Here is a 72089-nt window from a genome sequence, read left to right as displayed (position 1 = left end):
AATGTGACGGCTCCTGAGCCTGGTTGAGCGGTAGTGCTCTGTTGTATAGTAGACCTGAGCGGGTGAAGCAGCGTGCAGTGTGTAGTATGTAGTGTGTAGTGTGTAGCGTGTAGCATGTAGCGTGTATCATGAAGTGTGTAGTGTGTAGCGAGTAGTGTGTAGCGTGTAGCATGAAGTGTGTAGTGTGTAGCGAGTAGTGTGTAGCGTGTAGTGTGTAGCAAGTAGTATGTAGCGTGTAGTGTGTAGTGTGTAGCGAGTAGCGTGTAGTGTGTAGCGTGTAGCGAGTAGTATGTAGCGTGTAGTGTGTAGCGAGTAGTATGTAGCGTGTAGTGTGTAGTGTGTAGCGAGTAGCGTGTAGTGTGTAGTGTGTAGCGAGTAGTATGTAGCGTGTAGTGTGTAGTGTGTAGCGAGTAGTATGTAGCGTGTAGTGTGTAGTGTGAAGTGTGTAGTGTATAGCGAGTAGTGTGTAGCGTGTAGTGTGTAGTGTGTAGCGAGTAGTGTGTAGCGTGTAGTGTGTAGTGAGTAGTATGTAGCGTGTAGTGTGTAGTGTGTAGCGAGTAGTATGTAGCGTGTAGTGTGTAGTGTGTAGCGAGTAGTATGTAGCGTGTAGTGTGTAGTATGTAGCGTGTAGTGTGTAGCGTGTAGTGTGTAGTGTGCCAGCTCTACCCACATCCTGTGAAAGAATTTAAAAAATAATTGAAACATAATGGTTAATAAAGTTGATTCTTCAAAGGACTCAAAAACTGTTAAGTCAGGAAGTCTTATTTGAGGGAAATAGTTTTTAAGCAAACAACCATAACTGGCTAAATGAATTGTTTGTTTTCAAAGGATCCGGAACAGGTGCATAACAAAGTCTTACCTGAGAAATGGACCTTTGATTTAGTGCATTCTGATGTATTAACCTTCGCAGTTTTGCCCAGATTTTCCTGAGAGCTTGAAAGGTTGTTCTAGAACCCGGCAACCAAGCTTTGTGCCTAGTTCAGCCAATCAAGTGCACTCAGTATCAATAAAACCTGATCTGCGAGTTCACCACCACCAGGTATCTCGTTCTTTCTGAAAATTAGTTTTTTTCCCAATGAGAGCAGTCAGGGAGTTGGCCAACAGTTGAACATTAGCAATGAGCTGCTTCTCTGGCTACCTCATATCATCATCAACAACTCATCTTTATATAGCCCCTTTAACCTAATAAGGCATTGCTAGTAGCTTCACAAGAGCAAATATTGACAACGAGGCAGGCAAAGAGGTATTAGAGCAGGCAGCCAGAAAGTTGATCAAAGTGCTAAGGAGCGACTTAAAGGACAAGAGAGAGGTAGAGAGGCGGAGAGGTGTGGAGAGGGAATTCCAGAGCGTAAGGTAAAGGCACGGCCACCAATGGTGGAATGATTAAAATCGAGGATTCTCAAAAGGCCAGAATTAGAGGAGCAAAGAGATCGCAGAGCTTTGCACGGTCGGAGGAGGTTACAGAGATAGAGAAGGACGAGGCCCTGGAGAGATTTGAAAATGCAGATCAGAATTTTAGACAAAAGCAAAACATGTGAAACATTTTCTCTCCACACACGCTGCCTGACCTGCTGAATATTTCCAGCATTTTCTGTTTTAATTTGAGAATTTTAAAGTCGAGATGCGGCTTGACCAGCGATGAGGGTATGTAAGATGGGTTGACGAGACTTGGTACATGTTCGGACATGGGGAACAGAGATTTGGATGATCTTAATTTTGTGGAGGGTAGTGCTTGGGAGACCGGCCAAGAATAGTGAAGATTACAGATAACAAAACAGGCAGATAAGGACTTCAGCAGCAGCTGGGCTGAGGCAGACGTGGGTATGTGATTAGAATCTATATGGATGTGTGGTACTCAAAACAGTTAAGACTTATCTAGCAGAAGGTCAGAACCACATACAGAGCACAAATCTATTTATTCTGACTTCAGCTTGTGCCAGGTACAAACGAGGCTGCAACATTAGAGCCCATCACGACATAATCCAGATGTTGTTTTTCCTCATCAGATTTCTGCAGGCACTCGGGATGGATCCTGACTCTCTGCATTACTGTGAGGCAGGTGACAGCGGATTCCCAGATTTGTTTTATATCCCTCCCTAAATTTATTCCCATTGACTTCAATGAGTAAAACTGGCAGCTGACTCACTAACGCCCCCTTTTGACATTCCCACGCCAAGTCAAGATCAAACCCAATGGAATTATCCAGCTCCCTCCACCCACAGCGGGTTTAATGACGGGGGGTGGGGGGTGGGTCAACAATGCGGCGGGAGCTGAAATGTCAGTTTTACGCCAGCGTAAACTGATGGTGGGGTCTTCCGCTCTCGCCCGTCATGGCAGGACGTAATTCCTGCCGGAGGCCAACGTGAAACCATTCCGCCCCCAATTTGGGGGGGATGCAGCTGAAAAGGCCTGACCGGAATCGTCCCCCCCACCCCCGGCCTGATTTTCCCAGCCGCCAGTGGAATTTCACGCCAGTCCTGATCGACGAGGCCTGCGCACATGGCGGACTTACCTGGAAGAAGGCCTGGGGCAGCTCACAGAGATCAGGAGGGCAGGTCAAAGCCTCCAGCGACCGTGGACCCCAGAACACCATACGCAGCGGGCGGGTGGAGCGTCGACAACGTGGATCTTCCCGTCTGCAGGAGCCTCCAGGAGGTGGATCTCCTATTTCCAGTGTCTTCCAAGGGGGTGATCTTGTGTCTGCCGGACCCCGCAGGAGAACGATCTTCTCCTTCAATAAGTTGATGCCTGGGCACCTTTTCGATATGGCGCCAGGGTATGATGGCGGAGTGCACGGCACCCAGCCCAGCTCGCCGCGCAAAACGTCGGGAAATCCACCGGCTGCACAATTAATTGGGCCAGCATCCGTGAGACGGCACCAAATCCCACCAGTCTCTGCGGCAGGAAACTCTCCCTGTCCCCTCCCCCACCACCACGGGACTTAGTCCCGGAATGGATAATCCCGCCTAATGTTTTTTTCATCGGAAAACCAAGTCCTCGGTGTAAATTGGAATCTGAACATAGTCTCACTTAATGTAGTTTCTGCAGAAAAAGAGACTCTCTCTGCCCTCTCAAGGGAAGCAGTTTAAGAATAACAGATCTGCCTTTGAAGACAGAGATAAAGAGAGTTGTTTTCTCTCTGAAAGGGTCATTATTCTGTGGAATTCTCTTCCCCCGAAGGTAGTGGAAGCTGTGGTTTTTTAAATCTAGTTAAGGCTGCGTTAGATAGATTTACGATAGACAAGGCAGTCAAGGGTGATGGGGTTGGACAGGAAGGTGGAGCTGAGACCACGTTCAGAGCAGCCATTTTCATACTGAGTGGTAGAGCAGGCGTGAAGGGCTAAACGGGTCACTGCTGCTCCTGAGCACTATTTTCCTTTGTTCTCCCTGGTGTCCTGGGGCCAATATTTATCCCTCAATCAACATCACTAAAAATAATTATCTGGGTGATTATCACATTGCCGTTTGTGGGATCTTGCTGTGCGCAAATTGGCTGCCGCATTTCCTTTACATCAGTGACTACACTTCAAAAAGTATTCCACTGGCTGTGAATTGTTTTGAGGTGTATGAAGCGGAGAAAGATGTTACAGAAATGCCTCTCTGATTGAGCATTGCATTAAGAATAATTCCTGTCTGTGTGATGGTGGGGAAGGAATATTGTGAAACTGTTCAATTAATAGTTCTCAGAAAGGGCGATGGGGTTTGCAAACACAGGAATCATTGCTTTAAAAACACACATTTTCTCAATCAGAATGATCATAACCTGGTCCAGCTCACTGGAAAAATATGCAGAAAACAATTAGCAGGTGCCCTGCCAAGCAAGCAAGTTGTGTTTGGTCCCTTTGAAGTGTGAGTTGAAAGGGGTTTAATGCTGTTTTCTACTTTACTGCATTGCCTGTCAGCGTATGGACTCCACATGGTCACCATCCATACCTGCAAATCTCATTACCCCAGCTGGACAGGACCTGAAAACTCACTCTGTGAGATTCAGGCAGGGGAGGGAGAGGTGAGGAGGGGATGGAGGGGAGGGAGAGGGAGAGGAGAGAAGGAGGAGGAGTGAGCGTAAAAGGGGGAGCTGGGGAGGCAGAGTGGGAGGATGAAGGAGAGTGGAAGGGGAGATGGAGGGATTGAGAGATGAGGGAAAAGGGGAAGAAGAAGTAGAGAGGGAGCGAGAGGGAGAAAGGGATACAAGGGAATATGGGCCTCTCTCTGTATCGCATGCCACAGGTTCTGGGTGATAGAGGGAACTGGTCAGATTGTGTTCCACTTCTACCTCCTCCTAAGTTGTACCAGGCATGGGATCTATGGGCATCAGACAGAGGCCAGGACCTCATCCTGTAGCCAACCTTTAATCGTGAAGGAGCAAGCAGGCAGATCCACTGCAAAGGGCATCACATCTAAACACAATATTGTCGCCAATCAATATCCATGCACATCCATAAAGTTACACACACACACACCACAGGAGTGTGATGGAACACTCTCCATTTGAGTGCAACTCCAACAACACTCAAAAAGCTCGACAATGTCCAGGACAAAGCAGCCCACTTGATTGGTGCCCCATCCACAAACATTCACTCCCTTCACCACCGATGCGCAGTAGCAGCAGTGTGTGTACCATCTATAAGATGCACCACAGCAACTCACCAAGGCTCCTTCGACAGCACCTTCAAAACCCATGACTGCTGCCATCTAGAAGGACAAGGGCAGCAGACACATGGGAACACCACCAACTGGAAGTTCCCCTCCAAACCACTCACCATCGTGACTTGGAAATATATTGGGCATTCCTTCACTGCCACTGGGTCAAAACCCTGGAACTCCCTCCCTAACAGCACTGTGGGTGTACCTACACCACGTGGACTGCAATGGCTCAAGAAGGCAGCTCACCACCACCTTCTCAAGGGCAATTAGGGATACCTTGCCAGCAATCCCACATCCCATGAATGAATCAAAGCACCCCACCTTCACGCACACTGGGATACTCAGTAGGTATTAAAAGTGGAGGGTTCCCGGGTGACCCATCACCTTTACTGACTAAGGAGAATGAATCTACTTCCTGCACCCCTCCCCCAATCCAGCCCCAACCCTGATCCCATCTCAGCTCAGCCGACAGGTCAGTGGTCGAACAAGGAGACACAATGGGGTTGGGAGGAGATTGGGAAGGGGTGGGTGCGAGTTATATTGTTCTTGTGCATTTGTGCAAAAGAAGCAATAGAGAATCGGCCTCCCAGTGACACTTGGTGGCTCAGTCAGTAACTGCAGCTCCCAGTCTGCAAAAAAAAACAGGCTCATAATCTCACTAAAGGTTATTTATCTGAAATATTAGCTCAATCTCTCTCTCTCTCTCTCTCTCTCTCTTTCCCCCACCAGACACTGCCCATCTTGCAGTGAGTGAGAAGGTTTCACCATTGGTGTGGACTTCCCCGAGCTCCCTTGAGGTGACAGAGTGTTACAAACAGTCTAACACTGAGGAAGGGGGAAAAATATTAACCCAGGGTCTCCTACTCTATTCAATCAAACAGGGATATTAAATGAGAGATAGGATTGGCCTAATGTCAGACCAACAGCCCAAGCAATTGGTGGATTTTTAGCCACAGTTATGTCCGAAAGATGGGAGGAACCTGTATTTATTGTTCCTTTCACTCTGTCAGTGACTCGAAGTGACTTACAGGCACTTAATTACTTTAGAAATAAAATGCTAGAAAAACTCAGTAGATCTTGCAGCATCCATGAAGAGAGAGCTTTCACCAGAGTGTGAAGATGTTGCAGAAGTAACAGGCAAATACAGAGGTGGGGGTTGGTTAGCTCAGTTGGCTAGATGGTTAGAGTGTGTTGCAGAAATGATGCCAATGGTGTGGGTTCAATCCCCATCCTGGCTGTGGTAGTCTGTGGAGGCTGGTCTCCTCACAATGCCCTGGACTTGTGGATTGGGGCTCCTCAAACTACATCTAACTAATTGTGTGTCTCTCTAATGGAGTGTTGCCTGTCATCCTTTGTGGATTATGACTAATTATCTAGAGGGGATCTTAAATGATTGAAGAAAAGATGGTGCAAAGCAAAAAGAGAGTGGTAATAAGACAAAGATGGGTTTAGAGGAGGTATAAATGGCAACAACAGAATCATTGCCAGCACCCACCACCTAAAAAAATGGGAATGGTGTTTACAGTCTGAAATTGTTAAGATTCAATATTAAGGCACTTTGCAGCTGCCTTTACTAGAGAAGAGGATGCTGCCAATGTGGCATATAGGAACAGGATAGCATCCAAAAGTAGGGCAGTTTTGCTAAGCCTTTAGACCCCCCACTGGGGTAATTGTGTTTAATTCTGGGCGCCACACTTTGGGAAGGATGTCAACGCTTTGGAGAGGCTGCACAGGAGGTTTATTAGAACGTTACCAGGGATGAGGGACTTCAGTTAATGTGGAGAAGCTGGGATTGTCCTCCTTAGAGAGAAGGTTACAGGGAGATTTAATCAGTCTGTTCAATATTATCAGTGGTTTTGATAGAGTAAATAAGGGGAAACTTCTTCCATCATCAATGGTCAGTACCCAGAGGCCACAGGTTTAAGGCAAAAGAAGAGGGGAGTAGAGGGACATTTTTTTTACACAGCGCAGTGTGTGATCTGGAACACGCTGCCTGAAAGGGCTGTGGGAGCAGATTCAATAATAACTTTCTTTTAAAAATTGACTAAATACTTGAAAGTAAAACAATTACAAGACTGAGGGGAAAAGAACAGGGGGCGTGGGATTAATTGAAATGGTCTTTCAAAAAACAGGCACAGGCATGACGGGCTGAATGGCCTCATTGAATGCTGTATCATTCCGTGATTTGATGATAGGTTGGAAGATTGTAAAGGTGAGCTGCTGTTCCTTGTCTTGAGCTTTTGAAATCACCAGTCCGGAAGGGCTCATTATTATAATTAACAAGAACTAGAGTGGGCTGGTTAGGGGAGGAACTATCACAGCAGCGATAATAAAAGGACAGTGAGACAGGAGAAGTTGTGTCAGAGAGGAACAGAATGTTGGAGGGAGACGAGAGACATCAAACTATAAACTAGCCTCATTGGCACTCCTCTTCCAAACATGCCATGGGATCTTTTACATTCTCCCAAGGGGGCAGAAGGGGCTTTAGCATTCTTCAGAAGACTACAATCCAGGTAATTGCAATGCTTTAACAGTCCTGACAACAGCTGAGAATAGATCAACGTACAAAACACAAATCTATTTATTCTGTCTCCAGCTTGTGCCAGGTACAAACGAGGCTGCAACATTAGAGCCCATCACGACATAATCCAGATGTTGTTTTTCCTCATCAGATTTCTGCAGGCACTCGGGATAGATCCTGACTCTCTGCGTTACTGTGAGGCAGGTGACAGCGGATTCCCAGATTTGTTTTATATCCCTCCCTATATTTATTCCCATTGGCTTCAATGGGTAAAACTGGGGGTGAGGTGCTGACTCACTAACGCCCCCTTTTGACATTCTCACGCCAAGTCAAAAATCAAACCTTTTAATCAGAAAGCCTTTTAATCAGGAAATCTTTTCATTAGAAAGCCAAGCCCTGGGTACAATTTGGAACCTAAATATAACCTCACTTAATATAATTTGTCCAGCATTCCCATAAACTGAAAAAAGAAACAGAGAAAAAAATCTTGCAGGGCTGCAGGGAAGAAGAGTGGGACAAACGGCGCTGCTCTTACAGAGAGGCAGCATGACCTCGACAGACCGAATGGCCACCTTCCTTCCGTAAACATTCGACGATTCTAATGACTTGAGGTCCCATCTGCTCTCTCTCTCTCAGGTGGATGTTAAAGATCCCACAGCCGCTATTTGGAAGGAAGAGCAGGGGAGTTCTCCCCACGTCCTCGGCCAATCCCTCAATCACATCACTAACATTAATTATCCGATTTTTATCACATTGTGGCTAATGGGAGCTTACTGTGCACAAATTGGCTGCCATGTTTCTTACACTATAACAGTGACCACACCTCAAAAAGCATTTGATTATAATGGTGAAAGGTGTTATGGAAATGCAAGCTTTTTCTCTAGACAGGAGGTGGGGGCAGAGATGTTATAATATGGGAGCTGAGTTCGTGTACTGGAAACATGTTGCTCTTCACAGTCTCTTTGTTGTTTAATCTGCAGCAGCCAGTGTTAAACCTGCTCACACTCGGGTGCACAGCTGCCAAGAGTCACATCTGGTTTAGGATATTTGCCCCATCAATCAGCGGCACAGGTGACGCGCAGTGTGTGCGATCTTCACCGCGGGCACGGCATTGAATTCGACAAGCTGGAGGGGCCCGAGAAATTCGAACCACCTGGAACCATCCTGGGGCCTGGGGAGAATTCGACAACTGTGAGGAAATGCTTTCTTTCTGCAGCCTCACACTGACCTCAAACAACATTATTTTCCGGTACACAAATTACACCTTGAGGGAGAGAAGGAACTGTTTCGTTACCCTGTCAGGTACATTCAAAAAGAACAGAGAGAACTTGCGTTCTTGCCTCTGAGTCAGAAAGTTGGGGTTCGAACCCCACTCCGGAGACTTAACACCTTCCCTCAACTTTCTCCTCTCTTTCTCTTCCTCCTTCAGTCTTCGTCCTCCCTCCTGTTAGCATTCAACCTCTTTGCTGCTCAGTTCACAACATGTTACAAGTCTAAAAATTTGCTTCATTCTCCTCCCTCCCTCATTCTCCCCTTCCCTCATTCTCCCCTTCCCTCATTCTCTCCCTCCCTCATTCTCCCCTCCCTCATTCTCCTCCCTCCCTCATTCTCCCCTTCTCTCATTCTCCTCCCTCCCTCATTTTCCTCCCTCCCCTCATTCTCCCCCTCCCTCATTCTCCTCCCTCCCTCATTCTCCCCTTCTCTCATTCTCCTCCCTCCCTCATTCTCCTCCCTCCCTCATTATCCTCCCTCCCTCATTCTCCTCCCTCCCTCATTCTCCTCCCTCCCTCATTCTCCTCCCTCCCTCACCCCCCTCTCTCCCTTGCCCTAACAAGCCACTCGGCTCACAATCGCAAGTTGACCCATCATCATTTATTTTGGGAGGGAGGGGATTGTGGGCTCTATTGGTAAGTCCAGCATTTCTAACCCATCCCTCATTGCCCTTGAGAAGGTGGTGGTGAGCTGCCTTCTTGAACCGCTGCAGTCCATGTGGTGTAGGTACATCCACCGTGCTGTTAGGGAGGGAGTTCCAGGATTTTGACCCAGCGACAGTGAAGGAACGGCGATATATTTCCAAGTCAGGATGGTGAGTGGCTTGGAGGGGAACTTGCAGGTGATAGTGTTCCTTGTGCCTGCAGTCCCTAAGGGGGACAGGAGTTGGAGGAGTGCAAGGGGACAGGAGTTGGAGGAGTGCAAGGGGTTCTGGAGTTGGAGGAGTGCAAGGGGATCTGGAGGTGTGCCTTGCCAAAAAATGACCATTACATGTTGGCCATTCTATTCCTGTGCTTTACAAATTCTTTATTTCCTTCAATTGTTGAAGACAGTGAAAGAGATTGGACTGAAACATTGGGAGCGTGACCTACAGTCATTAGTGATAAGGGCTATCCACCCTCTCCTGCCAGCGTCAGTCTAACACTCTGAGAAGCGGATTTATTCTCTAAGGTCACTAATAAGATTATTAACCAATCTGAACCACCCGCTGCCCATCAACACAGCCTGCAGCCCTTCCCTGAATTCATCTCCTTTCACCCACCCGTCTACTGAAAACACCTGCTCCAGAAATAAGGACAAATCTCGCAAACCCCCTCCAAATCTCCATTCTTCTTTCTTGAACCCAGAGGCAATCCCATTCTAGAGATTACAATTGAGGCCAATGCTCACAGTGAGACAATATCACACTGTCGGAGGGTCAGTACTGAGGGAGTGCTGCACTGTCAGAGGGTCAGTACTGAGGGAGTGCTGCACTGTCGGAGGGTCAGTACTGAGGGAATTCTGCACTGTCGGAGGGTCAGTACTGAGGGAGTGCTGCACTGTCAGAGGGTCAGTACTGAGGGAGTGCTGCACTGTCAGAGGGTCAGTACTGAGGGAGTGCTGCACTGTCAGAGGGTCAGTACTGAGGGAGTGGTGCACTGTCAGAGGGTCAGTACTGAGGGAGTGTGGCACTGTCAGAGGGTCAGTATTGAAGGAGTGCTGCACTGTCGGAGGGTCAGTACTGAGGGAGTGGTGCACTGTCGGAGGGTCAGTACTGAGGGAGTGCAGCAGTGTCGGTAAGTTAGTACTGAGGGAGTGCTGCACTGTCGGAGCGTCAGTACTGAGGGGGTGGTGCACTGTCAGCAAGTCAGTACTGAGCGAGTGCTGCACTGTCAGAGGGTCAGTACTGAGGGAGTGCTACACTGTCGGAGGGTCAGTACTGACGGAGTGGTGCACTGTCAGAGGGTCAGTACTGAGGGAGTGCTGCACTGTCGGAGGGTCAGTATTGAGGGAGTGCTGCACTGTCGGAGGGTCAGTACTGAGGGAGTGGTGCACTGTCGGAGGGTCAGTACTGAGGGAGTGCAGCAGTGTCGGTAAGTTAGTACTGAGGGAGTGCTGCACTGTCGGAGCGTCAGTACTGAGGGGGTGGTGCACTGTCAGCAAGTCAGTACTGAGCGAGTGCTGCACTGTCAGAGGGTCAGTACTGAGGGAGTGCTACACTGTCGGAGGGTCAGTACTGAGGGAGTGGTGCACTGTCAGAGGGTCAGTACTGAGGGAGTGCTGCACTGTCGGAGGGTCAGTACTGAGGGAGTGCTGCACTGTCGGAAAGTCAGTACTGAGGGAGTGCTGTACTGTCAGAGGGTCAGTACTGAGGGAGTGCTACACTGTCGGAGGGTCAGTACTGAGGGAGTGGTGCACAGTCGTAGGGTCAGTACTGAGGGAGTGGTGCACTGTCAGAGGGTCAGTACTGAGGGAGTGCTACACTGTCGGAGGGTCAGTACTGAGGGAGTGGTGCACAGTCGTAGGGTCAGTACTGAGGGAGTGGTGCACTGTCAGAGGGTCAGTACTGAGGGAGTGCTGCACTGTCGGAGGGTCAGTACTGAGGGAGTGCCGCACTGTCGGAGGGTCAGTACTGAGGGAGTGCTGCACTGTCAGAGGTGTCATCTTTGAGACAAGACGTTAAACCGAGGCCCTGTCTGCCCTCTCATGTGGACGGAAAATATCCCGAGGCATTACTTGAGGAAGAGCAGAGATGTTCTATTTTTATCTAGGTTTTGGGGAACCTCCTTCCAACCACATAAAATTTCAGCTCAACCAAAACTCTCATCAAACCCCGTTCACCCATCCCCCCCCATACTCACTGACCTACATTGTCCCCCAGTCTGACAATGCTTTGGTCTTAAAATTCACATCCTCATGTTCAAATCCCTACACAGCCACGCCCCTCCCTATCTCTATGACTTCCTCCAGCCCTACTATCCTCCAAGGTCTCTGCACTCTTGTAATTCTGGCCTCCTGAACATCCCCAATTTTAACCCGTCCACAATTGGCGGCTGTGCCTTCAGCTGCCTGGGGCCTAAGCTCTGGAATTCCCTCCCTAAACCTCTCCACTTCGCCCTCTTCCTTTAATGCGCTCTTTAAAACCTAGCTCTTTGACAGAGTTTTTGGTCACCTCTCCCAATAGGTCTGTTTGTGGCTCAGTGCTAAATTTCTTTCTAACGATGTTCCTGTGAAACGCAATTAACTATGTTAAAGATGCTATAAAAACTCAGTTGTTGTTTCTGATAAAAATGTCTCATAAATTGTCTTTCAGCCTGACCTCAGTTTGTTCCCCTGCCTGCACTCAGTGGAGTAAAAGAATGATAAAAAGATTCTACGGTTGTAAGAGAGAACACATACCCTCACAGAATAGTCTAACGTGTTTTGGTTTGCTTCGTGAGGAATATATTGGGGATGCATGTGGTTAAGTACAGTGGTGCACTGTGGCAAGAATCATGTATAACACATTCTCCACTGCATCACTTTCCCCACATCCTGAAATCCAAGCCAGATTCACCTTGGGGTACAGTTCCAGAGGTTCTGGCCTCTCTATGTCAATCATCGTGGGAAAGCAGAGTTGCAATGAATGAACGTCTGTAGTTGCATTTGTATAGCACCTTTCATAACCTCAGGATGCCCCAGAGCACCTTCCAATTAATGAAGCTCTTTTATTACAAGTAGTCACTGTTGTCGTGTAACACAAAAGTCAATTTATGTCTAGCAAGTTCCCACAAACAGCAATATGATAATGACTAGAGAATCTGCTTCAGTGACGTTGATGGGGGACAATTATTGGCCGGAGAACACTGGATAGAAGTCCCCTGCTCTTCTTCGAAAGAGTGGCTATGGGATCTTTTACAACCACTTGAAAGGGCCTCAGTCTAACACGTCATCCAAAAGACAGCACCTCCAACAGTGCAACACTGATTTTTGCGCTTAGGGCACAGAGCGGTATTTGAATTCATCACTTGAATGTTCAGAGTAAGACAGCTACCCACTGAACCAGTCAGCGCTAACCCAGACTTGAACACCCAGCCCCGATTCACATTGGGTACAGTTCCAGGAGTTATGGCGTCCCTACAGCATTCATGGAGCATAAGCAGAGTTACATGGAAGAACAACTGTGGGGAAGAACTTGCATTTATGTAGCGCCTTCCATAACCACAGGACACCCCAAAACACTTTACAGCCAATGCAGTACTTTCAAAGTGTAGTCACTGCCGTAAATGTTGGAAATCCAGCACCCAACTTGCACTCAGGAAGCTCCCAAAATCAACAACATGCTAATAACCAGGTCATCTGTTTTGGTGATGTTAGTTGGAGGCTAAATATTGGTCCAGGACACTGGGGAGATGCTGAGAGAAAAAGAAGAAGCAAATGGAGGAGGATAAGGAGGAGGAAACTATTTCTGCTGGTTGGAGAGTCTAGGACTAGGGGACTAGTCTAAAAATTAGATCCGGACAATTCAAATTAAGAAACACTTCTTCATGCAAAGGATGGCAGGATTTCCAACTCTCTTCTGCAAACAGCAATCCACGCTAGGTTAATTGTTAAATTTAAAACCGCGATTAGTAGATCTTTGTTATCTAAAGCGATAAGGGGATTTGGAGAGATGCTGCGTTCACGGAATTAGGTTGGCGATGAGCCATCATCTGATGGAACAGCCTCAAGGGTCAAAACGGCCTCCTCCTGTTCCCAGGTTCCTTAAGGATTCAACTGCGATATTTCGAGAAGAGCAGAGGGGTGCTCCCCGCTAGCCTGGGCTAATATTTACCCCTCACTCGACATCACTAAAAATAAAACATGGACCAAGATTTTACAGCACCCTCCCGCCGAAATGAATGGAGATTTAAATGGCTCGTTGCATCCACTGGTAGTGGGGAGAGGGGAGACACACCACGGCGAGGCTGTAAATACCTGGCCATAATCTGGTTACTATCACCGTGATACGTGTGGGAGCTTGCTGTGCACATTTCTTACACTTACAACATCGTGTTTTTCAAGTACAAATTAGCAGAACGTGTGCCCGCACGCCCTGCCAGTAACCACATTTCCAAAAGCGCCTCAATCCCTACCCAGAGCTCTGTGAAGCCATTAGGTCGTGAATGACTCGATGTAAATATCTTTATTTAAACCTAAGTGTGAGTTTCTGTGCTAAGTTTAATGGTGAGTTGAGAAAAACTGCCCATGAAGCAGCGATTCAAGGGGGGACACCTGTGGAGGAAATGGTCTTTGCTGCTCTGACCTGTTGTCTGGGAAATGAGTCACCGCTGTTAGGAGGGCAGGAAAAGCCTTTCAATCAGAGGGGTCTTGTTTACACACACGTATTTCCTGCCAAGATTCGATCAGGAAATTACTGTTCATGTCAGGAAAAAATGGCACTGTGCGCTCCTCTTTGTTTCAAACGTAGCAGTGATGACCCAGGAGAGAGTAAAATATAGTCACAGCCTCGCACCGCATGCACACCTAGATGACATCACCAGGAGCAAAATACAGGAGGAAATGGGAAGATGTTACCACATATGTTTTGAAGGGGGTGGTCATCTCATGTTGGGTAGAGTTAGAAATATACTGCAGGGAATGAGGCCATTTGGCCCATCATGTTTGTGCTGCCTCTTTAAAAGAGCTTTCTAATTAATCCAACTCCTCCTGATCATTCCCCACAGGCCTGCAAACTTTTCCCGCCTGATTCCCTTTTGAAAGTTGCTATTGGATCTGCTTTCGCTGTCCTCTCAGGCAGCGCATTTCAGATCCCGACAGCTCACCGCGTAACCAAGTCAATTCCCCACACATGGTGCACAGGAAATGATTACCCATTTCCATCTGCCCATCTCCATGGCCCCTTCTTCCCACTCTTCTCCTCTCCTGTGCTCCCTCCATCTCACCTTCCACATGAGCTCACCCCATCCCGCCCAAACCCGTGACTGATCATCCCTCAAACACTATCTTTGACTGCTTCCTCACCCCTCTCAGCCATATCTCCTTGGATACTTCCATCCCCATGACCCTTACCCTTCAAAATAAAATTGCCCCTGAGCTGTCTGCCCGCTCGCTTTCCAAATCCCTTCGCCTGCCTCTGCTCATTCTGATATTACAGAGTCACAGAATTGTTACAGTGCAGGAGGAGGCCATTCAGCCCATCGTGACTGCACCAGCTCTCCAAAAGAGCAACTCAACTATTACCATTCTTCCACCTTCTCCCTGTAACCCTGCACATTCTTCCTCTTCAAATAACAGTCGAATTCCCTTTTGACTGGCTCGATTGAACCTGCCTCCACTGCACTCTCAGGCAGTGAATTCCCGACGTACCATTCCAGGATATTACCAACACTGTTCAGCAACAGAGGTTCCCCAATTACTGCCTTAGCTAAATCAATGTCTTTGTGCCATCTGGACACAATTATTCCAAAGCTCTCCAGATCAGCTTCCCATCTTCCACCCTCCATAAACCTCAGCTCATCCCATATTGCCCATTTCCTAACTCGCACCAAATCCCATTCTCCCATCGCCCCCTGGGCTCCTTGAACCACATTGGCTCTCAGCCCAGCAATGCCGCCATTTTAAAATTCTCATCCTTGTTTTCAAATCCCTCCATTGTATCACCCTTCCCTATCTCTGTAATCTCCTCCAGCCTCACACCCTCTGAGATCTCTGCACTCCTCCAATTCTGCTCTCCTGAGCATTCCTGATTTTAACCGCTCCACCATTGGCAGCAGTGATTCAGCTGCCTGGGTCCTAAACTCTGGAACTCCCTCCCTAAATCCTGCCATCTTTCTCTCTCTCTCTCTTTCTGTCGGCCTCACTCTCTCCTATCTTGCTTCTTAAAACCTACCTCTTTGACCAAGCTTTTGGTCCCCTATCCTAATATCTCCTTCAGTGGCTAGCTGGTAAATTTTTGTCTGGTTACAGTCCTATGAATTATCTTGGGGATTTTACTATAGGAAAGGCACTAAGTCAGGCCATGGTGCGATTGGGAAACCAAGATGAGAATTTTAAAATGGAAGTGTTGCCAGTGTATGTCAGCGAACACGGGTGATGGTGAACAGGACCAGGACAGCAGAGTTCGGCATGAAAATTGTGATCATTACTCTTGTCTGTTCTCTTCCCAGGTGCTGATTTCAAACTGTGAGGCTTATTGCTTTCTTATCTCTCACTGTCTGAAGCGCTGGTACCGAGCTGCGCCGCTCGGAAGCAGGTGTGTTCAAACAATGCGCCCACAGGAGTGGAGGCAGCATCACTTCCTGGTTCATGCAAGCTAACTCCGCTTATACCCAGGTCTTCCTCTTCTGAGAGTCTGCGGGCGTGGGAGTGAGGTGATGAAGTCAGTTAGTTATGACTGGGTCGTAATCACGTCCAGGGTTGGGAAAGCGGTCCTGATTTGCAGTAAATGACAGAAAGCTTCCAGTCAATCCTCCCACCCCTCCATTCGGTGTTTGTAGCTCTAGAGTTCAGGATGCATGGCGTCTATTCATTGAGTCACACTGAATCCTGCCCGGACATCCTGCGGAATCCTGGTGCTATTAGATTCAGCACTGACAGCAAGCTGGACGGAGAGGAAACTATCATTAACAGCACTGGATAAAAACACAATTGTATTATTGATGAATGACAATATTATATTCAAGGCATGCCAATCTTCTACACTGATTACAGGGGATTCTAAATATAAAACATTCATTCCAAGAAAATATTGCCAGTTAAAGTGGCAGGAATTTATTAAAGGGGCAGCAAATGTTACTTTGCACTTTTCTTCACGTACACTATAAGGACGTGGGCATTGCTGCCAAAGAAACAACAAACTTTCATTTCTGTAGCGCCTTTCACAGCATCCCAAAGCGTTTTACAGCCAATGAAGCACCATTTTAAAGTGTAGTAACTGTTTCAATGTAGGAAATGTGATAGCTAATTTGCGCACAGCAAGATCCCAGGAACAGCGATGTGATAACGACCAGATAATCTGTGTTTTTGCGATGTTGGTTGATGGTTAAATGTTGCCCTAGGGAACTGGGATGCTTCACCTGTTCTTCTTCACTATAGGATGAATTTTTTTTACATCTTCTCCATTTGGTTACTCATCTGGTTCACTAACGCCCATCTGCCATCCTCACCTGGTCTGGCCTACATGTGACTCCAGACCCACACCAATTCGCTGACTCTGAAATGCCCTCTAAGCAAGGGGTAATTAAGGAAGGGCAATAAATGCTGGCCCAGTCAGCGACGCCCACATCCCATGAACAAATGAAGAAAGAGTACACATGAGGTGGTTAATGGGGCTTCCCACTTCATGTGTCATCTGAAGGACACCACCTTCCTATCCCTCAGGACTGCACTGGAGCGTTGGCCTTGATTTTGTGCACAAACTTCTGGAGTGGGGCTTGAACCCACAACCTCCTGTCAGAGGCCAGACAGCGAGGTCGATACCATTCACCTCTGGATGGGGGTGACGGAAACTCCAGGTGCCGCTCTTACGAGATTCAGGCTCTGTTTAGCGAATTAGGAGTCTGTTGAAGGATGTTCTGAGCCGGCAAACTGTGCAAATAATGCAGCCATTTTGTCTATGTTGAAATCCCAGCTCCTGGTGTCGGCTCCTTACCTTTGTAACAGTGATTTGAAAATCAGAATTCCAGGGTGGAATTTTACACCTGCAGGATTTTACAGTCCCATCGATGTCAGTGGACATTTGAATGGCTTGCAGCATTTTACAGCCCTGTCCACACCACAACGTGGCCCCTACAGATAGTACCCCCAGTGACTGAAACTGCTGCTTCAGTAAATAAATACAATACAATGGCTATAGTGGTCAGAGAGTCATAGAGTCATAGGGATCTACAGCACAGAAAAAGGCCCTTCGGCCCATCAAGTCTGCGCCACTCAAACAAGTACCTAACTATTCTAATCCCATTTTCCAGCACTAGGCCCATAGCCTTGTATGCCATGGCATCGCAAGTGCACATCCAAATACTTCTTAAATGTTATGAGGATTTCTGCCTCTACCACCCTTTCAGGCAGTGAGTTCCAGATTCCCATCACCCTCTGGGTGAAAAAAATTCTTCCTCACATCCCCTCGAAACCTCCTGCCCCTTACCTTAAATCTATGCCCCCTGGTTATTGATCCCTCCACCAAGGGGAAAAGTTCCTTCCTGTCTACCTTATCTATGCCCCTCATAATTTTATACACTTCAATCATGTTCCCCCTCAATCTCCTCTGCTCCAGGGAAAATAACCCCAGTCTATCCAATCTCTCCTCATAACTAAAACTCTCCAGCCCAGGCAACATCCTGGTAAATCTCCTCTGCACTCTCTCCAGTGCAATCACATCCTTCCTATAATGCAGATTCCAGAACTGCACGCAATACTCTAGCTGTGGCCTAACCAGCGTTTTATACAGTTCCAGCATAACCTCCCTGCTCTTATATTCCATGCCTCGGCTAATAAAGGCAAGTATCCCATAAGCCTTCTTAACCACCTTATCTACCTGTCCCACTACCTTAAGGGACCTGTGGACATGCACACCAAAGTCCCACTGATCCTCAGTATTTCCCAGGGTCCTACCATTCATCATGTATTCCCGTGCCTTGTTTGTCCTGCCCAAGTGCATCACCTCACACTTATCTGGATTAAATTCCGTTTGCCACTGATCAGCCCATCTGACCAGCCCGTCTATAACATCCTGTAATCTAAGGCTATCCTCCTCACTATTTACCACCCTACCAATTTTCGTGTCATCTGCGAACTTACTGATCAACCCTCCTACATTCAAGTCTAAATCATTTATATATACCACAAACAGCAAGGGACCCAACACCGATCCCTGTGGAACCCCACTGGACACAGGCATCCAGTCACAAAAACACCCCTCAACCATCACCCTCTGCTTCCTGCCACTCAGCCAATTCTGGATCCAATTTGCCAAATTGCCTTGGATCCCATGGGCTCTTACCTTCGTTATCAGTCTCCCATGCGGGACCTTATCAAAAGCCTTGCTGAAGTCCAAGTAGACTATGTCAAATGCATTGCCCTCAACTACACACCTGGTCACCTCTTCAGAAAATTCAGGCAAATTGGTCAGACATTAAGGCCTCCCCTTTACAAAACCATGCTGACTGTCCTTGATTAATCCCTGCCTCTCCAAGTGCAGATTAATTCTCTCCTTCAGAATTGCTTCCAATAGTTTCCTCACCACTGAGGTTAGACTGACTGGCCTGTAGTTCCCTGGTTTATCCCTTCCTCCCTTCTTGAATAACGACACCACATTGGCTGTCCTCCAGTCCTCTGGCACCTCTCCTGTGGCCAGAGAGTTATTGAAAATTATTGCCAGCCCCCCTGCTACCTCTTCCCTTGCCTCACTCAACAGCCTGGGATACATTTCATTCGGGCCTGGAGATTTATCTACTTTTAAGCCTGCCAGACCCCTAAGAACCTCCTCCCTTTCTATGCTAATTTCTTTAATTATATCACAGTCCTTCTGCCTAATTTCCATACCCATGTCGTCCCTCTCACTTGTGAACACCGACACAAAGTATTCATTTAGAACTCTACCTATGTCTTCCGGCTCCACACAAAAATTACCACTATGGTCCTTAATGGGCCCTATTCTTTCCCTAGTTATCCTCTTACACTTAATGTACTTGTCAAATAACTTTGGATTTTCCTTTATTTTACCTGCCAATGTTTTCTCATGCCCCATTTTTGCTCACCTAATTTCCTTTTTAAGTTCCCCCCTACACATTCTATACTCCTCTAGGGCTTCCGCTGTTTTGAGCCCTCAGTATCTGCCATAAGCCTCCCTTTTTCTCTTTATCCAAACCTGTATATCCCTCGACATCCTGGGTTCCCTGGATTTGTTGGTCCCACCCTTTGTCTTTACTGGAATATGTTGGCCCTGTACTCTCCCTATTTCCTTCTTGAATGAGTCCCACTGCTCTGATGCAGATTTACCTAAAAGTAGCTGCTCCCAATCCACTCTGGCCAAATAACATCTGACCTGAGTAAAATCGGCCTTCACCCAATTGAGAACTCTGATTTCTGGCCCATCTTTGTCCTTTTCCATAACAACCTTAAATCTAACAGAGTTATGATCACTATCTGCAAAATGCTCCCCCACTGATGCCTCTACCACTTACCTGGCTTCATTCCCTAAAATTAAGTCCAAGACCACCCCCTCTCTTGTAGGACCTTCTACGTACTGGCTTCAAAAGCTCTCCTGGATGCATTTTAAGAATTCCACTCCCTCTAAACCTATCACACTATGACTAACCCAGTTAATGTTGGGGAAGTTGAAATCCACCACTATTACTACCATATTATTTTTACACTTCTCTGAAATTTGCCTATATATCTGCTCTTCTATTTCTCTCTGACTGTTTGGGGGCCTATAGTACACTCCCAGCAATGTGATTGCTCCTTTTTTGTTTTTCAGTTCTACCCATATGGCTTCATTTGAGGAGCCTTCTAAGATGTCATCCTTCCTTACTGCTGTAATTTATCCCTTGATCAATATTGCAATACCCCTTCCTCTTTTACCTTCTTCCCTGTCTTGCCTGAAGACCCTATATCCTGGAATATTGAGCTGCCAATCCTGCCCCTCTCTCAGCCATGTCTCTGTGACAGCAATGACATCATACTTCCATGTGTTAATTTGTGCCCTCAACTCATCTGCCTTATTCGTCAGACTCCTTACATTAAAATAAATACCATCCAACCTTGTGCCTTAACTGGCCTATAATTTCTATGCCTTCCAGACTCACTTGCTCTCTCTTCTAACTTTGGCTGTGCATCTCCCCCTGCTGAACCTCCTCTCAGGATCCCATCCCCCTGCCAAGTTAGTTTAAATCCTCCCCAACAGCACTCTCAAACCTCTCCTGGTCTCATTCCGGTTCAGGTGCAACCAGTCTGCCTTGTACAGGTCCCATCGCCCCCAGAAACGGTCCCAATGTCTCATAAATCTAAAGCCCTTCCTCCTGCACCATCTCTCCAGCCACGCATTCATCTGGACTAACCTCCTATTTCTATACTCACTAGCACGTGGCACCAGAGGTAATCCAGAGATTACTACCACTGAGGTCCTGTTTTTTAATCTGTTTCCTAGCTCCCTAAATTCTGCTTGCAGGGCCTCATCCCTCTTTCTACCTACATCATTTGTACCAATGTGTGCCATGACCTCTGTATGTTTGCCCTCCCCCTTTAGAATGCCCTGCAGCCGTTCAGTGACATCCTTGACCCTGGCACCAGGGAGGCAACATACCATCCTGGAGTCACGTCTACAGCTGCAGAAACGCCTGCCTGTTCCCCTTACTATCAAGTCTCCTACCACTATTTCTCTTCCCCTCTTTTTCCTCCCCCCCTGTACAGCTGAGCCACTCACAGTACCACGAGCGTGGCTGCACTCCCCAGAGGAACCGTCACTCTCACCGTTTTCCAACACAGAAAAATGGCTCTCGAGCGAGATGCATCCTGGGGGTTTCCTGACTACCTGCCTGACACCTTTCTTCTGACTGATGGTCACCCATTCCCTCTCTGTCTGCACTTCCGTAAGCTGTGGGGTGACCATATCTAAAAACGTGCTATCCACAAAACTCTCAGCCTTGCGGTTGCACCTCAGTGCCTTCAGCTGCCGCTCAGGCTCCGAAACCCGGAGCTCAAGTAGCTGCAGCTGGTGGCACTTCCTGCAAACGTGGTCGGTGAGAGCACAAGGATTGTCTAGGACTTCCCACATAACAGGCGGTACATAACATAACACGGGACTGAGCTGCCCTCTCATTGAAAAAACAACCCTTACTTTAAGTTGAATACAGTAAAAAAAAGTTAAATTATTTATGTGCTTTAAATAAAAACTAGAACCCTGACCTTTCCTTAACTTAATCTATTTTAAACTGGAGAAAAACTGAAGAAAAAAACTGGTGAAAAACACTTACCCATACTCACCAATCAGCTCTCACCTTTGTGCTGACATCACTTTTTAAAGCTTCCCCACACTCGCGCTGGTTCTGATTTCTCCACCGCTCTCTCGCGCTGTCCTGTCCTGTCACTCTTGTTATTTTCAACAAGAACTGACTGCAGGACACTCTTCCCAGACTGCTTCACCGCGATGCTGACTGCAGGACACTCTTCCCAGACTGCTTCACCCCGATGTGACTGCAGGACACTCTTTTTCTGAATTGGGCCATACAGGCCAGAAAGATCCAAATCAATCCCTGGCCTTGTCTAGTTGAATTCATTCGGTGGGGGAACCATTGCGGGAGTGGAGCAATCAGTCATGGTATCTGCTCCTGATCACCAACTGGTGAATATGCTTTTATTTGGTTCTTTCATGGGATGTGGGCATCACTGGCTGGGCCGGCATTTATTACCCATCCATCAATGCCCTTGAGAAGGTGGTGGTGAGCTGCCTTCTTGAACCGCTGCTGTCCACATGGTGTAGGTACACCCAGAGTGCTGTTAGGGAGGGAGACAATGACTGAGTACAGATATCAAGCTGCTCTGTAATTGCACCTCCCACCACCCAGTCAAATAACAGTGAGGATAAATCAGCCCAGGATGAAGGACACAGGGCTCCTACTTTTTTTTTTATTTGTTCATGGGATGTGGGCATCACTGGCTAGGCCAGCATTTATTACCCATCCCTAATTGCCCTTGTTCAAAGGTCATTTAAGAGTCAACCACATTGCTGTGGGTCTGGAGTCACATATAGGCCAGACCAGGTAAGGACAGCAGATTTCCTTCCCTAAAGGACATTAGTGAACCAGATGGATTTTTAAAACAACATGTGGCCTCTAGTTCTCCTCTACAAGTGGAAACATCTCAATGTCTTCTGTTACGTACAGGAGAGGGTTTAATTTAAAACAGCCTTGATTGCTCCTCTCGCCACCCGTCCATGAACTGAAAGGTGTTTTTGATTTTTGATTGCCCCCTTTATAATTGGTGGTGTATTTTCTCCAACTCCTCAGTTTTTGGGGTGATCCAATCCTCTATTAATAACCCCACAGCAAAGTCGAAATCGGGTAAAATCAGAGGGTTAGCTTATTTTACACATACTCAAAAAAACGTGGGAAGAGGGTTTGCAATGTAGACCCTGCTACAAAAGAGGGATAAGGGAAAGAAAGACCACAAACAAATAAAGAATTATTGTTTCACGTGAGCCCAGGGTCCAGAATCAAAAGTCCAATGGTGTATTCCTACAGGCAGGTCAGAAACTGATGTGAGTGATCCACGTTTCCAGTTGTGCTGACTTCCACAATGGGAGAAGCACGTAGAGGTGAATCAGTCTTGCAGTAGGAACTGGTACCAAAGTTCAGACGTTCCAGCGGAAAACAATGTAGATGAGGACCAGGCAATTTAAGCCTGGACAAAGCTCCATTCCTGCTGCTGCTTTGTTAACGGAAGATGGCAGGCTATCTGGTTTCAGCTCCACAAGAGCAATATTACAGGTTGTAACAGCTTGGGGGGTGGGGGAGAAGGGGGGTAGTGGTGGGGTCATGTGACATAACTCCCACTTCTTCCCCTTGGATTGGACAAAGGATGTATATTCCTGGTTTGGATTCTTGAGAAGGTTAATGTTGCATCCCATTGATAGGTTTCAGTAGTTCCAGGGCCCATTTCCCCTTGTAGACACATCATCTCCATTGGCCAAAGCTCTGCATTAGGAACGGAAAGGGTTTTTGTGCATTTCCTTGAAATTTAATTTCTGCAGTCACAGGGGCCATTAACGCCTCTTCAGAGATAATGGGCAGAATTTTCTGCCTGTCGGGCGGGTGGGCCCGACCCAATCTCCGGCGGGCGGGGAGCTGATCCCCGCCGGAGAAGCGGGCCCCACTGCCATTTTACATGGGCCGGCCAATTAAGGCCCGCCCAGCGTGACGTCCGGCGGGAAGCGCTATGCACTACCTGTGCGGACGAGGGGGATTCCCTAAAAGCGAGAGTGCGCTCTTTCACGCATGCGCACGACAGAGTGCATATCTCCCTGAGGCTAAGTGCAGCCTCAGGGGGATCGCTTCCACTTTGAAAACCATTAAAAATAGAAAAAAAAAATTCCCTAACATGTCCCCCTCGTGACAATGTCACATGAGATGGGACATGTTCATAATTTACAGAATAACTTTAATAAAATTTTTAAAACCCTGCATGAAGCCTCATCCCGCCGGTGGATGAGGTTTCATGTTTTCTCTAGTTGCCGCCGGGGCTCCTGGCCGACCCGCTAACCTTAAGGTTGGACAGGCAGGTCCTTTAATTGTATAAATGATCCTGTCAATGGCCCGCAGCTGCGCCCCCGCCTTCCTGAAAATTTAACTGGGGCGCGGTGATGTTGGGGGTTCCACCCCCTGCTCACTGACGGTAAAATTCTGCCCAATGAGATCCTTGCTATTTTCTGAAGGCTAGAAATTCCTTTCTTGTGGACTGTAGTGAGTCAGGCTTCAGTCAGTGTAAGGCCTTTGTCCATTTTTGAAAAAAAGATAATTTTATTACAGCAGCCAGGATAATATAGACGTACAGTAAAGTCCCGCCATTTGCTGGGATTACGTTCCCGAGAAACTTCGCAAATGGCGAAATCACGAAGGAGGAACCTGCTTTTGGACTCAACTGGATGTGTTTCAGCCAAGCGAGGGCAGTCCCAATACTCTACAAAAAGCTTTGCCCTCTCTTCACTGAAGCTGTTAGACCTGCTGTGTATACTCCACAGTTTATCTTTTTGTTTCTGATTTCCAGCATTAGTAGTTTTATTCCCAACCCAGTTAAAAACCACGGTCAATGAAGAAGGGAAAAACCCAGGGCCAACAAGGGGTAAAATATATCCTCGAAACTTCCTCTCTGATCCCCCAACCCACCCACCACCTCAGGTCACTGAAACCAGCCAAGGTGGTCACATGAACCAAGGATTACAAAGATTTATGAAGACTCTTGCACTCTGTTTTATGTGATTTCTGTCCTCGGCAGGGACTAGTCCAGTTCCCTCCGAAAGTATTCGGACTGTCAGCACCTATCACACTACCCTGTGCTATATTCCAGAGCCTCTCTCTACTACTCCCTGAGAAAAGACAAATCGCCTAATATCCAGTCTATTCCTATTCTGTTTTAGTAAATTAACTGATCCCACACTCAAGCTGTGTTCAAAGGTTGTGACTGTCCAAGGATCAGCGCAGAGACTCGGACATTTCAAACCCGGATAAGCGGACATTGCTCAGGCAATGGGTGTACAAAGTACAAAGCGCAGGTAAGTGAAAATACAATCAAGGAAGCCGCGAAAGGTGGGACTTAACTGTATATATATATTTTCCATCATGTCTTCTGAGCATGACACTAACCTATCAAATCCTCTCAATTTTAAAGGCCTCTGTTAGGTCACACACTCAGTTTTCTCCTTTCTAGAGAAAAGAACCCCAGCCTGCTCAATCATTTCTGATAGGTGCAACCTCTCAGTCCTAGTGCCATCCTTGTAAACCTTCTTTGCATCTTCTTCAGTTCCTCTAGATCTTATTTTAATAACATGGAGACCAGAACTCCAAATCTGAAACAGGCCCTGAATCTAAATAAAGGGGACTACGAGGGTATGAGGTGCGAGTTAGCAATGATGGATTGGGGACTCTTACTAAAAGGGTTGACAGTGGATAGGCAATGGCTAATATTTAATGAACGTATGCATGAATTACCAACAATTATTAATTTCTGTCTGGTGCAAAAGTAAAACAGTGGCTCAACCATGGCTTACAAAAGAAATTAGGATAGCATTAAATCCAAAGAGGAGACATATAAAATTTCCAGGAAAAGCGGCAAGCCTAAGGATTGGGAGCAGTTTAGAATTCAGCAAAAGTGGACAAAAAGATTGATCAAGAAGGGGAAAATGGAGTATGAGAGTAAACTTGCAGGGAACATAAAAACTGACTGTAAAAGCTTCTATAAATATGTGAAGAGAAAATGATTAGTGAAGACAAATGTAGGTCCCTTACAGTCAGAAATGGAGGAAATTATAATGGGGAACAGGGGAATGGCAGAAGAATTGAACACATATTTTGGTCTGTCTTCACAAAAGAGGACACAAATAATTTCCCAGAAATGTTAGGGAACCAAGAGTCTAGTGAGATGGAGGAATTGATGAAAATCAGTATTAGTTAAAAAATGGTGCCAGAGAAATTAATGGGGTTAAAGGCTGAAAAATCCCAGGGCCTGATAATCTACATCCCAGAGTGCTAAAGGAAGTGGCCCTGGAAATATTGGATGCATTGGTGGTCATCTTCCAAAATTCTATGGACTCTGGAGCAGTTCCTACAGATTGGAGGGTGGCAAATGTTTAAAATTTAAAATAGGAGGGAGAGCAAAAACAGAGAATTACAGACCAGTTAGCCTAACATCAGTAGTGGGGAAAATGCTAAAGTCTATTATAAAAGATGTGGTAACAGAACACTTGGAAAGCATTAACAGGATTAGACAAAGTCAGCATGGGTTTATGAAAGGAAAATTAAAGGAAAACTAATCTACTGGAGATTTTTGAGGGTGTAACTAGTAGAATAGATAAGGGAGAACTAGTGGGTGTGGTGTATTTGGATTTCAAGAAGGATTTTGATAAGGTCCCACATAAGAGGCTAGTGGGCAAAATTAAAGTACATGGGATTTGGGGCAATATACTGGCATGGATTGAGAATTGGTCAACCGACTGGAAACAGAGTAAGAATAAATGGGTCTTTTTCCGGGTGTCAGGTGGTGACTAGTGGTGTACCGCAGGGATCAGTGCTTGGGCCCCAGTTGTTCATGATATATGTAAATGACTTGGATGGGGGAGCCAAATGTAATATTTTCATGTTTGCTGATGACACATAACAGGCGGCGTTGTGATTTGTGAGGAGGATGCAAGGAGGCTTCAGGGCAATTTAGACAGGCTGTGTGTGGGCAAACACACGGCAGATGCAGTATAACATGGTTAAATGTGAAGTTATACGCTTCAGTGTGAAAAACAGAAAGGCAGAGTATTATTTAAATGGTGATATGTTAGGAAATGTGGATGTACAAAGGGATCTGGGTGTCCTTGTACAGTCAATGAAAGTAAATAGGCAGGTGCAACAAGCAATTAGGAAGGCAAATGGTATGTTGGCCTTCATTGCAAGAGGATTTGAGTTCAGAAGTAGGGATGTCTTACTGCAGTTATACAGGGCCTTGGTGAGACCACATCTGGAGTATTGTGTGCAGTTTTGGTCTCCCTACCTAAGAAAGGATATACTTGCCATAGAGGGACTGCAGCGAAGGTTCACTAGGCTGATACCGGGGATGGAAGGACTGTTGTATGAGGAGAGATTGGTTCAACTGGGCCTGTGTTCACTAGAGTTTAGAAGAATGAGAGGGGATCTGATTGAAACATATAAAATTCTAACAGGTCTAGACAGACTGGATGCAGGGAGAATGTTTCCCCTGGTTGGGGAATCTAGAACTTGGGGCCGCAGTCTCAGGATATGGGGCGGGCCATTTAGGACTGAGGTAAGGAAAAATTTATTCAGTCAGAGGGTGGTCAACCTGTGGAATCCTCTCCCATAGAAGGCTGTGGGAGGCCTGGTTACTGAGTATATTTAAGAAAGAAATTGATAAATGTTTGGATATTAGGGGCATCAAGGGGTATAGAGTGAAAGCAGGAGTGTGGTGTTGAGATAGAGGGTCAACCATGATCATATTGGATGGCAGAGCAGGCTCGAAGGGCCGCATGGTCTACTCCTAGCTTCTATGTTTCTATGTCACTTTGCACAGCAACTCCAAGTGCGGTCTAAGGCTCAGGATAGTTTAGTACAACTATCGTGCTTCTCAGTTCTATCCCTCTCCAAAGCCCAGTGCATGGGTTTCCTTTTTTATGACTTTAATAAATCAGTATTGTTACTATTAGTGACTTGATTGTTTGATTTTGAAGGAGAGATTCTTCCACCCACGTTAGACGACCTTGCAGGGAAATATTTTATCTCATGCCTGCCTTGAATTCTACTGTAAACAAATGTGAATATTATCGTTTTGCAAACGAGGTTCATTACTTACTGCAGTATCCTTGACCAAGAATACAAGCACAGGATGCACTCTCTTTAGCACAGGCTATTTTAGAATCAGCAGAATTGAGCTTGGGATCGGCAGAAGCAGTTTGTTATAGGGACCCTGCAGCAATTCTCCCACATCCTGAGATTCCTGGTTTCAGCTCCTCTGCCTGAATGGTCAGTAACCAGGGAAACAGCCAAAATATTCGGAGTCGAAAATGAGGAGAATTTATTTTGCACAGCGAGTTGTTGCGATCTGGAATGTGCTGCCTAAAACCGGAGTGGAAGCTGATCTAATATTAACTTTCATAGGAACAAGAGGAGGCCATTTAGTCCCTTGAACCTGTTGTAGATTCATAGAATGTTGATAGCCCATTCAGCCATTTGGCCCATTATGTCTGTGCTGGGTCTCTGAAGAAGAAATTCACCCAGAGCCACTCACCCACCTTCTCCCCATAGCCCCGTACATTCTTCCTTTTCAGATAATGGTCTAATTCCCTGTTGAATGCCTCGATTGAATCTGCCTCCACCACACTCTCAGGCAATGTATTCTGGATCCTAACCACTCGCTGCATGAAAAGGTTTCCCCTCATGTCTCCACTGCTACTTTGTTACTTTAAATCTGTACCCTCTGGTCCACAATCCTTCCACCAGTGGAAACAGTTTCTTCCTATCCATTCTGTCCAGACCCCTCATGGTTTTGAATACCTCCATCAAATCTCCTCTCAACCTTCTCTTCTCCAAGGAGAACAGCCCCGGCTTCTCCAGTTTATCTTCATAACCGAAGGTTCACATCCCTGGAACCATTCTCATGAATCTTTCCTGCTCCCTCTCCAGTGCCTTCATATCCATCCCAAAAGGTGGTGTCCTGAACTGGACACAACGCTCCAGCTGAGGCTGAATCAGTATATTATACAATTAATGTTTAAGGGTTGTTTTTCAGATCAGGGAGTTTGTAGAGCTCCACAAGAGCCAGTGTTAGACCTTGGTGTACAGGGCACAATTTCAAAATTTGCAATGATACAAAACTTGTGAACCGTGAAGATAGTTTTTTTTAAATTCTTTTAAGGGAGTTTATCTAGCCCAGGTCCTTTCTTACCCCATTGAAGTTGACTTTCCCCCGCTTAATTATTCTTACTCTGGATTGCTCCTTGTCCTTTTCCACAGCCAACCCAAACCTCATGATACAATGATCAGTGTCTCCTAACTGTTACCCTACTGACACACGATCCCCTTGGCCCACCTTACTCCAAGTACCAAGTCTAGCAATGCCTTCTTTCTCATTGGACCTGAAACACACTGATGTAGAAAATTTTCCTGAACACACTCTAAGAACACTTGACCCTCTCTGCCCTTTACACCACCACTGTTCCAGTCTATACTTGGGTAATTAAAGTCCCCCATTATAAATATCTATACTTCTTGCTCATCTCTGTAGTTTCCTTGCAAATTTGTTCCTCTACATCCTTCCCACTAGTTGATGGCCTTTAGACAATACCGAGTGATATAATTACATCTTTTTTGTTCCTTAGCTCTGACCAAATAGATTTTGTCCTTGGCTCCTCTGTAACATCCTCTCCCTCCAGCACTGCAGTGCTCCCTTTAACCAATACCACCACCCTTCCCCCTTTTCTTCCTTTCATATCTTTCCTGTATCCAGGAATATTTAATACACAGTCCTGCCCTTCTTTGAGCCATGTCTGTTATAGCTGCAATATCATATTTCTGCATGGCTCTCGGTGCCTGCGGCCCACCAATCTTACTTACCACATTCTGAGCATTCACATAAATGCACAGTGTCCTTAATTTAGCCTGTATCACTTTCCTCCTTACACTGAACCTACCTAATACCTACTATTTCTGACTCTGTTGCTATCCGTCTCTCCTAATGTTCTCTGCACCTTGGTATTCCTCCCTAGTATTACCTCCTGGTTCCCATACCCCTGCCAACCATCCCCAGCAGCACTAGGGTATTGGTTCCGGCTCTATTTAGGTGTAACCTATCTGGCCTGAACAAGGCCCACCTCCCCCAGAACTGGTCTCAATATTCCAGGAATCTAAAGCCCTCCCTCCTGCACCATCTATCCAGCAAGGCATTCTCCTGCTTTATCCTCCCATCTCTACACTCACTTGCACATGGTACCAGAGGAATTCCAGAGATTACTGCTTTTGGGGTCCTGCTTGCTAAGTCCCTGCTTCGCTGCCTAAATTCCGACTGCAGGACCACATCCCTTTGTCTGCCTAAGTTGTTGGTGCCAACATGGACAACAACTGCTGGCTGTCCTGCCATTCGAGATTTTGGCTGATCTGTGGCCTAACTCCATATACCAAGCATGCCCCATGCCACTTAATAATAACAAACATCTCCAGGGTGTCATATTTGGGTGGGGCTTACTCCAAAGATGCTCTGGGAAACCACCCCTCCCCCCACTGCCCCACCCCCAACCCCCCACCCCCGGAAGATCCCAGGTAAGGTTTGCACGGCAATTGCCCTGTGCTGGGAACCATCTGAAAATGCGATTTAAATCACAAACTTTGGATGGTTCTGACTGTCTTACAGCAAAGTTACCCAGAAAAATTTAGAAGAATTAAAACCAATTCTAGCTTCTTGGTAACTATTGTACAGACCCACACCAACCCCCCTGCCCACAGGATTTCCCCATCCCCCGAATACCCCAACTCACAGGAACCCAACTGGCCCCTGACCCCAACAGGGGACTCCCCCCAGCCCCCAACTACCCCACCACAGGGCACCACCAACTGGACTCCCACCACCCCCAAGGGACTACAACCCCTGACAGGAACCCCCAAGCCAAGGATTTTTCCTCACCAACCCCCTCCACCTCCCCCACCCGCCTATGGGACTCCCTAACCCAGGGGAACACTGCCCACTCTCCCATGGGGACCACACCCCACCAGGCCCAACTACCCCCCCACCTCCCACCACCTGACTGTCGACCTCCCACCTCACCATCTCCCCAATCTGCTGCTGCCAGGCTCGACTTGACCCCAGCCCCCCCCACCCAAGCCCGTCCCTCACCCCCATCCCACGTCCCTAAGGCCCGACCTGACACAACACCATCCACCCCCAGGCCCAACTCTCACCCCCACCCGACACCCTCCAAGACCCAACCCGCCAAGCCTCCCACAAAGCTCGACCCAACGCTGTCTCCCCACCTCACAAGGCCTGACCTGACCCCGCCACCATCCCCCCTCCCTGCACCACAGTCCTACTCACTTACTTTCTCCTTGGCCGGTCAAGGACCTTTAAACCTGGCTGGACCTTTAAAAAGAGGGCTGCAAAAAAAGGGGGCGCGGCTCCCTTACCTTCAACTCTACAGCCTTCGACACTAGGCTCCGGCGGACGTGCTGCACTGCACGGATCTTACCCGGCCTGAGTCTGAAGGTCGGGCGAGATAGGATCGGCTGGGTTTCACGTTAACATCTGTCGAGCGGAGTGACAGTCCGACTCAACTGACACTCCACTGGAAGTTATGGCCCGATCTTTTTTAATTTGTTCGTGGGATGTGAGAGTCGCTAGCATTTATTGCCCATCCTTAATTGAGAAGGTGGTGGTGAGCTGCCTTCTTGAACCGCTGCAGTCCATGTGGTGTAGGTACACCCACAGTGCTGTTAGGGAGGGAGTTCCAGGGTTTGGACCCGGTGACAGTGAAGGAACGGCAATTTCCACCAACATTCATACACACCACTTTTTAGCAAAGGTCACTGGTTAGTGAACAGGAGCAGGAACATGGAGCAGGACATCGAACCTTCTCGTTCATCTATTGAGCCTGTTCCACCATTCAATTGGACGATGGCTGATCTTGACTCTATTTACCTGCCTTTGCTCCAGAGATTTCAATACCCTGAGCCAACAAAATCTAGCCAACTCAGCCTTCAAATCTTCCAACTGACCCCACGGCTTTTTGGGGCAGAGAGTTAGAGGTTTCCACTACCCTTTTTGTGAAGAAGTGCTTCCTTATTCCCCCTGCCCTCCTGAAGCTGCTACCTCTCACTGAAGTCCAATTTCGACTGTCCTCTGGTATCTCGCCCAAGGGGCCATTAGTCAGTTGTGAATCCTGACAGTAAGCGTCAAAAAGCTATTGCGCTGTGAAGGGCATCACTTGAGGCTGTGTGCTCTCACCCAGAGACAGAGTTTCCTATTTCTGGTCCTGGGACCATTGGATCTCCCAGAATTAGCAAAATGCAGGAAAAACAGGCAGGGTCTATTTGAGATGGCACTGCTGCCAGGTTCCACCACGACCTCCCCCTCCCTGCCCCTGTAATCACTGACCCCGGGACAAGGGCTCTGGCCAGGAAACTTCCCTCTCATGGTGACACATACACCCCACAGATGCCCACCTTATACACATGCCTACTCATACCCAGACACACCCACACATGCACACAGACACATGCCCATACATTGAAGGGTGTAGTGGTGTAGTGTTTATGTTACTGGACTAATAATGCAAAGAGCATCAGTTTAAATCACTCCATGGCAGTTTTAGAAGTTGAATTGCTAGTCGTTTGGTCATAGTGAACTTGAGTATTGCTGATAAAGAGACAAGTCTAAGCTTTTCGTTTTGCACTCATCAGTAACTCGCTAGGACCAATATAAGGGGAAACAACAATTTATACTGTATGTGAAGAGAGTACTGATTGGATAGCAAGTGGCTTTGTCATGAAGAATGCGCCAGTAATGGTGTCTGACAGTTAACTGCCAAGCATTGTTTGAAAATTAAACCAGGCAGCTTGACCCTGATTGGTCAGGCATTGCCTGAGGGCAATTTCTCAGGGGAATAAAAATTTTGTCTCAGCAAAATTGACCAATGAAGCTGTCGGATTGTTGTAAAAATGCAACTGGTTCACCTAATTCCCTTTGGGGAAGGGGAAGGAAACCTGCCGTCCTTACCTGGTCTAAGGCTATAGGTGACTCCAGTCCAAAAGCAATTCGATTAACCCTTAACTGCCCTTGAAGTGGTCGCTCAGTTGCATCAAGTCATTAACCAGGCAGCTAGGGACAATAAATGCCGGCCTTGCCATCGATGCCCACATCTGGAGATTGATGAAATAATAACATGAGAGACAGTTTCCATCAGGGTGTGAGGATAATAGTCCAGAGCAGGAAGCCTGACTGATTCTCGCACCTCATGCTGCTCCAGTTGGGAGAAGCTTACTTGGTGGAGAACTCAAGGTAAAATCTGGAGCGTGCCCTGACTCAAAGGAGAAGGTTTGACCTTTAACCTTCTGACTCACTGGGATAGCTCATCCTGCGCTTTCCCTGACACCTATAGTCAGTCTTTCTCTTGTGCTTTGCCAAGTGTGGTCATGTATTGCCCTCTGGTGCCAATTTCAATAAACAACAAAGCATCTTGTTCAATTCCACTGTGAAATTGTCTGTTTAAAGTTTGAGCACATTGGTGGAAGAGAATTAGTGGTCTCCCTCCACACTGCCCCCAGGGCAGGTACAGCACGGGGTTAGATACAGAATAAAGCTCCCTCTACACTGTCCCCATCAAACACTCCCAGGACAGGTACAGCACGGGGTTAGATACAGAGCAAAGCTCCCTCTACACTGTCCCCTTCAAACACTCCCAGGACAGGTACAGCACGGGGTTAGATACAGAGTAAAGCTCCCTCTACACTGTCCCCATCAAACACTCCCAGGACAGGTACAGCACGGGGTTAGATACAGAGTAAAGCTCCCTCTACACTGTCCCCTTCAAACACTCCCAGGACAGGTACAGCACGAGATTAGATACAGAGTAAAGCTCCCTCTACACTGTCCCCATCAAACACTCCCGGAGAAACCAGTGTGGTGAAATTCAAAATTGCAGGCATGATGGGCACCGATTTCAGACATTAACGAAGTTCAAGAACTTTTGGAAAGGAAGCTGCTGATGAGAGGCTCATTTGGAAGGACAGTGGTGTCAAAAGTGTTGTTTTCCTGAATGAAGGGGAACGGAACAAGAGAGGAAACCATTTACAATGACACTTAGCATGGTGCTTCAGAATATTGAGTGGTTAGTGAGAATGGTGAACTCCAATCAGTCCTCATGGATGAAGTCAAGTCAGAGACAGCATGAAGGGAGACTGGAAGAAAGTTAGGGAGAGACTGGAGTTCACCATTCAGGTAAGGGAGAACTGGAAGAAGAATCTGTCTTGATGTGTACAGAGGGTGGCAGCTAGGAGAGTCTATACCCTGATGACAATGAACTCCGTGAGCTACTCAACATCAACTTTTATTTATATAGCACCTTTAACATAACACTGCAACACATCACTGGAAGCCATCATCAAATTCTGCTCAAAAACAAAAATACCTGGAAAAACTCAGCATCTGCGGAGAGGAATACAGTTAACGTTTCGAGTCCGTATGACTCTTCACCAGAACTAAGGAAAAATAGAAAAGAGGTGAAATACAAGCTGGTTTAAGGGGGGTGGGACAGGTAGAGCTGGATAGAGGACCAGTGATAGGTGGAGATTGCCAAAAGATGTCATAGACAAAAGGTCAAAGAGGTGTTGACGGTGGTGATATTAGCTAAGGAATGTGCTAATGGGGACATTAAGGGTAGAAAGCAGGACGAGCAAGGTACAGATAGCCCTAGTGGGGGTGGGGTGGGGGGAAGGAATCGAAATAGGCTAAAAGGTGGAGATAAAACAATGAATGGAAATACATTTAAAAATAATGGAAATAGGTGGGAAAAGAAAAATATATATAAATTATTGGAAAAAAGGGGGATCGGAAAGTGGGTGGAGATGGAAGAGAGAGTTTATGATCTAAAGTTGTTGAATTCAATATTCAGTCCGGAAGGCTGTAAAGTGCCTAGTCGGAAGATGAGGTGCTGTTCCTCCAGTTTGCGTTGAGCTTCACTGGAACATTGCAGCAGGCCAAGGATGGACATGTGGGCATGAGAGCAGGGTGGAGTGTTGAAATGGCAAGCGACAGGCAGGTCTGGGTAATGCTTGTGGACAGACTGAAGGTGTTCCGCAAAGCGGTCACACAGCCTGCGTTTGGTCTCTCCAATGTAGAGGAAACTGCATTGGGAGCAACGAATGCAGTAGACTAAATTGAGGGAAGTGCAAGTGAAATGCTGCTTCACTTGAAAGGAGTGTTTGGGCCCTTGGATGGTGAGGAGAGGGGAAGTAAAGGGGCAGGTGTTGCACCTTCTGCGGTTGCATGGGAAGGTGCCATGGGAGGGGGTTGAGGAGTAGGGGGTGATGGAGGAGTGGACCAGGGTGTCCCAGAGGGAACGATCCCTACGGAATGCCGCCGGGGGGTGAAGGGAAGATGTGTTTGGTGGTGGCATCATGCTGGAGTTGGCGAAATGGTGGAGGATGATCCTTTGAATGCGGAGGCTGGTGGGGTGATAAGTGAGGACAAGGGGGACCCTATCATGGTTCTGGGAGGGAGAAGAAGGTGTGAGGGCGGATGGGCAGGAGATGGGCCAGACACGGTTGAGGGCCCTGTCAACCACCGTGGGTGGAAAACCTCGGTTAAGGAAGAAGGAAGACATGTCAGAGGAACTGTTTTTGAAAGTGGCATCATCAGAACAGATGTGACAGAGGTGAAGGAACTGAGAGAATGGGATGGAGTCCTTACAGGAAGCGGGGTGTGAGGAGCTGTAATCGAGGTAGCTGTGGGAGTCGGTAGCCTTGTAATGAATATTGGTGGATAGTCTATCACCAGAAATTGAGACAGAGAGGTCAAGGAAGGGAAGGGAAGTGTCAGAGATGAACCATGTGAAAATGATGGAGGGGTGGAAATTGGAAGCAAAATTAATACATTTTTCCAGGTCCCGACGAGGGCATGAAGCAGCACCGAAGTAATCATCGATGTACCGGAGAAAGAGTTGTGGGAGGGGGCTGGAGTAGGACTGGAACATGGAATGTTCCACATATCCCATAAAGAGACAGGCATAGCTGGGGCCCATGCGGGTACCTATAGCCACACCTTTTATTTGGAGGAAGTGAGAGGAGTTTAAGGAGAAATTGTTCAGTGAGAGAACATGTTCAGCCATAGAGGGGAGTAGTGGTGGATGGGGATTGTGGGGATTGTTCAGGCCTCTGTTCGAAGAAGAAGCGGAGAGCCCTCAGACCATCCTGGTGGGGGATGGAGGTGTAGGGGGATTGGGCGTCCAAATTCTGCTACCTTGGATCTCCAGTGACAAATAACCTGTCTCGTGATGGCGAACACATTGGAAATGCAGCCAGCAACTTTGGCTGACTAACAAAACAGGCATGGAAAAATAACAAAGTGACCAAGATGCTTCTCTGTGAAGCTTGTGTCCTCAACACACTGCTGTGTGGCAGCAAAACCTGGACAACCAAGAAAAAATGCTCACTAACTTCCATCTTGTGTATCCACAATGCATTCTTGGCATCACATGGAAAGACAAAGTCACCAACGGAACAGTCCTTTCCAAGCAGACATGCTAACCATGCCAGGGCTAATCAAGCAAAGGTTTCGCTGGCTTGGGAATGTGCACAGGATGAAAGAGGGCCACATCCCCAAGGATAAGCTATAAGGTGAGGTAGCCCATGCCAAGAGACCAGCAGCGTGCCCAAAGCTCTGATTCAAGAGCTCTTGGTCAAGAGACTTGAAAGACCTCAACCACAGCAAGTAGGAAACGAACGATCAATGCAAATTGCGACACCAGCTCTGAGCAGGAATTTACCATGATGACGTGGTTTCAGATGCCAGCCCTCAAACATATTGAATATCACCCTCTGTCGTAGATGAGGGAAATCTTCCTAATGTAAATTTTTGCATTCTTTTTCATTTCAGGTCATTCCAGTCTGGATCCCTGTGGTCACCACCTGAATGGTAACTGCCGTCTGACTTGTCACTGCTTCTCTCCTGATGTCTGCCAACTTCAGAACTCTTGAGTTCTGGTGATCTTGGTGTGAATGATTAGAATGATCATCACTAGAACTTCTGTGATCATAGCCCCACACCACCTAGCTTGCCCCTCAATATTCTGGTTAAATAAATCCTACTTCCTTCCACCAGGTTAGCTCCATTTGTTGGGATACTTCAAACTCTTTCTAACTTCCCATCTGTGGACATTTTTCTGTTTTTCCTTCTACATTCCTGTGGACTGCCCTACTGTTCTTCACTGACCTTCTGCTTATCCATCCCTTTACTTTTCTCCCTAAATCTGCCTCGAAGACACTCCTTAAAGCCAACTGCTTTGACCAAGCTTTTGGTCATCTGTCCCAATACCTCCTTACATGGCTTAATTCCCCCAACTTTGTTTGATCATACTCCTCTGAAGTACCTTGGGACATTTTATTGCTGAAAGCACTATATAAATGCAAATTATTGTCCACACATCCAGTGCATGGTCCATGTTTTTGATCTCACTGTGCATCCTGTTGTACTCATTCCTGAACATCCTAGGACTCAACTCCATTCATTATAGGGCAGCATCTTTTACTTAGTGTGAGCCCCGCTCACCCAGAACTCGTCCTCCATTCTGTTGCTTTTTAACTGCTGTTCACCTGCAATTTATTTTAGTTAAGGAAAGGTCTTTATTCATTGAAACACAGCACACAGTCCAACACTCACCTCTTGAGTCAAAGGTTGTGGGTTCAAGATCCAACACAGTCCAAGTGGTCTGAGTCAGATGGACACCAAAACACCTATAAATCTGGTCATTTAACTCATTGTGGGAGCTTTCCATGTGTAAATTGGCTTTCAAATCTCCAACAAGAGACTACACTTCAAAAAGTACTTTGCTGGCTGGGAGGCCATCAAGATGCGATATGAATGCAAATCTTGCATTTCACTGCAGTAATGCGTTTTGAATGAGAGAACAGTTGGTTGCACATAATATTCAGTGAGCGGTTGTGATTTGGAAGGTGATGTCAGTAAGGAAGCAGATTCAATAGTAACTTTCAAAAAGGAATTGAAACAATAACTGAAGAGAAGATCACGAAACTATGGACAAAGAACAAAGGAAGGGGGCTGGAGGAACGGTATGATTACTGTTCCAGTTACGCAGGGTCAAATACCCTTCTGTGCTGTACAACTATGTGGTAGTGAGCTCCCCATTCTCTAATGGGAAATAGTTCGTTCTGAATTCTTCATCACTTTGTAAGTTCACTGACTGGAGGAAAAAGGACAATTTTTCTGCGAAAGTAGTGATTTATTAATAAGTTAATAACTTTTTATATAGATGTTCTCTGAAAACCACACTCCTTTAGTACATGAGTCCTAGGCCCGTGGATGCAAAGCCCCCTTCAATCCTCGGTTTCGGACTCCTCTTCATCCTGGCTGATTTGGAAGTAGCGGAGTTCGTAGCTTTCTTTATCGGAGGCAATAACTCGCAGCCAGTCTCGCAGATTGTTCTTCTTCAGGTACTTTTTGGTCAGGTACTTCAGGTACCTGAAGGGGTAGAAGAGAGACAGTCAAGGTTTAATTACATGTCCGATCTTCAGCTATGGTTCAGTGGGCAGCAATCACCTCTGAGTCAAAGGTTGTGGGTTCAAGATCCACCCCAGGACTTGAACACAATAACCCAGGCTGACACTCCAGTGCAGCAGAGGGAGTGCTGAACAGTTGGAGGTGCCATCTTTCGGATGAAACCTGACACTTAAACCCGCGGGTGATCTGCCATCCAAGGCAGAGTGCTGGCAAGCTCTTCGTCCACATTGGACCTCACAGCAAAGCCCCACCCAGCCCTTAAACTGATGGCTGCACATTGAAAGTTCCACTAGGAGTTGCTAACACACACACATTGAGTTTAGCTTGAGGTACTGAGGCCAACAACAGCCTAGGCAGCACAGCAGGACTCCGCAATCAAGTCAGCTGCAATGTCAACTGCTTCACTGCTCCCTCGAAGCAAGCAAACTGAGACAATCCACCGAACAGGGATCAGCCAGTTCAGCACCAGGCAGGAATCAAACCAGCTTATCAAACTGTTAAACTGATTAACAAAAAAATACACCCAACACCTTAAACAAAAACTTCACTCACTGCTGAGAAAAATTCCCAAACCACCCCTCCATGTCAGATCCAACTCCAAACTACTGCTGAGTGAGCAAACTCCCACGTCCATGTGGACTCTGATGGAGCAAATAAGGTGAAACTGTTTCCATGACAGGAGGGTCAGTAACCAAGGGACATAGGTTTGAAGTGGCTGGTGAAAGAACTTGGGGGGGGTGGGGAGCAGGGATGGGAAGAAAGGCATTTTATGCAGTGATCTGGAACGCGCTGTCTGAAAAGGGCAGATTCAATTGTGACTTTCAAAAGTTGGGAGTGGGACTTATTGAAAGGGGTGGCAAAAGCACCAGGTGCCAAATGGCCCCCTTCTGTGCCGAGCCATGCTATGATTCACCTGCTACTCGCTGGAGTGCAGTTCCACACCTTCTGGCACCACCCAAGTGGGCACTGTTCAGGGCTGATCTGGCTATTCAACCACAGCAGCATCACAGGTGTGCCCAATTTTGTTCCTGCAATGCTCTGAGAGAGATCCAGTCTGAGTTCTGTACTACAAAAACTATTCAGAACGCATGTTGGGGAGGCACCTTCTTGAACCACTGCGGCCCTAAGGCTGATGGTGCAAAATCAGAATTCGGGAGCCCGTACCCCCTCTCCCTGGGCATTCAGGTCAATCACAGCACGGACGCCACTGGAAACAACACAAGGCAACAAATGCTCACCTTTTGGAGAACCTTCGGGTTGAGGTGACAGTGATCTTGTTTTTCAGGCTCTCGATCTGGACGACGTTGCCCAGGTTTCCGGCCTTCCCACCAACCTTCACTTTCTCCCGCAGAAACTGCTCCTGTTGTGGAAAACAAAACCATGGGACACTAGGGAAGGAAACCCTAGGCACACACTAGGGACGAGAACCCTAGCCAAAAACAGCAGTTAGCAGGGCAAGAGTTAAAGGGTGGGAAAGAATAATGTCAGTTCACTTAACAATTTAGAAAGTTCTCAAATCTCAGATTCACTAAATTGGTCCCCAGGATGAGGGGTTTTGTCCCAAGATAGAGGCCGGGTCAATTGGGCCTTTTTTCTCTAGAATTTAGATGAATGAGGTGCGATCTCATTGAAACCTACAAGGTTTCGAAGGGGTTTGATCGGGTGGACACAGAGATTGTTTCCGCTGATGGGGGAACCTATAACACAGGGGCACAGTCTCAGGATAAGGGGTTGTCAATCACTTAGGACTGAGACAAGGGGAAATTACTTCACTCAAAGGGTTGTGAATCTTTGGAACTCTCTACACCAGGGGGGTTGTGGATGCTCTAACGTTGGAAAACATTTAAGGCTGGGATACAGATTTTCGGTGTCTCAGAAAATCGAGGGATATGGGGAGCAGTAGCCCAAAATCAGCCATGATCCTATTGAATGGCGGAGCAGGCTCGATAGGCCATGTGGCCTACTCCTGATCCTATTTCTTGTGTTCTTAATTGGAAGATAGTTACACAATAAAGATGATAGGCTTAAAATCCACCCCAGTAACTTACAGTAGGCATCTCCAGTCTGCGCAGGAATAGTCACAGAAATATAAGCTGCCTTCATTTCATCGATTGTTGTTCAATTTGTGGGGGGAGGCGGGGGGGTGCAAACTTGCTGACCATTCTCATAACCATCCCATTCCCACTGTCACATGCAGCAGCTACCATGGAGGGTAACAGTAGTGCTGTTAAAGCCGATACACCCTCAGAGAAGGGCCCAAAGTAGGGCTTTGCACTGCCAATCACTGTTCTCTGACCCACCCAAGCGCAAGGGCCCAGGTTCCACTGTAATGCCCAAGTGGCCCATCTATACTAACTGGAAGGGTTTCCACTTGGGTGGGGAGAAGAGAGGACACGGGCCCAAGCTGGAGTCAACATCTGGTTGGGGGGGGAAGGAGGGGTATAGGAAGATGTGGAAAATAAAAAAAAGGGCAAATTCCTTACAGTAAAAACAGAAAATTGATGGAAATGCTCAGCAGATCTGACAGCATCTGTGGAGAGGGAAGCGGAGTTAACGTTTCAGGTCTGTGCCCTTTCATCGGAACTTCGGGTGGTAATTCTAATGGTATCTTATAGATCTGAGACATTAACTCTTTCTCTCTCCGCAGGTGCTGACAGATCTGCTGAGCACTTCCATCACTTTCTGTCCTTATTTGAAATTTCCACTAAGCCCAAAATGTTGCTTTTGTTTTAAATTTCTTACAAAGTTGCTGCAGTCGAGGATCCCATCTTCCACTGGGTTGGAGAGGTTGAGAGTGAACCTCCAGACGGGTTTCTTCTTGCCCTTAAGGAGCACAGACGACTTCTTCTGTGGACAGGAAGAGAGGCCATTACCAAGCAGCATAGGTACGGGAGGTATGCTAAAGATGGGGAAGGGGGGGGGGGGGAATGAATCACAGCCAAAGGCTGGGGGGGGGGGGGAGAAACGAACAACGGGCAAAGGGGGTGGACAAACCACGGGCAAAGGGGGGGGGGGGGGGAGAGAGACGAACCACGGGCAAAGGGGGGGACGAACCATGGGCAAGGGGGGGACGAACCACGGGCAAAGGGGGGGGGACGAACCACGGGCAAAGGGGGGGGGGGAGAGACGAACCACAGGTAAAGGGGGGGACGAACCACGGGCAAAGGGGGGGACGAACCACGGGCAAAGGGGGGGGACGAACCACGGGCAAAGGGGGGGACGAACCACGGGCAAAGGGGGGGACGAACCACGGGCAAAGGGGGGGACGAACCACGGGCAAAGGGGGGGATGAACCACGGGCAAAGGGGGGGGACGAACCACGGGCAAAGGGGGGAACGAACCACGGGCAAAGGGGGGGACGAACCACGGGCAAAGGGGGGGACGAACCACGGGCAAAGGGGGGGACGAACCACGGGCAAAGGGGGGGACGAACCACGGGCAAAGGGGGGGATGAACCACGGGCAAAGGGGGGGGACGAACCACGGGCAAAGGGGGGAACGAACCACGGGCAAAGGGGGGGACGAACCACGGGCAAAGGGGGGGACGAACCACGGGCAAAGGGGGCATGAACCACGGGCAGGGGGGGGGGGGGAATGAACCACGGGCAAGGGGGGGGGATGAACAACGGGCAAATGGGGGGAATGAACCACGGGCAATGGGGGGAGGAATGAACCACGGGCAAATGGGGGGAATGAACCACGGGCAATGGGGGGAGGAATGAACCACGGGCAAATGGGGGAGGAATGAACCACGGGCAAAGGGGGGGGAAATGAACCACAGGCAAAGGGGGGGGGGGAATGAACCACGGGTAAATGGGGGGAGGAATGAACCACGGGCAAATGGGGGAGGAATGAACCACGGGCAAAGGGGGGAGGAATGAACCACGGGCAAATGGGGGGAGGAATGAACCACGGGCAAATGGGGGAGGAATGAACCACGGGCAAAGGGGGGAGGAATGAACCACGGGCAAAGGTGGGGGGGGGGGGGAGAGAGGAGGGATGAACCACGGGCAAAGGGGGGAGGAATGAACCACGGGCAAAGGTGGGGGGGGGGGGGGGGGGGGGAGAGAGGAGGGATGAACCACGGGCAAAGGGGGGAGGAATGAACCACGGGCAAAGGGGGCGGGGGGGGGAGAGGAGGGATGAACCACGGGCAAAGGGGGATGGGGTTGAACAGGGAACAATTATAAATGGAAATGTTGGATGTTATGATTTAAATGAGAATTGCAGCGAGTAGCAATGAAGTTGGGTCGGTGCTGATTTAATCTCTAACTGGGCAGCTCCGAACATTCAGCAGCGTCTGTAACTGAGCCACTCCAGATGGTTGATGACGGGATTGTGCGAACAGGCCGCAAAGCCTCGGCGGTCGGGTAGGGGGCCGGGCCGGCTCCGGGGGGAAGCCGAGCCCCATGCTCCCGGTCCCCGGCAGCTCCTGCCCAGGGTGCCCGGGGTCTGACGCAGAGCCAGCCCCGCTCTCCCGCTCACTCACTCACTCACCGGCGACATCCCCTCCCTGCCCCTCAAACTCAACCGCTCCGCTCCCCGCCGGGACCCAAAAGGGCGGCGGGGGCGCGTCCCCTGCCTTATATAGGGGAGTGCGTCGTGACGTCAGCGCGCAGCACGCACCCTGACGCCGCGGGGAGCACGTGTCTGGAGGTCATGTGACCGTGGGCAGCCGCTGCAGTCACGTGTCTCCTCCCCTTTCACACCCTCCTCCCCCTGTTCTATAGGTAGGGGTCAGTTGGCTCAATTGGTTGGACTGTGGTGCCAACAGGGCGGCTGTGGTCACTCACCCACTTCCTCCATCTCCGGCCCTCAGGTTAAAGTCACCACCAGTTGTCTTCCCTCCAATGGGAACGACAGACATTCACATTTCATCCTCAACATTCAAGCCCTCTTCCCATCACATTGTGAAAGGGTTTTTGATCAGCTGAAGGTCCACAGGATGTTTTCGCCTGCTGGAAGTGGGAAAACTTGGGAATCACAAATATAAAACCAGTCACCCACGTCATCCCTGGCTCAGTGGTTGCCTCCGAATCACAAAGTTGTCCAAAAGTTGGCTTGAGCAAGCCTGAAACTCCAGAAGACAGAGGGAGCTAGATTCTTGACTTAACAAGGGAATGAGATGATGTAGAGGGTAGGCAGGAAAGTCGCTTCGAGGCACGATCAGATCAGCCGTGATCTTATCGAATGGCACGGCAGGCTTAAGGGGCCAAATGGCCTACTCCTGCTCTTAGTTCATATGCTTGCTTGGCTGGATGCTAACGACTTTTCAAGGAATACTTATCCCTCAGTCACAAAGCAACAGATAAACTGGCCATTTTCACACTGTTGTTTGCGGGAGCTTGCTGTATACAAATTGGCTGTCCTGTTAACCTACATTACAACAGTGACAACATTTCAAAATGATTTCATTGGCTGTAAAGTGCTTTGAGACATCGGAGGTTGTGAACAGTGCTATATAAATGCAAGAATTTTTTCCTTTAATAAATTCAGGAGAAACATCTTTATTCAGAGAGTGATGAGAAGTGGAACCCATGATCACATAGCATCTAGATAAAGGCATGAGGGAGATAGGAATAGAAGGGTATGCTGATGGGGTGAAACGAACAAGGGAGGGGAAAGGCTCATGTGGAGGTGAAACAGTAGCATGGACCCATTGGGTCGTATGGCCTGCTTCTGTACAACAGACTTGATGTAATGTGATGCTCGCAACCTTGGCATCCTATTCGACCCAGGGGTGAGGTTCTGGTCCCATATCCTCTCCAACTCTAGGATCACCTACTTCCATCCCTGCAACCTCAATGTTTCCAACTGTTCCTCAACTCATCCACTGCTGAAATATGCATTCATGCCTTTGTTACCTCTAGGCTCAACATGTCCAATATTCTCCTGGCCAGCATCCCACCTTCCGCAATGTTCAATTTATCCAAAACTCTTCTGCACATATACTAACTCACACCAAGTCACATCACACCTGTGCTTGACAACCTACAATTGTCTGACACTGCCTGAATTTTAAAATTCTCATCCTTGTTTTTGAATCCCTCCATGGCCTCACACCTTCCCATCTCCGTTTTCTCCTTCAGCACCCCCCAGCCTTCTGAAATATCTGCTAAACTGGCTCTTTGTGCATTTCTGTCAGCCCACCATTGGCAGCTGTGTCTTCAGCTGTCTAGGACCTAAACTCTAAATCACATCCCTCAACGTCAAAGCCTCTCCGAATTTCTCCTCATTAAAACCAAGCTTTTAGTCATCCCTCCCATTATCTCCTTAAGTGGCTCAGTGTCAGTGTTTGACTGAGAACACTCTTAACATACTGCCTTGAGACATTTTATGTTAAAGATGTTGTATAAATGCTATTGCCATTTTGCAAAATATTTGCAAACTGTTAGATCTATAAAAAGGACCCATTAGCTAGATGGCAAGTGTGTGATTAACGCCAAGAGCACAGGGTTCAATCACTGTTCTGGCTGAGGTAGACTCGGGGTTAATTAAATTCAAATTTCACTATCTGTCGTGCTGGGATTTTAAACCAAGTCCCCAGAGCATTACCCTAGGTCCCTGAATTACTAATCCAGCGATAGGTGGAGGCAAAGGAGAGATTGCAAAAGATGTCATAAAAAAAATCAAAGGGGCGTTAATGGTAGTGGTACTGGCTAAAGGAGGTGCTAATGGTGACATTAAGAGTAGAAAGCAGAATGTGATAATAGCCAGACAAGGGTAAGCACTCTGGAAAGAACAACATGAGCAAGTGACAGATGGCCCTAGTGGGGGTGAGGTGGGGTGAGGGGACGGTGGTGGGAAAAAAGATTGAAAATAGGCTAAAAGCTGTGGATAAACAATGAATAAAAACAGAAATAAATTTTTAAAATAATAATAAAAATGTGGAAAAAATAAAAATAAAAAAAATGAATATTGAAAAAGGTAAATCAAAAAGGGGTGAGGATGGAGGAGAGAGTTCATGGTCTGAAGTTGTTGAACTCAATGTTAAGTCCGGAAGGCTGTAAAGTGCCTAGTCGGAAGATGAGGTGCTGTTCCTCCAGTTTGCATTGAGTTTCACAGGAACATTGCAGCAGGCCAAGGACGGATATTTGGGCATGACATCTTTTGCAATCTCTCCTTTGCCTCCACCTATCGCTGGCCTTCTATCCAGCTTCACCTGTCCCACCCCCCTTAAACAGTATATATTTCACCACATTTCTACTTCCCTTTAGCTCTGAAGAAGAGTCATACAGACTCGGAACATTAACTCTGTCTTCCTCTCCACAGATGCTGTCAGACCTGCTGAGTTTTTCCAGCATTTTTTGTTTTTGTTTCAGAGTTCATTGATAGTTTGGCATGGAGCTGTTTTGCTGTTACTATGCATTGGTCGTCAGTCAACAGTTTTCAAGCATCAATAAAACTGCTGCCTTTAAAAGCACAGCTGCCTGAAACATGGCAAAATTGGCTGGATAGCAGCTTTCCCACTCAACCAAATATTCCAGCCAAGTTGACCCCCTCCTGAACCTCCATTAAGGATATACCCAATACCAAACCCACCCATCAGCAACTGCCAATATACTCCCCCCGACACAACTGGGATAGTTGCAGGATATGCTTCACCTGTATAAGTGAAGACCTTGAATTTTTGGACAGAACAACCTGAGATAGTGGTACATGTACTGCAAGTTGCTGATGGGGCCAGTGGAAACTTAACCCAAAGAGAAACATTGGAACATGGTGATACGACCGGGATGGGAGGAGTGCACGTATGATCCAGCCCCACTACTTCACAGGCCGTACTGCTAATTTAAAAGTTTAATTTTCTCACCAAAATAGCCAATCATCTAGTTCACCTACTGGTGGCTAGAATAAAACATTCTTCAACCAGGCTTCTTTCAATAAACACAGAACGATTGTTTATTATAAAACAAAACTTCTTTTTAACAAATTCAAAGTGCTGGTTAGTGCATACAATTGTAATTGGGAAGTATAACTATCTATCTCTTGCTAAAGAGTTCCCCCAGCGCACACACACAGACAAAGGGCAAATAGATAGAGTCTCTCGGCAGAGATGGGCGCTATAAAATAAAGGATAAAGTTCACAGGGTCTCGACGCTGTCGACCTGCAGTTCCCTCGTGAAGATGGGCCACTGGTCCCGGTGAACATCTGGAAGTTCCAAAACTGGTCTCAGCTTTGCAGCTCCAAATGCAGACCAGTTACACTCAGATGTGGGTTGTCTGCCTACAGATTGATAACCACACACAATTTTAGGCATGGTAGAGAGAGAGAGAGAGAGAGCACCAGATAGGGAAGCCTTCCTCCCTCAGCTTGCTCCCCAGTAAGATTGCCTTCAAAACCAACAGGTTCACAACTTAAAGTTTTCTTTCTCTCTCCCATGAGATTTCCAGCAAGTTACCGAACTTTACCTTTTCAGTTCCTTCCCCCCATCAATTAAAGTGATTGCTGTTCAAAACAAACAGGTCATTCTCATAATTTTCATAATGTTATTGGGATTTATTGTAAGGATTGGAATAGTGTGTGTGCGTGTGTGTGTGTGAGATTTAATTGAATTAAAGACAGTTGGTCTGAAGGCTTTGATGTATCAGAAGACAAGCTAGGTTTGAAATGTTAAGTAGGTTTGAAATGTTAAGTAGGTAAACATGGGTAAAGTTTTAGAATGTGAGGTATAAAGGGAACATTTGCATTTTTAATTAAACCAGACCAGCTTGAATTCAAAAGAGGGGGTGAAATGATTCACCCAGCCAGGAGAGGTTAAGAAACAGTTCCTCGGACATGTCCTCCTTCTTCCTTAACCGAGGTTTTCCATCCACGGTCGTTGACAGGGCCCTCAACCGTGTCAGGCCCATATCCCGCGCATCCTCCCTCACGCCTTCTCCTCCTTCCCAGAAACATGATAGGGTCCCCCTTGTCCTCACTTATCACCCCACCAGCCTCCGCATTCAAAGGATCATCCTCCGCCATTTCCGCCAACTCCAGCATGATGCCACCACCAAACACATCTTCCCTTCACCCCCCTTGACGGCATTCCGTAGGGATCGTTCCCTCCGGGACACCCTGGTCCACTCCTCCATCACCCCCTACTCCTCAACCCCCACTTATGGCACCTCCCCATGCCCACGCAGAAGATGCAACACCTGCCCCTTCACTTCCTCTCTCCTCACCGTCCAAGGGCCCAAACACTCCTTTCAAGTGAAGCAGCATTTCACTTGCATTTCCCCTAACTTAGTCTACTGCATTCATTGCTCCCAATGCGGTCTCCTCTACATTGGAGAGACCAAACGCAAACTGGGCGACCGTTTTGCGGAATACCTGCGGTCTGTCCGCAAGAAAGACCCAAACCTCCCTGTCGCTTGCCATTTTAACGCTCCACCCTGTTCTCTTGCCCACATGTCTGTCCTTGGCTTGCTGCATTGTTCCAGTGAAGCCCAACGCAAACTGGAGGAACAGCACCTCATCTTCCGACTAGGCACTTTACAGCCTTCTGGGCTGAATATTGAATTCAACAACTTTAGATCTTAAACTCCCCCTCCCCCCATCCCCACCCCGTTTCTTTCCCCCCCGCCACCCGCCTTTTTTTTCAATAATTTATATAGATTCTTCTTTCCCCACCTATTTCCATTATTTTTAAATCTAAAACTAAAACCTTTAGTCTTTCCACCCCACCCCCACTAGAGCTGTACTTTGAATATCCTGTCTTGCATTCTTAATTAGCACTTTTCTCAGACAAAGACCACCACCTTCAACACCTCTTTGACCCTTTTGTCTCTGACATCTTTTGATTATCTGCTCACACCACACCCTCAATGTGTCTCTTCCCCCCCACCCACCTTAAACCAATTTATATTTCTCCCTTGTTGAAACTATGCTTCAGTTCTGCTGAAGGGCCATGAGGGCTCGAAACGTTGACTGATTTCTTCTCCACCGATGCTGCCAGACTTGCTGAGTTTTTCCAGGTAATTCTGTTTTTATTTTGTTAAGAAACAGTGTGTCTATTTTTCCCAAAGATTACTGGTAAAATTGGTACTATGATAGACTTTTATTATTAAAAGGGCAAAATCCAAAGACATAGTGAAACAATGGGAATTTGCATTCAAAGGGAAAAATATGTATGAAGGAGAGAAGGCTGTGTGCAAGGGAAGGCATTCTAAGATCTAACAAGTATGAAAAGCCTCCAGCCTCTGCATCCAAAATGCTTTCTATAAGAACTGAAGTTAAGAAAACTCACTTTGAATTTGACTGTTCAGGGTATAGTGTTACTTTGCCTGGGTCTTTTAAAATCTGTGTTTTTACTGTTGCCTTAACGGAGGTGTAACTGGGAGTTAAATTAATCAGGGGAGCTAAGAGTTATCATAGTAGTAATTTGTAGACCTACATATGTGCTTAAAATCATTTCTTCTATTAATAAATGTTTAGTTTAGTTTTGTAAAAACCCTTTAAGGCTCAGTGGTCCTATTACTACTGAGTTCAAGGCACGCATCTCGAATTAATATACAAATTGCAAAACAAGTTGTGGCAGTTGTTTCAAGTTTCCCTTTGGGATTTGAGCAACTCAGCATTTCCCATCGGCTGTGCCATAACATTCAAGCACCGTAAAGGTCTGGTGATTTCTTGGAAGAGGCCTGCTTGTTGACAGATCCAAGATGAAATTATGACCTCTTTAAAAACAATCCCAGGTTAGCATCCAAATGTACAGATAATGCCATGTTCTTCCACTTTGTAAAAGAAAAATTCAGTAATGAGATAGGATTCTAACATAACTCCTCCCTTAAGAGATGAAGCACTATTTCCAAATGTGCTTCATCGCAAAGTATACAGAAAAAAATATGTACAACATATAAACAGAATTCAAATATACACTCTCTCAGCCATTCACTCCTTCACAGAATCTGTACCGTTTTGACTTTTTTTAAACTTTCCAGATTTTTTGCAAAATTTACATTCTTCATAATGCATCAGCAATTATACTTCCCAGGAATAAGAACAATTTTTAAGTTATAAGGCTGTATTAGCAAGCCTCCATTGGAACAGTCTGTCATTCTGAGTCTTAATATTTTCCACAAAGGCCAAGGGATTATGGTCAGTGTAGACTAGGGTTTCTTTACATCCATGACTGATATATACCTCAAAATATTTAAGAACCGGTAACAATGCCAGGGTTTCCTTTTCTACCATAGCATATCTTTTTTGATGCTGATTTAACTTCTTAGAGAAATACCCCACCGGCTTCCCTTTGCCTGATTCATCTTCCTTCAAAAAGACTGCACCCACCCCCAACTCGCTAGCACCGATTGCCACCTTGAAGGGTTCAGTGAAATTAGGGGCAGCTAATGCCAGTTCATTAGCTAGTTTTTGATAAGCCAAAGGCAATCCTGCCTGGCACTCCCTTGACCATACCGCCTTTGCTTTCTTTTGCAATAAATCCATTAGTGCAGAAGCTATTGTGAAGTTTGGTATAAATTTATGAAAGAAGTCGCACATTCCCAAACATCTCATGATTTCCCATTTAATTTCAGGGATAGGGAATTCCAAGAAAGCCCATACCTTCACTGTTCTTGCCAACATTTGTCCTTGCCCTACGATGTGCCCTAAATAGGCTACTCACGAACTCACTCTTGGCCAGGTTTATTCCTAGACCCGCCAACTATAATCGATTAAATAAGGCTTCTCATTGTTTTACACTGTCTTTCCACGTGCTGCTGTAAGTCAATGCATCATCTAAGTAAGCCACACGGCCAGAAACATTAGTGACTACTTGATTCATTAGTCTTTGGAGAGTGGCTGTAATATTTTTTAGTCCAAATGGCATTTCTCGGCATTGGTATTTTTCTTTTCCCACCTATTTCCATTATTTTTAAATGTATTTCCATCCATTGTTTTATCTCTACCTTTTAGCCTATTTTGATTCCCCCCCACCCCCACTAGGGCTATCTGTCCCTTGCTCATCCTGCTTTCTACCCTTAATGTCCCCATTAGCACATTTCTTAGGTAATATCACCACTGTCAACACCTCTTCGTCCTTTTGTCTATGACATCTTTTGGTAATCTCCACCTGTCACTGGCCCTCTTTCCAGCTCTGCCTGTCCCACCCCCCCTTAAACCAGCTTATATTTCACCTCTTTTCTATTTTTCCTTAGTTCTGATGAAGTGTCATTCGGACTCGAAACGTTAACTGTGTTCCTCTCCGCAGATGCTGTCAGACCTGCTGAGTTTTTCCAGGTATTTTTGTTATTGGCATAGCCCATTTGGGGTGACAAAAGCTGACATCTCCTTAGCTCGCAATGTAAAAAGGTACTTGCCAGTATGCTTTCAAATCTATCTTAGTAAGGGATGTGGCACTGCCAACCTTGTCAATCCAATGTTCTAAACTAGGGATTGGAATTAGTTTTTGTTGCTGCATTAACCTTTCCATAATCTATGCAGAATCTGGTTGAGCCGTCAGGTTTAGGCACTAACATTACTGGAACACTCCAACTGCTTTGACTAGGCTCAATTAGATTTTCTACCATACATTGAATTTCTGCTGTCACTTGAGATTGTTTCTCTGGACTTAAAACAATAAGGACGTTGCTTTATGGGTGAATATTCTCCTACATCCACATCATGCATGTCTAAAGTTGTACAGCCTGGTTTGTCCCTACAGATTCCTTTAACTTCTGTTAAGTTACCTTACTAGATCCTCTCGCTGTCCTACCTCTTAAGTATGAAAACATGGTGTTCTATGTTGAAATTCTACATAGCATGGCTAGTGGTTGGGTATTCAGTCAGACAGCTGTTACAGAAATGAATTGGAGAAATAAAAACAATTTACTAGTCAAGAGAGCAGATTATCTGAACATGTTTTATTCGAAGTTTACAGGTTTTGTGCAAAACTCATATTTGCATTAGCATCATTCCTTTATAAATGGCATCAGAGGCGTTCAGTTTAAACAGCTTTTAATACAGTTTTCACTCTTTGAGCCCTTAGTAGTTGCTAAAAACAAAAAATATCCAGGAAATATTAGTAGCCTGACCTACCTGCTGCTCAAATTACACAGGCAAGGATACCAATACCCAGTTCAAAGGAAACTTCAATACAACATCAAATCGTTATGAACCTTGAAGTAATACACTTTTACTGGAAAGGAAATGCTCTCTATTTGTAGTTGTGTTTCCTGGTTATGTTGATGTATCTGTATTGCGGATGTGAATTTGATTTGTAGTGAAATGAGCTTTAATTGCAGTAGGTTTATCATATACATATATAGCTACAGACAATCCCAAAAACTGTCTGGTGGAGCACATCAAACTAGCTTAAAATAACTTGGATAACTGCATTTGAGTCAACTATTTGAATTATGCACGCAGATTTAAGTCTTTTGAAATCAAATGAAGATCTTTTGTGTATCTATTTCCAGCTCAATGCACCAATGGGGTTGAGAATGACTCCATTCAATCATGCTTACTGAAGCACTATCTACTATATTTACAAAACCTTCAAACAGCAGGGATCCATGAGGAAACCAACAAATCTTGCACACTATAGGAGAGGGACCTCTGTTGGAGACTGAATTAAATATTTCTGTTAGCACGTCTCACCACTGCCCTCCATCAAGCACACCAGACAAGCTGGAATTATTCCCTTTAAAGCAAAGGTTAAGGGGGATTTAATAGAGGTGCTCAAAATTAATGAGTAGTTGGGATGCAGTAAGTGAAGAGAAACTTTCCAGGAGGGTTGGACCAGAGGACATAGATTTAAGATAATTAGAAAATAGAGCGCCAGGGGGAGTGGAGGGGAAATATTTATACTCAGCAAGTTGTTGGGTGGAATACACAGCCTTGACAGGGTGTTAGAAGCAGATTCAATAGTAACTTTCAAAAAAGAATTTGTTAAAATGCTCAAAAAGGAAACATTTGCAGGGCTCTGGGTAAAGAGCAAGGGGGTTGGATTAACTGGTAGGTCTAGCAGAGTCAGCACAGGTGGCCTGCTTCTATACTGTACTATTCTATGTTCAGATGGAGATGTGTGGCATTTCCATTTCCCTACATCAGCCCCTGAATAATACTGCCAACTAGCTATAGGCAGCTTTATGCTGCAAGCGTACACTCATTGAGAATGGAATAGAGTTGTTTTCCGCTCCCTCCCTACCAGCCTCAACTTGCTGCACAAGAAGGAATTTTCACCCACATAAACGTGAGCTGAATGTGAAACTAGGTCCCTGGGAGAAAAGGGCCAAATAACCTAGTTAATATTTGTGAAAGCAACTGTCCTCGAATTTTGAGCAGGCTGCCATAAAGGAATGGCCCAACTAACTGCAGCCAAGTAAACCATTTCTGCATCAATAGGAAGTGAAACTTAAAAAGTAGCACAAACCCTGGACCACAGCTTTAATTCTGAAGAAAAGATAATGCAAATCATTGACCATATTATTTTATGCACATGGACACACACCAACCCACTGAGTACTTATGTTACAATATTTGAAGTGGAACACCCAGCAACCAAGTGTTCAGACACAAAGTACATAGTTTCAGGAGACTCATGAAGCAATATTTGTTAACTTGCATACAGGTAGCACAAGCAAAAGTAGCTAACAAGCCACAGGCAGCCAATAAAGATGGAACCCAGTGGCACCTCCACATCACAAGGGAGAGGGGAAGAGTACACTTTGAGAAAACAAGGTTCTTGTGAACTTCTGTGTAATCCATTCTGCACCGGGTTAAAATATACACCAGGCAAATCAGCAAAACAATAGTGGATTTCAGGTAAGAAAATTCAACTCTCATCACAAGCAATTTTTCCTTTGAAGCCAGAGGAGACAGTGGTGGTCTGATCCACTTTGGTGTGGAAGGGAGTGTGTTGGTGAGTATTACAGCTACAGGCAAGGAATGAAAAGATTTCCACTTTCAGCACCCTGCTCCCTCTATAAGTGTTTAATAAAATCACTGCAGCACTGGCAACAATTCATCTCATGCCTGACAAACCCAACTCCAAATGCACCTCAAAGACAAGTTCCAAGAAATGCTTCACTCATTTTAATCCCATTGCATGATAAATACAATAAAAGTAAGAAGCAACTGAATATCATCAGCCTGGTGACAAAGGCCTCGAGTGAAATTTCGCAGCATAACACGCCCAGTCCCTAGATTCCAGTCAGTGTTCTTCTACAATGCAACAATTGGAAAACCTGTCCCATCTGCCCAGGACAATCACTGACATTGCATTAGCAGAGTTTTACAATGCAAAAAGCCAACAAAAAGTTTCTTTAAAAAGTTGGCAGGAGTGTAACAGAGGTAATACCGATACTTTGGGTGCACTGTGCCTCACTAAGCAATGAGGATGGGCATCAAACCAATCACTGGGCAGACAGCTTTTGGAATTCACTCTATAGGCCGGTTCTATTAACAAAAGAGGACCGATGGCGGCAAGCATTACATCACCATACTTTTTTTTGGGAGCACCAACACCCATGATTTAGTACACGACCAATCAGCCCACAGCAACGACTGGCTAGCTGATTAGGCAGTAAGGTCAGGTCCGGTCTGGTGCCATTTGGAAAAAAAATTCTAAGAAAATGAGGTCATGGTGTGAAGGCCATTACTTTGGCGATAATTAACCTAATTATGATCCAAGGTTTTGGCCTGAGCAGTCAGGTCTGGTCTCTTGATCCCTGTTTATTGTTTGGTCATTGACTTGATGCCAATGGCTGCCTCTTCGTTCATTGCGTACAGAACTGTGATCTAGGAAGATGGGGAAAATATAACATCAGCAAAACTAGTCATTGACATGGATCAGGTTTCATAGAACATTAGCAATAGGAGGAGTAGACCATTCCATTATTTATTGATCTTCACCCTCACTGCACAATATGCATGCTCAAATTCATTCGGAAGACCAGGAGGCATCATCCAGTCTCCTTCAGCTGCAAAGTTCATTTCTTAATTCTGGCACTTGATAACAATCACAAAGATCAACAATGAAGTTTGAGAACACAATCTCAAATTCCCAAGATTAAACACAACTCTTGGAATAAACGGTCTCGTTCAGGAGCCAAGTTATTCATTGTCAATGTATCTGGGGTCTTGCTTTAGGAATGCACCATAACAAGCAGGGAGCATCCATGTACATAGGATATGAACAGAAAGCAACAGGGGGAATAAAAAGTATCTTGGTGACAAAACTCCAGTTCCAGGCTCGGCTGTGACCAAAGAAATCAAATGTAACTCAGATTAAGAAAAGGAGCAGGATCTCCCTCCAACTCGTCCCCATTTAACTATAACAGGGTTCACCAATCTAGCCAATGAGTACAGCAAGTCCTCGCTGTAAGTCACCCTACTTAACATCATTCATTTTAACATTGTTTATGCTTTAGGGCCTGTTTATTCGATTTGCGTCGTCATTTTTGGTTTTACATCATCAGCACTCTGACCCCGCCCCATGCATGCTGCACTGTGGGCTAGCTGCTGGAACCTACACTGCCATCACCAGAGGCCCAGGCTGCAGGGAGACAGCGAGGCCCAAGATCCGGGAGCAGGAGCGCAGGGCAGGGATGGGAAGCTGCCGGCCACTGACTGGGTGGTGAACTAAGAGTAACCTAGGGGCGGGGGGGGAATTCATTATTAAGGAGGTGATAGCAGGATACTTAGAAAATCATAATTTTATCAGCAGAGTCCTTTAGGGGAGGAAATCTGCCGCCGTTACCTGGTCTGGCCTACATGTAACTGCAGGCCCACAGCAATGTGACTGACTCTTAAGTGCCCTCCAAACAACAGGATGGCCAATAAATGCTGGCCTCCCAGCGACGCTCTCATCCCATGAACATATGAAAAGAGAAGTCGATATGGGTTTGTGAAAGGGAATTGCGTTTAACTAATTTATTAGAGTTTTTTTGAAGAAGTAACAAGCAATGTGGACAAAAGGAAACCTGTAGATGTAGTGTACTTGGATTTCCAGAAGTCATCTGATAAGGTTCCACATTGAAGGTTACTACACAGGATAAGATTACATGGTGTAGGGGGTAACATATGAGCATGGATAAAAGATTGGTTAGCTAACAGGATGAGAGTGTAGGGATAAACAGGCCTTCTTCGGGTTGGCAAGCTGTAACAAGTGGAGTGCCACAGGGATCAGTGCTGGGGCCTCAATTATTTACAAGCTACATCAATGACTTGGATGAAGGGGCCAAACGTATGGTAGCTAAATTCGCCGATGACACCAAGGTAGGTAGGAAAGTAAGTAGTCAAGAGAAGGTAGGGAGTCTGTAAAGGGGTATAGACAGGTTATGTGAGCAGGCACAAATTTGGCAAATGGAGTATAATGTGGGAAAATGTGAACTTGTCCACTTTGACAGGAAGAATAGAAATACAGTATATTATTTAAATGGAGAGAGATTTCAGAACTCGGTGGTACAGAGGAGTCTGGGTGTCCTGGTACATAAATCACAAAAAGTTAGTATGCAGATACAGCAAGTGATTAGAAAGGCTAATAGAATGTTGGTGTTTATTGCAAGGGGAAGGGAATATAAAAGTAGGGAACTTTTACTGCAGCTGTACAGAGCCTTGGTGAGACCACATCTGGAATACTGTGTAGGGTTTTGGCAACCTTATTTGAAAAATATATAATTGCATTACAAATAGTTCAGAGAAGGTTCACTTGACTCGTCTCTGGGATCTTATGAAGAAAAGTTGAACAGGTTGGGCCTGTACCCACTGGAGTTCAGAAGAATGAGGTGATCTTATTGAAACATAAGATCCTGAGGGGATTTGATAGGGTAGATACCAGGAGGATATTTCCACTTGTGGGAGAGACGAGAACCAGAGGACACAGTTTAAGAATAAATGCTCTTAAGACTTTTAAGACGGAGATGAGGGGAATTTTTTTTCCCTGAAACAGTAATTAGAGTGTGGAATCCTTTTCCCCAGAAAGCAGTGGAGGCAGGGTTATTGAATTTATTAAAGGCAAAGATAGTCAGATTTTCTAAGACAAGGGTTACGGGGAGGGCAGACAGAAAAATGGAGTTGAGACCACAACCAGATCAGCCATGATCTTATTGAATGGCGGAAGTGGCTCACAGAATCACACAGTGCAGAAGAGGCCCTTCGGCCCATCGAGTCTGCACTGACACGTGAGAAACACCTGACCTACCTACCTAATCCCATTTACCAGCACTTGGCCCATAGCCTTGAATGTTATGACGTGCCAAGTGCTCATCCAGGTACTTTTTAAAGGATCTGAGGCAACCCGCCTCCACCACCCTCCCAGGCAGTGCATTCCAGACCATCACCACCCTCTGGGTAAAAAAGTTTTTCCTCACATCCCCCCCCTAAACCTCCTGCCCCTCACCTTGAACTTATGTCCCCTTGTGACTGACCCTTCAACTAAGGGGAACAGCTGCTCCCTATCCACTCTGTCCATGCCCCTCATAATCTTGTACACCTCGATCAGGTCGCCCTCAGTCTTCTCTGCTCCAACGAAAACAACCCAAGTCTATCCAACGTCTCTTCATAACTTAAATGTTTCATCCCAGGCAACATCCTGGTGAATCTCTTCTGCACCCGCTCGAGTGCAATCACATCCTTCCTATAATGTGGCGACCAGAACTGCACACAGTACTCCAGCTGTGGCCTCACCAAGGTCCTATACAACTCCAACATGACCTCCCTACTTTTGTAATCTATGCCTTGATTGATAAAGGCAAGTGTCCCATATGCCTTTTTCACCACCCCACTAACATGCCCCTCTGCCTTCAGAGATCTATGTACACACACACTAAAGTCCCTTTGTTCCTCAGAACTTCCTAGTGCCATGCCGTTCATTGAATATTTCCTTGTCAAATTACTCCTTCCAAAGTGCATCACCTCACACTTTTCAGGGTTAAATTCCATCTGCCACTTATCTGCCCATTTGACCATCCCGTCTATATCTTCCTGTAGCCCAAGACACTCAACCTCACTGATAACCACCCGGCCAATCTTTGTGTCATCCTCATACTTACTAATCCTACCCCCCACATAGTCATCTATGTTGCTTATAAGGCTCAAAAGGCTAAATGGTCCACTCCCACTCCGAAGTCATTTGAAGGGGAGCAGCCCCCACCCCCCGGCTCCATCTGTGCCCAGCCCTTGCAGACTGTCAGGAAGGAGTCTAGGCTCCAGGCGAGCGAGGGAAAGGAGCGAGCGAGAAAGGAGAGAGAAAGAGAGGGTGTGAAAGAGAGAGACAGAGACCAAGTGGGAAGATAGATAGCTGAGCAGCTCACGATTGGGTTATTCCACATGAGCAAAAGCAGCTGTAGCACGGTCCTGATCACATTACTTTGCCTCATGTGACTTTGGGCAATGGATTGCTTGCTGGGGCTTTAGTCTATGATGGATGTCATATAAGAACCTCAACAAATTGTTTTGTGACAGTTTGGTCCACGCCTAATAAAATATGGCATCTACACAACAGTGGCTTAATGCAAGGAATTCTACCTCTGTATATTCCATGGTTCATCAGCACCTCTCCCCTCACCAATTTTTCACCTCTCTAAAAGTACCAACTCCTTTCTGATCATCAGCCCACAGGCCAGCACATCATTAAGTGGCCATTTTTTTAGATGCAAATTTGGACACTAAGCATTAATGAAGAGCTCTGCTATTCAGCAAATCCAATCATCAGAAGGGACTGATAGTAGCAAATTAGGAGTAGGAATCCTGGATTATTTTCATCTCCACATATCTAAATAGCTTCTAGAAGTTGGATTTAAACTAGAATGTGTAGAAAGCTGGTGACTTGGTGACTTCCCATTCAGCATTCACTATTGTTTTGATAAATACCATTCATGAATTTGTGAAAGGCCCGAGACAGTGTCGATTTACTGTCCCTGCTCAATAATGATCGTGCATAAATACACATCCAGTTCTTCTTACCAATAGGTCTTCGCCAGCATCATATCTCTGTAATATTTCCTTTCCCAGATCACCTTCTGCTAGCTTCAGATCCTCACGTATCTCACCATTATCTGTCATCAGAGAGAGGTAGCCATCTGTAATTCCAATCAACTAGAGAAGAGAAAAATCAGTTCAATGCAAAGCTCCTATAAAAATCTACGAACATCTGCTGCAGAGTTTTTGACTGATTATTGATAATTGTACAGTACAGACTTATTTAATTCCGCCCCTACACAAAAGCATTGTTGGGACACAGGGGCCACCCCTAAAGCAATGGGTGTTCACATTATGAATCTCAATAACAAATGTTTGTAGGCTGGTTTACTGCTGCTGACTGGGGCAGGGAGGGTTGCTGGAGACTTCTTACAATCACAGCCATCATTAAACCTCTGTCAAAAACGTAATTATAATCCTCTTAAAATCTGTAACATACTCTACTTGCGCTACTGCCCTGGTCAGGTTAACTGCACGTTCTCAGTATCTGAAGATCTACCGTAACTAGAAGTTTACAGCGGTCTTTCCCTCTAGGCTCTTCTGCAATTCATTTCACTCTCCCCTTGTAATCTGGAACTGTTTCTACCATCTGTGGAAAAACATTTCATTCGCTAACAGATCCACATAAGAATTTTGCCTAACCTCTCCTCACTGAGGATTTCATATCAAAAACTATCCAAGGGTGTGCAGGAACAGAGGGATCTAGTGTATATGGGCATAAGTCATAAGAGCAGGCAGGACAGACAGAGAGAGCAGTTAATAAAGCTTCCAGTATCCTAGGTTTTACTAACAGGGACATAGGGTAGAAGAGCAAGAAGGTTGTGCTGAACTTGTATAAGGCATTAGTTGGACCTCAGCTGGAGTATTGCATCCAGTTCTGGGCGCCACACTTTAGAAGGATGTGAATGCATTGGAGAGTGCAGAAAAATGATTCCAGGGATGAGAAACTTCAGTTATGTAGATAGATTGGAGAAGTTGGGACTGTTCTCCTTGGAGAGAAGGCTACAAGGAGATTTGATAGAGATGTTCAAAATCATGAGGGGGCTGGACAGAGCAGATAGGTAGAAACCTTTTCCGCTCATAAAAGGATCGAGAACAGGAGGGCACAGATTTAAAGTGATTTTCAGAAGAAGAAAATGCGATATGAGAAAAACCTTTTCACACAGCGAATGGTTCGGGTCTGGAATGCACTACCTGGAAGTGTGGTGGAGGCAGGTTTAATTGAGGCATTCAAGAGGGCATTAGATGATTATTTAAATAGAAACAATGTGCAAGGGTACGGGGAAAAGGCAGGAGAATGGCACTGAGTCATAATGCTCATTCAGAGAGCCAGTGCAGACATGATGGGCTGAATGGCTCCTTCTGCACCGTAATGATTCTATGGAGAGGTGGGACCATTAGGGAAGAAAAACCTGGAAAACTCTCAATTGTTTAATATATTTCAAATCTCTCAGCCTTCTCTGTCCCAACATAAATAATCCCAGAATTTCACATCTATTATTGCATTTGACACTGACATCACAATCTTTATATGCCATTGGAGAGACAGAGCTGCACACCTCTATCACCAGATGGAGCTTCATAAGCTCTGAATCTCCACAATTATGTGCACACTAATACACCAAGGAAAAATTGCTTTGTTCCAACTATCTGGGGTCAACTACAGGGGACGCGCTAGGTAGCTTCTCATAACCTGCATCACCTGCTAAATATACACTGTATCTGGCATCCTTCCAACAACAGGGGGCCCAAAATCTCTCCTCATGGTCTAATCAATGCCATATACACATTGTTTTAGTATTCTGACCCCACACTTACAAAAACCTAACACTATTGGCCTTTATTATCTAAATTTACCAACCCTTTTAATGAATTATATATTTTCACCCAAGGTCCCTGCTGCTCCAATCCTTCAGCATCTTTCAGTATGCTCCGATTACTTAATTTTCCTCCCAAACTGAAGTGACTCATAAAAGCCCATATTAAACTACATACACCAACTGTCTGCTCATTCCACAGTCCTTACAGTCAACTTCTCCCCGCAGAGTATACCAAACCCTCTACTTTTGTTTCACTGAAAAGTTACACTGTCATTGAGCTAATTCTTGCCCAAGCTTCCATCTCCATTCGTTACCCTACAGTCCAGGTAAACAAAAAACATCCACACACGCACTGCCGATGCAACTCGCTGAGAAGAGTACTTAAACAACTTTTGTTCTTTTCAACTAAGGGGGCCTAGTTCAATTGTGGTGCCCCTGCTGCTGTCCAGGATGAGGTGACCAAGCTGCAAACTGAATTTTGAATACAAGAACATGCAGGCTATTGAGCCATCTAAGCAGTGCCAAAATCCAAACATCATAACGCACTCACTACTTCCCTCAAAATAAACCCAGCCTTCCTCAGCATGTGATAGATAGAATGCTTCTCTGTATTTTCACAATTTATCAACAATTTAAAGACAGTTACTTTTCTGCAATTGTCAATTCTGCAGCAACTTCATCTGTCACCATGATACCCATGTTATGAGAACCAGATTTTTTTAAAAATAAGTAAAGTTTGCATCACTGTTAGGCCAGCTCGCCCCATTTGCTTTCAACTGGCCAGGTCAAACCAGCAGCTAAGAATTACATGGGCAAGAAATAGTCAAAAGTCACCCCAAACTGGGTATATGTCAGACAAGAGTACGCAATTGCAGTCTCACACAAAACCGGGAAAATACAGCAGTCTAAGCGCACCCCAGTGCAGTAACCCCAGCTATTGTGCACAGCAACGCAAGTTCATACCACAATGCAGCATCTCCTTCCCAATGGTTGACTTCGTTCACCCCTACACATGAAAAAATCACATGAAAACTGTTTATAATCTAATTACCAAATTGCAAACGATTCAATTCCCAACTTTTTTCCAATTTTAATGTAACAAATATAACAGAAAACGTACAGCAGGGAACGCTGCCATTTAGCCCACTGAATGTGAGCTGGATGAAAAAAAAGTTATCCAGCTTAATCCTACTTTCCAGCCCTTGGTTCACAGCCCTGTATGTTACTCAAGTATCTAACCAGGTATAAAACAAAAACAGAATTACCTGGAAAAACTCAGCTGGTCTGGCAGCATCGGCGGAGAAGAAAAAAGTTGACGTTTCGAGTCCTCATGACCCTTCAACAGAACTGAGTAATATTAGCAGAGGGGTGAAAGGTGAAATATAAGCTGCTTTAAGGTCGGGGGGTGGGGGGAGAGAAGTTGGTGGGGGGGATGTGTGTGTGGTTGTAGGGACAAGCAAGCAGTGATAGGAGCAGATAATCAAAAGATGTCACAGACAAAAGAACAAAGAGGTGTTGAAGGTGGTGATATTATCTAAACAAATGTGCTAATTAAGAATGGATGGTAGGACACACAAGGTACAGCCTTTGGTCTCCTCTACATTGGAGAGACCAAACGCAAACTGGGCGACCGCTTTGCAGAACACCTGCGGTCTGTCTGCAAGAAAGACCCAAACCTCCCTGTCGCTTGCCATTTTAACACTCCACCCTGCTCTCATGCCCACATGTCTGTCCTCGGCTTGCTGCATTGTTCCAGTGAAGCTCAACACAAACTGGAGGAACAGCACCTCATCTTCCGACTAGGCACTTTACAGCCTTCTGGACTGAATATTGAATTCAACAACTTTAGATTTTGAACTCCCTCCTCCATCCCCACCCCCTTTCCGTTTCTTCCCCCTCCCTTTTGTTTTTTCCAATAATTTATATAGATTTTTCTTTTCCCACCTATTTCCATTATTTTTAAATCTATACCTTTTATGCCCTGTTAGTCTTTCCACCCCACCCCCACTAGAGCAGTACCTTGTGTGTCCTGCCATCCATTCTTAATTAGCACATTCGTTTAGATATCACCACCTTCAACACCTCTTTGTTCCTTTGTCTGTGACATCTTTTGATTATCTACTCCTATCACTGCTTGCTTGTCCCTACAACCACACCCCACCCCCCAACTTCTCTCCCCCCACTCCATCTTAAACCAGCTTATATTTCACCCCTCTCCTAATATTACTCAGTTCTGTTGAAGGGTCATGAGGACTCGAAACGTCAACTTTTTTCTTCTCCGCCGATGCTGCCAGACCTGCTGAGTTTTTCCAGGTAATTCTGTTTTTGTTTTGGATTTCCAGCATCCGCAGTTTTTTGTTTTTATCTAACCAGGTATCTTTGTTTTAAATGCAGAGGGTCTGCCTCTACCACCATTCTAGCCAGTGAGTTCCAGGCCCCACCAGCATCTGGGTGAAAATATTCTCAAATCCCCTCTAATCCTTCTGACTTTTCCTTCAAATCTATGTCCCTTGTTACTGACCTAGCTGCTAAGGGAAATAGGTCCTTCCTATCCATGCCATTTAGACTCCTCAATTAAATCTCCCTTCAGCCTCCTCTGTTGCAAAGAAAACAAGCTTGGCCAATCCAAACATTCCTCATAGATAAAATTCCTGGTAATATCCTAATAAATCTGGGTACCCTCACTACTGTGATCACATCCTTCCTGTAATGTGGAATGTAAATGTAATTCATCTTCTCCTATAGATAGTAGCATTGAAACAAAGAAAAGCACAACAGCAAGAACAATTAAACATGGTTCAGTACAACCAGGCAGCATCCTATGGGCTGCTCTCCTTGGAAGACGTTGCAACTAACCTTTTAATTAATCACAGCAGCTCACCTGATAATCATTTCTCTTGACATTGGGGACATCAACATTGTGGGTAGAGGGGCAGATATCTTCATATTTCTTTGAGGTGAATATATCAAGACCAACCATGTGAACCTGGGAAGAAATACAACGGGAAAAATACCATGTTAACATTCAATGCTGTACCAAATGTTACTAGGCAGATTTAACTTGCTAGGACCAACAAGCTATATGTGACTCTAGCCCCACACTGGTAACTCTTGATTGTCTATTTTATTTATTTCCATACAATTCACACACAATGCAAACAATCATGATCACTGAATTGATGACAATTGCGAGATTCAAATACACCAGTGTTTGTTTGGGGGTGAGGTTGCAACATTCGCTCGAAGGTTGACTATTGAAGCAGCCTAGCAAGTTACTCCACTATTTCAAACCATCACCAGCAGTTCAAGGTGACAAATAAACTTCTCACGGGTACTGGGGTATGGCAATAAGTGCAGCCCTGCCTGCAAGACTCAGATTCAGAAAATGAAAAACACATCAGGAAAACAAACTGACCACAAAACACACTTCAAATGAAGCCTGACCATTCAAATCTAAATCTAATACCTTTAAGCTCCATTTTGCAACTCAGTAGTTTGGGGGGGGGGGGGGGGGGGGGGTGCGAGAGATGGTATTGTCACTGGACTAATAATCCAGAGACCAAGGGTAATGCTCTGGAGACCAGAGTTCCAATCCCACCACGGCAGATGGTGAAATTTGAATTCAATAAAAATCTGTAATTAAAAGTCTGATGATGGCCATTGTCGATTGTTGTAAAAACCCATCTGGTTCACTAATGTCCTGGTCTGGCCTACATGTGACTCCAGACCCACAGCAATGTGGTTGACTCTTAAATGGCCTCTCAACAAGGGCAATTAGGAATGGACAATAAATGCTGGCCTAGCTAGTAACGCCCACATCTCATGAATGAATAAAAATTAAAGTGACCCCTTAGGAGTTGTTCACTTTAAATTTGTCCTGGTCAATCATGAGAACACCACAAATATTTTGATACCTCTCATCAAAATGCAGTGATTACCCTTCAAGCCATTTAAAACATTCTTTTCAAATCTAAGTGATCTTTGCTGAGAGAGAAGTACATAGAAACACACAATATAAAATAGGAGTAGGCCATTCGGCCCTTCGAGCCTGCTCTGCCATTCATTATGATCATGGCTGATCATCCAACTCAATAGCCTGCTCCCACTTTCGCCCCATGAGCTATATCTAACTCCTTCTTGAAAACATACAATGTTTTGGCCTCTACTACTTTCTGTGGTAGCGAATTCCACTCTCTGGGTGAAGAAATTTCTCCTCATCTCAGTCCTAAATGGTCTACCCCATATCCTCAGACTGTGACCCCTGATTCTGGGCTCCCCCACCATTAAAAACATCCTTCCTGTTCCCCCCTCATTCTTCTGAACTCCAGCGAATATAATCCTAACTGACTCAATCTCTCCTCATATGTCAGTCCCGCCATCCCAGGAATCAGTCTGGTAAACCTTCGCTGCACTCCATCTCCAGCAAGAACATCCTTCCTCAGATAAGGAGGCCAAAACTGCACACAATATTCTAGGTGTGGTCTCACCAAGGCCATGTATAATTACAGCAAGACGTCCCTGCTCCTGTACTCGAATCCTCTCGCTATGAAGGCCAACATACCATTTGCCTTCTTTACCGCCTGCTGCACCTGCATGCTTACCTTCAGTGACTGGTGTACAAGGACACCCAGGTCTCATTGCACACTCCCCTCTCAATTTATAGCCATTCAGATAATAATCTGCCTTACTGTTTTTGCTATCAAAGTGGATAACTTCACATTTATCCACATTATACTGCATCTGACATGCATTTGCCCACTCACTCAGCTTGTCCAAATCACACTGAAGCATCTCTGCATCCTCCTCACAGCTCACCCTCCCACCCAGCTTTGTGTCACCTGCAAATTTGGAGATATTACATTTAGTTACCTCATCTAAATCATTAATATATATTGTGAATAGCTGGGGTCCCAGCACCGATCCCTGCGGTACCCCACTAGTCACTGCCTGCCATTCGGAAAAAGACCCGTTTATTCCTACTCTGTTTCCTGTCTGCCAACCAATTTTCTATCCATCTCAATACACTACCCTCAATCCCATGCTCTTTAATTTTACATGCCAATCTCTTGTGGGACATTGTCGAAAGCCTTCTGAAAGTCCAAATAAACCACATCCACTGGCTCCCCCTCATCAACTCTACTAGTTACATCCTCCAAAAATTCCAGTAGATTTGTCAAGCATGATTTCCCTTTCGTAAATCCATGCTTACTCTGTCCAATTCTGCCACTGTTTTCCAAGCGCTCAGCTATTAAATTTTTTATAATGGACTCTTGAATTTTCCCCACTACCGACATCAGGTTGACTGGTCTATAATTGCCTGTTTTCTCTCTACCTCCCTTTTTAAATAGTGGGGTTACATTAGCTACCCTCAAATCTGTAGGAACTGTTCCAGAGTCTATAAAATCTCGGAAGATGACCACCAATGCATCTACTATTTCAAGAGCCGCTTCCTTAAGTATCCTGGGATGTAGATTATCAGGCCCTGGGGATTTATCGGCCTTCAATCCCATCAATTTCCCCAACACTATTTCCCTACTAACACTGATTTCTTTCAGTTCCTCCCTCTCACTAAACCCTGTGTTCCCCAACATTTCTGGTGTGTTGTGTCCTCCTTTGTGAAGACAGAACCAAAGTATGTATTTAGTTGGTCAGCCATTTCTTTGTTCCCCATTATAAATTCTCCTGTTTCTGACTGTAAGGGCCCTACATTTGTCTTCATCAATCTTTTTCTCTTCACATTCCTATAGAAACTTTTACAGTCAGTTTTTATGTTCCCCGCAAGTTTACTTTCGTACTCTATTTTCCCCTTCTTAATCAATCTCTTTGTCCTCCTTTGCTGGACTCTAAACTGCTCCCAATCCTCAGGTCTGTTGTATTTTTTTAGCCAATTTGTATGCCTCTTCCTTGGATCTAATACTATCCCTAATTTCCCTTGTAAGCCATGGTTTGGCCACCTTTCCTGTTTTACTTTTGCGCCAGTACTTGAAAAATACAACAGAAATCCCATTCTGATGGGTCAACATGCCCAACCAGTAAGTCAATGCAGAGCAGATTCGATTCCCGAGCTCTACAACTGGCCTCAAGTCTCCAGGTTAGAAAGGAAATACTTATCCAGAGACCCTGTACTTCAAATACAGGCGTCTGAAAGATTAGCAGGCAAAGCAGTGCTGTTCCTCCGATTAAAGAGCTCGCCAAGACTCTCCGTTAGCTCCACGCTAAAAGGCCATTTGAAAGTCAAGAAACTAGACCATAGCAAAGTGCGCACATTCCCAGAAAAGGAGGGAAGGCAAGGTAGAGAGGGGGAAAATCAACAAAAAGATCAACACCTTCAAATTCTGCTAACTAGTACATGATGACTACTCACCTTGGCATGCCCATGCTTGCCAGTCTTAGATGTTGACATTTCAACAATCTTGCAGGGGCGCCCTTTCAGAACCACAAATCCATTCTTGCGCAAAGAGGAACACTGTGTTGGAAAGGTAGCAGAGGCCCCAGCATCTCCGGTGGTGAAATCTAGGTTGTCATCCATGGTCCTTGTGTTTTAGTGGAGACACTGAAGAGAGTAAAGTCTTTCATCAGACAACAATGGTAAAACAAAAATCCAAACAAAGTCGCACTCCACGTAGCTCTTAACTAAACCTATGAACTCTTATCCAGAAAAGAAAATCTAGATGAGTTAATGGTAATTCAAAGCTCTGTGGCTGTTATTGGATAAAACAAGTTTCTACCAATTTAAAAATAAGATTGTAAGGAACGCTGCCTGATTTTCTTATCCATTACCCTAGAGTATCAAGGCTGACTGGCAATGCCCCTACCAGGCCCATTGTGGCTTAATTTCACACCCAATGACGCATTCACTCATTGTGCTCCCAACTTGCTGAGATCTATATCTATCAACTGTGCCAAAAAAATACAAAACATTCTTAAAGTTGGTGGAATTATGCAGGCAGTGAAATTTATAGCATCATATAGCAAAGCTGGGAGGCCATTAGGACCACTGACCCTATGCTGGCTCTTGGAAAGAGCTATCCCATACATGCCACACCCACTCTTTCTTCACAGCCATATAAAATCCTGTTCAAGTATTTATCTCATTCTCTGTTGAAAGTCATTGTTGAATCAGCTCCTGCAACCCTTTTAGACACAATGTTCCAGATCACAGCTTGAAACATCTCCTTCCACCGTGCCCACCCCACAACATGGCTCTAATGCAACCTCCAGCTCGCAACCCTCCTGTCATTTCTCTCTATCTGTTAAGACCATACAATGTAGGAGCAGAAGTGGGCCATTCAGCCCATCAAGTTTGCTCCGCCATTCAATGAGATCATGGCTGGTCTGGTCTGATAATCCTCAGCTCCACTTTCCTGCCTTTTCCCTGTAACCCTTGATTCACTTACTGATTAAAAATCTTATCTCAGCCTTGAATATACTTAACGTTCCAGCCTCTGCGGTAAAGAATTCCACAGATTCACTACCCTCTGACAGAAGAAATTCCTCCTCATCTGTCTTAAATGGGTGACCCATTACTCTGAGATTATGCCCTCTGGTCCTAGACTCTCCCACAAGGGAAACAATCTCTCCGCATCTACCCTGTCAAGTCCCCTAAGAATCTTACATGTTTCAATAAGGTTGCCTCTCATACTTCTAAACTCCAATGAGTACAGGCCCAACCTACTCAACCTCTCCTCATAAGAAAATCCCTCCATACCCAGGATCAACTTCTTGAACCTTCTCTGGGCTGCCTCCAATGCCAGTATATCTTTCCTTAGTTAAGGGGATCAAAACAGTTCACGGTATTCTAGGTGTGGTCTAACTAGTGCCTTGCATAGTTAGCAAGGCTTCCATATTTTTATACTCCATTCCATTTGCCCTCCCTGTTACCTGCTGAACTTGTATGCTATCTTATCGTGATTCATGCACGAGGACCCCTAAATCCCTCTGAGCTGCAGCATTCTCCATTTAAATAATATTCAGCTTCTCTATTCTTCCTGCTAAAGTGCATAACCTCACATTTTCCCACATTATATTCCATCTGCCAAGTTTTTGCTCACTCACTTAACCTGTCTATATCCCTCTGTAGATTGTGTCATCCTTACCAAGTCCTTCCCATCTATTTTTGTGTCATCCGCAAACTTTGCGATAGTACATTCACTCCCCTCATCCAAGTCATTAATATATCACAATATATATTTATCAAAACCACTCAAATGCAAGTTAAAGGAAGTGCCTTCAGGAGACAATGAGCTTATAGAAAAGGGCATGTTTTAAAAAAAATAATTAATGAAGAGAAGGCAAGAAACCCTCACCTCAAGGTACTGCCCACCCCAAACAGATTACAGAACTCCAGGATTCATTACCAGAACCATTTTAGCAATGACAATTTTATATTTTAACATTCAACATCGATGGCTCAGAAGAGGTGGGGCTGGAAATGCAGACCATCTCAATTTAATATATTTACTTTCATTGATGTATTTTAAGAAATTAGAATGGAGGTATCCCAGGAGGCCAAAAATAGCCCCATGTATCCCCAGTGGTCACGGCTAGTCAGGACCGGACAACCACACAGAATGGATATGGCCCATTCACCAAGGCAGCACCCACTGCTCCCAGACATGCAGACACAATGGTCACAGCACATTTACCCCCACATCCCACACGACAGACACAGTTTTTTTTACCCCTCGCTCCATACTGGACACAGCATATTTACCCAACAATGAACACCATTACCCCTTCCCTCACAATGGAAAGTTTATTTAACCCCACAGACAGTTTGTTTTACCCCCCTGCCATCCCCTCCCACAGACAGTTTGTTTTACCCCCCTGCCATCCCCTCCCACAGACAGTTTGTTTTACCCCCCTGCCATCCCCTCCCACAGACAGTTTGTTTTACCCCCCTCCCCTCCCATAGACAGTTTGTTTTACCCCCCTGCCATCCCCTCCCACAGACAGTTTGTTTTACCCCCCTCCCCTCCCATAGACAGTTTGTTTTACCCCCCTCCCCTCCCATAGACAGTTTGTTTTACCCCCCTGCCATCCCCTCCCACAGTTTGTTTTACCCCCCTCCCCTCCCTTCCCATAGACAGTTTGTTTTACCCCCCTCCCCTCCCCTCCCATAGACAGTTTGTTCCCCCCCTCCCCCATCCCATAGACAGTTTGTTTTACGCCCCTCACCCGCACATAGACAGTTTATTTTATCCCCCCGAACCCCCCATGGACAGTTTATTTTACCCCCCCCCCCCCATGGACAGTTTATTTTACCCCCCCCCCCCATTGGACAGTTTATTTTACCCCCCCCCCCGCCCCCCATGGACAGTTTATTTTACCCCCCCCCCGCCCCCCATGGACAGTTTATTTTACCCTCCCCCCCCCACCCACGGACAGTTTATTTTAACCCCCCCCCATTGCTGTATTGAGATTCAGAGGGGTCAGCGCTGACCTCTGACCCGGAAGAGCACACGGCGGCGGCCATTAGCTCCCATCGGGCCTGCGGCCTCCAGCTGAGCGGCTCCTGTAAGCAGGAGGGGGACATAGGGAGAAAATTGGGGCCTGCACTCCGAGCCGGCTGTGCTGGCCCGGGAGGGCACCCGCCACCAGCCGCCCACGCCTTACCTACCCCCCCCCACCCCCCCAAAAACCTAAACAAAGGCCGGGGTTTTACCTCAGGCCCCGCTCTCTGGTTAAACCCGCCCCTCCCTTCCCGTTTTACACACGGGGTGAGGGGAGGGAAGCCTCTCCTCCCCCGCTCTCGGTGAGAGGGGAGAGCCGGGCCTCTCTCCTCCCCCGCTCCACGGGGAATGTTAGCTTCAAACCGCGGCGCGCGCGCTGCCGCCTCACCCTCCAACCGTCCGGGCAGAAGGCGCCGCTACGCATGCGCGCCTCTCAATACTGCGCCAGGGAGGAGGGGGGGAGGGGTTCCCGCTAATCAGCAATAACCCATACCCCTGACAGCACGCAGACTGACGCTACTCGTTATCCGTGACGTCAGCACGTTGGAAAATTCCCCCTCTGACGTTGAACAATGGTCAACAACAACAACTTAAATTTTAGGATCAAGCCAGATGGATAGACATAGAGAGGAAAGATGCTGCAATGAAACCTATAGACAAGGCAGACCCTGAGGTCTAACCAGATGGATGTACATCGAGAGGGGCTGACTCTGGGATCAAGACAGATGGATAGACATAGACATGGAAAGGTATTGGAATAAAACCAGATGGATTGAGGTAGACAGGGAAAGATATTGGGATAAAACCAGATGGATTGACGTTGATGAAGCTCAACACAAACTGGAGGAACAGCACCTCATCTTCTGAATATTGAGTTCAATGACTTTAGGTCATGAACTCTCTCCTCCATCCCCTTTCCGATCCCCCCCTTTTTTTTCCAACAATTTATATAGATTTTTCTTTTCACACCTATTTCCATTATTTTTAAATGTATTTCCATCCATTGTTTTATCTCTACCTTTTAGCCTATTTCGATCCCTTCCCTTCACCCCACCCCACCCCCACTAGGGCTATCTGTACCTTGCTTGTCCTGCTTTCTACACTTAATTAGCACATTCCTTAGATAATATCACCACCTTCAACACCTCTTTGTCCTTTGTCTATGACATCTTTTGGCTATCTCCACCCATCACTGGCCTTCTATCCAGCTCTACCCCTCCCCCCCTTAAACCAGCTTATATTTCACCTCTTTTCTATTTTTACTTAGTTCTGTTGAAGGGTCATACGGACTCGAAACATTAACTGTGTTCCTCTCCGCAGATGCTGCCAGACCTGCTGAGTTTTTCCAGGTATTTTTATTTTTGTTTTGGATTGATGTAGACAGGGAAAGATATTGGGATAAATGCAGATGGATCGACATTAACAGGGGCAGACAATGGGTGATGGGGTCTGCATTTCACCACCTGTAAGAGTGGTCGAGACGGATACCCTTATCACTTGGACATGTGCTTGAGGTGCCGTAACCTACCGAGCAAAGGACCAAGAACTGGAAAGTGGGATCAGGTTGGATAGCTTGTTATCTTCCAGCCCATACACAGTGTGCCAAATGGCCTCCTGTGATGTAAATCTTTCCATTTTACGGTTGACAAATTATCCAATAAAGCTTTTAAGAAACACAGGATCCTGGGATTTTTAAATATGTATATATATATATAAATATATAGGTTGCAAAAGCAAGGAAGTATTGTAAATCTTTATAAGTCACTGGTTAGGCCTCAACTAGAGTACCATCTCCAATTCCGGGCACCACACTTGCAGAAGGATGTAACGGCTGTGGAGAGGCCACAGTCAAGATTTACTGAAATGGATGATGGACTTCAATTATGTGGAGGGACTGGCAAAGCTAGAATTGGTCTCCTTAGAGCAGAGAAGATTAAGAGGAGATTTGATAGATGTTTCCAAAATCATGAAGAATTTTGATAGATCAAATAAGGAGAAACTGTTTCCAGTGGCAGAGGGTCAGTAACCAGAGGATGTAGATTTAAGTTGATTGACAAAAAAACAGAATGTTCTCCATCAGGGCAGTATATATAATACTGAATGGTGAAATATACACACGTATTCATTGATTGTGACAGGCTTTGGGATAACCTGGGGATATGAAAGGCACTAAATAAGTGTGAGGGTGGGATCATGCAGTCCTGCCGAAAGTCGATGACCTTTTGGCTGGGCCGCCGCAACTCCCGCAATGGGTCCCGTCATGGCTGGGCCGCAAAATCCCGGCCTAAGCCTTGATTATTCTGTCAGCTGTGATCAGTGGGAAAGCTGTGGGTTCAGCCACAGTTCAGAGACTTCAGCAACTAAATCCAGGCTGACACCTGAGTGCAGGAAGTACTGAGGGAATGCTGCGCTGTCAGAGGTGCTGTTTTTCAGATAAGACATTAAACTAAAACCATCTCTGCCCTCTCAGGTGGACGAGAAAGGTTCGATGGCACTATTTCAAAGAGGAGCAGCGGAGTTCATCCTGGCATAACAGTTCCTATAGCACTTTTTGAAAACAGAAGCAAGTTATCTGGTCATGCTTGTGGGAGATTGCTGTGTGCAAATTGGCTAGCACATTTCCTACGTAACAACAATAACTACACTACACAAGTACTTAATTAGTTGTAAAAAGGCTTTGGGATGCTGTAAGATCACGAAAGTTGCCAAATCAATGCAAATTCTTGCTTTTCTCTTTGGAATAACCATTAATTATATTGCCATAACCGAACAACTCAGACGAAGCCACGCTCAAATAGTGTGCAGCTCTGAGCGGACAACCACTGGCAATGTGTGTCCTGTTACTGAGACACAAAGGAGACATCGAGGCTGTGGAGGCAGTTCAGGGAAGAGTTGCAAGACTCGCTGAAGAAATATGGACTCTCAAGCTCTTTGATGACTATGAGGTGATCGCATATGGGATGTGAGTGTCTCTGGCGAGGCCGGCATTTATTGCCCCTCTGTAGTTGTCCTGAGAAAGTGGCGATAGAT

At 46.1% G+C, this 72089-nt stretch overlaps 2 protein-coding genes across 3 annotated transcripts; both read right to left on the bottom strand.

Annotated features, from left to right (window-relative positions):
- Positions 1–37409: 37409 nt before the first annotated feature.
- Positions 37410–40765, bottom strand: LOC144694110 (ribosomal protein eL22-like). Its single transcript, XM_078564467.1, has 3 exons — positions 40625–40765; positions 39121–39242; positions 37410–37843 (listed from the first exon to the last, which is right to left on the bottom strand). Exons 1-3 carry the CDS (start codon positions 40763–40765, stop codon positions 37699–37701), a joined length of 408 nt encoding a protein of 135 aa, XP_078420593.1. The 3' UTR covers positions 37410–37698.
- A 9942-nt stretch (positions 40766–50707) lies between these two features.
- Positions 50708–69507, bottom strand: LOC144694040 (eukaryotic translation initiation factor 5A-1-like). Of its 2 annotated transcripts, none has more exons than XM_078564395.1 (5): positions 69448–69507; positions 65972–66160; positions 62489–62593; positions 57773–57904; positions 50708–53605 (listed from the first exon to the last, which is right to left on the bottom strand). In XM_078564395.1, exons 2-5 carry the CDS (start codon positions 66134–66136, stop codon positions 53540–53542), a joined length of 468 nt encoding a protein of 155 aa, XP_078420521.1. In that variant the 5' UTR covers positions 66137–66160; positions 69448–69507; the 3' UTR covers positions 50708–53539. The 2 variants fall into 2 exon arrangements, with proteins under 2 accessions (XP_078420521.1, XP_078420522.1); XM_078564396.1 differs by having other exon boundaries at positions 69272–69483.
- Between the last annotated feature and the right edge of the window lie 2582 nt (positions 69508–72089).

The sequence above is a fragment of the Cetorhinus maximus genome, chromosome 19, assembly GCF_964194155.1.
Source record: "Cetorhinus maximus chromosome 19, sCetMax3.hap1.1, whole genome shotgun sequence".
Lineage (NCBI taxonomy): Eukaryota > Metazoa > Chordata > Chondrichthyes > Lamniformes > Cetorhinidae > Cetorhinus > Cetorhinus maximus.
The sequence above is the reverse complement of the archived record's forward strand: the minus strand, read 5'-3'. Positions and strand labels throughout refer to the sequence as shown.

Coding starts and splice junctions, on each gene's coding strand:
- LOC144694040 (XM_078564395.1), bottom strand. CDS start 66,136: ATGGATGACAACCTAGATTTCACCACCGGAGATGCTGGGGCCTCTGCT. Junction 62,594..65,971: donor GCAAGCATGGGCATGCCAAG/GTGAGTAGTCAT, acceptor ATTTCTTCCCAG/GTTCACATGGTTGGTCTTGA. Junction 57,905..62,488: donor TCAAGAGAAATGATTATCAG/GTGAGCTGCTGT, acceptor TCTCTTCTCTAG/TTGATTGGAATTACAGATGG.
- LOC144694110 (XM_078564467.1), bottom strand. CDS start 40,765: ATGCTGCTTGGTAATGGCCTCTCTTCCTGTCCACAGAAGAAGTCGTCT. Junction 39,243..40,624: donor TCCTCGACTGCAGCAACTTT/GTAAGAAATTTA, acceptor TTTCCACAACAG/GAGCAGTTTCTGCGGGAGAA. Junction 37,844..39,120: donor ACCCGAAGGTTCTCCAAAAG/GTGAGCATTTGT, acceptor CTACCCCTTCAG/GTACCTGAAGTACCTGACCA.